Source organism: Eublepharis macularius, chromosome 1 (genome assembly GCF_028583425.1).
Source record: "Eublepharis macularius isolate TG4126 chromosome 1, MPM_Emac_v1.0, whole genome shotgun sequence".
NCBI classification, from domain to species: domain Eukaryota; kingdom Metazoa; phylum Chordata; class Lepidosauria; order Squamata; family Eublepharidae; genus Eublepharis; species Eublepharis macularius.
The window spans coordinates 130,906,312-130,978,400 of NC_072790.1; the positions used below are offsets into that span (position 1 = coordinate 130,906,312).

The following is a 72,089-nucleotide window of genomic DNA, read 5'->3' on the forward strand; positions in this document are numbered from 1 at the left end:
CTCTGCTCTGGAATATGGCCAAGGCACACTAAGAAAACTAAATTTCCTTGGCCAGAAAAAGAATCCTTTAATAGTCAGATACTAGCAAATTTGCATGATAACATCAGTTGAAAACTGACGAAGAACTGTGGTTCTCGAAAGCTTATGCTACAATAAAGTTGGTTAGTCTTAAAGATGCTACTGGACTCTACTATTTTGCAACTACACACTAACAAGGCTAGCTCCTCTAGATCGTTTGAAAAACTGATGAATTTAATTATTGGTATACCTGGTCTTATACTGCTAGCCACAAAGCTTTCACTAAATTGACTTCTCTTCCCCTGGAGGACTCTGTTTCTTCATCTTATCTGTCTTTGCCTTCTTATTCTGGTCTCTACCGTAGCCTTTCTGGCTGTCAAGACTTTGTTCCTATGTTCCCTACTTGTGTTCCTTTTGTGGGAGCTGCTCAGGCTCCTCAATCTGTTCCTGCCCTGTCCCCTGCTCATATTTGAAATCAAACTGATTATCAGGCCGGTTCTGATTCTGGATCGGTTGTTCAGGCACCATTATGAACTTACCGGTGCCCCAAGAAGGAGGTGGTTACTTCATACTCTCATTTTCCATGCTCTCTTGATATTTTCTTAGGGAAACAACAGCTTCCGAAGCTAAGAGAAGACCCTGAAAAGTATTTACAACAGTTTCAGACTATTTTTACACCCTTGACTGAAATTATTTCTATTGCTACTTATGTTTTTAAGCGGTCATGACCAAGACAGGAACAAGCTCAAAAGAGTAAGGAGATCTTTCTCTTACCAGCTGTCATTTTAGGTTGCTTGCAGCAGGGACGCTGAATGTGTGGCAGGGGGAGGGGTCTAGGGTTTACTGTGTCTTGTTCTAATCCTTTTGTACAGTCTGATGTGAATCCATCTGATGTAATCAGTACTGTAAGCAGCCTGGTCATTGGAAAAATGAATGCCTTGTTTGTTCTCAGGGACCCCCTCCTCAGATTCAGCCTCCACAAAGAGAAATGTTTACAGATGCCACTGACTGATGATGTTTCCCAGGAGAATTGGATTTATCCCTTTTAGCCTTTTCTAATGTTTCTTCTACCTTCTGCTGTTCTGTTCGTGATCCTCAGATTCTAGTTAAGGTGAATGATGTTAACTAGTCTTGCCTTTTAGATACTGGGGCAACTCGGTCTGCCCTCTGCATTATTATATTGCTGGTTTCTCACCATCAAGTGCCTGTTATGAGGATTGAAGGACAGCCTAAATTGGTCTCAGATCCAGCATCCAGCTTTGTTGAGAATATAAATTAGAATATATATACTTTGATTACTATTTCATGTGTGTGTGTGTGTGTGAGTGAGTGAGTGAGTGTGTGTGTGTGTGTGTGTGTGTGTGTGTGTGTGTGTGTGTCTGTCTGTCTGTCTGTCTGTCTGTCTGTCTGTCTGTCTATCTATCTATCTATCTATCTATCTATCCTTGTTCCTCCCCTAATAAAGACCTTTACTAACCCTTTATCCTATCATCCCTGATTCCAAAGCAGATTTTATCTGGGTGAGGTTATTTTTGATTCCTCTGAGTCTATCATTGAGACAATTTAGTTATTAGCATAGTTTTTGAAATTGGCACAGATACATTCTTCTACCAGGTATGGAACTAGACTGGCTCCTAAATTTAGAAAGGTTCTCTCTGGTATGGTTAAATTCTGTAGTTTTCATGCATCACAGTTTCTGACAAAGATGGGCAACCTCCTCATGACACAGAGGTGGTATGATTCCAGTCATATGTACATTGTGATCAACTATCAGCAAAACAGATGCATTTAATGGCATAGCACTCTTGGATGGAAAACCAGGCATAAAAATTGTGCTAGAATGTAAATAAAATTGCCCATATTTTACTTAAAGAATTGGGCTTTTATGTGACAATAGTAACACACTATTATGGATTCAAAACCTCCTGGAACTATGAATTTTCATAGACATACACTTTATGTAATAACTAAGTAACTATTTAGCAGAAAGACAGGGATAATCTTTCGATTTAGCCCAGTTTACTCCTGGCTTCTTCCCTGTTGGAGTCCATTAACTTCCTATAACAAAGAAGACAAAGAAGGGGAGAAGAGACCAGACCAGCTTCGTCAGACCAGAAAATCAGGGATGCTCCCGTTTGTGTTTCATATTTCTTTCATCAGTTACCTTAAATTTTCTTTTGGAAAGGAAAGGCAGAGTATAAATGTAAATAAATTAATTCATTAAGGTCACAGGGCTTTGACTCACAAGAAACCGCAGAGCTCATATAATGAATATTTCCTAGCTCCCCTTCCACCTGTACCACCCCACTCCACCTGCTCCTGTTTATTTGGGAACCCTGAGCAATTGTTTGGACTGAAGCACAAGGGCTGCAATGGGAAGAAGAAAGCGGCAAAAATCACCTCCCTTGTGTGAACAGAAATTTGCTTTCACTATTGTATGAGAAGGTTTGGATCTAAGCTACAAGCTTCATTTAGGGATGATTTAGTGTTAACAAAACTGAATTTACTTCATTTGCAAGATCTGTTCACTGTCAAGTTGAGTACCTGAGAAGACCACCGGAATGACTTTTGCCTAATTAAAAGTGAACAATTTGAGTGAGTAAGATTTCAACTTTACAGCGGCAATGTAACTACAGTTGGCATATGCACTAGGTTGCCTGGATTCTGCAGTCATCATTGGGAAGGTTGTGCATAATTTAAAATCATCTGCAACTTTTGCACGTGTACAGTCAGGAGTAGACATGGGCATGAACCAAAAAAACCCCTGAACCATGAGGTTCATGGTTCGTGGATTTTCATGAACCAGGAACCACAAACTGGCATGGAACTGGGGCCAGTTATGAACCAGTTCGTGGTTCATGGGGTTTAAATACCCCTTTCCGGCCGCTTAGCAGCGGCAGAGAAAGGGGCATTTAACAGTTTAAAGGGCCCTTTCCTGCCTTGCAAATGCCAGGTCCCTTTAAACTATCAGCTGGCAGGCAGCAGGGGGATCCCCCCCTTGCCATCTGCCAGCTGATAAAGGGATCTGCCCATGGCCTTGCCACCTCTGAAATGACCGCCACGAGTCCATTTTCAGCCTCCTCTGTCCCTCTGCGGGCCTGTGCAGGGGCAGAGGAGGCCGAAAACAGCCTTGCTGCCCCTCGCAGGAGGAGGTGGAGGAGGCTGTGGGCTGCCAGAGTCATCAAGGTAAGTGTGGGGCTGGGGCTGGGGGGCTGGGGCTGGGGTTTGTGGGCCGTTTAAAGGGCCCTGCCGCTTGCAAGTAGCAGGAAAAGTTTAAATGGCCAATTCCTCGGGGAAATGGCCATTTAAACTGTACCTTCCCCAATACGACCCAAATGAACCCGAATCAGTAACCACCAGTTCATGGAAAGGAGCTTCCACAAACTGTGGTTTGCAAACCACAAACCGGCCTGGTTCGTGCGTTTTTGGGGGTCATAATTGGATTTGTGCCCATCTCTAGTCAGGAGTGTTTTCCACTTAACATATGATTGGAACTATTGGGGTCAAACAGTGACCAGCCAGCAGTGTGAGAACACATTAAATATTTAAAATCAGCTATATTTGAGTATGTGTGCTGCTTTTTGCCTGCACATTTGGCAGCACTCATCACTTAGAGGAGTTTATTTGCTAGCCCATATTCAGAATTTATTGGGTTGAACTACAGTTCCCAGGTGGCAGTGTGAGAACAAACATGAACTTACTCATCTTTGAGTCAGGCAGGCAGGTAAAATGGGCAAGGCTAGAATATTAGACAGAAAATCTGTGCAGTCTCCTCCCTTCCCTCCACCATGATCAAGACGACCAGGGAATGACCCTCTTTTGTTTAGTATTTTTTCCTATTGGATTAAGTAAACAGATAGGTAAAGATGCAGCCATGGTAAAATGACATAAGAATGCACATGCTCATGAAATCCAAATCCAAACATTGAGTCAATTAGACAAAATAAGCAGGATAGAACAGAAAATACACACCTTCCAGTCTCCATACAAGACTGAAGCAAATTTCTAAAAGTTACTGACTTTTTAACAGAAAGATGACAAGTGAGAAGGGATGGGAAAACAATGCGAGAGTATACAGAATATTTGTGATCCAATCTTCAGTGTTTAAAAAACAGTCAAACTTTTTTCAAAGTTTGGCAGAGGTGTTTAATGGTAGATTGAGAGCATCAAGAGTCTCTTTAATTGCAGCCTAATAGAAAACCTGTACAATAAACTTCTATAGCATCAGCATCAAGGAAGGAAGATTAAAACTCACTACAATTTCTCTTCTTAAACCGAAAGGATTCATGAAGTATGAAGTGGCACAGGTTTGGGGAGGGAAGTTGTCTATTTTTCATGCTGCTTCAGAATCCCAAATACACAAGAAAGTGGGGTTACTGATAGAGAGATAACTGACAGAACTGAACATATTTCATTCAATAAAAAGATGAGCAAGTTTAGAAAACTGACAGAATTTTGATGAATGAGACATGTATGGGTACTTGCGCAACCAGATTGTATATATAATTTATTCACATTATTTTTAATCAAAAGAATTATGTTTATTTTGTATATATGTGGTTTCACGAAAATCCAAAATGAGAATTAAATACATTTTAAATCTATATGCCTATAAGTAATAAGCATAATTAGGCATCTTTTTAAAAAAAGATTATTATATATTACATGCACAATCATCTTGTTAGATTCATTGGCTGTTCACATTTTGCAAATATACTAATAGCAATGAGATTATGTTATGCTATAACCCGCCCCTCCCCCATATCTAGCTGAAAACAGAGTCGTTTGCAATATCCAAAATTGAAATGAAACATGTCTGACTGTTCATAGAATTTTGATAACAACTACTTGTGTTGTTAAAAAGGCATATATCCCATTGACACAGTATACATTCACTTTTAGGAAGAACTTTTCAAATATGGAGTCCCATATAGTCTACCTACAGATCCTTTAAAAATAAGGATTTGGATTAAAATGTTAACACAATCTCATTGCAATATTACACCAACCGAATTTCTGAAATATTGGTTCAAATGATAGATAGATAGATAGATAGATAGATAGATAGATAGATAGATAGATAGATAGATAGATAGATAGATAGATAGATAGATAGATAGATAGATAGATAGATAGATAGATAGAAATTCTATACTAGAATTCAGAATATTATTATTATGGAGCTTCCTTCCCTCCCCCCAAAAAAGTTATTCTTCAAGCTGACAACTTGCCTACTCTATTAAAAGTATCTTATAAAGATAACTTCTCTTTAACAGGTCACCATCAAATGTTAACATTAAAAATATGAAGTTTCAATACTGAAAATTGTATACGTGTGATATTGTATAATTACATAGAACCTAGTTGTGTGCACCAGAGATAATTGTGTCTCAAATACTGTAACAAACCTAGATTCACACCATATAAATATATACAGACACAGAGCTATATATCCAGAGTACTATAGTTCATACAACTTCAGCTGTGGTGTTATAAGACACATAATACCACAGTTAATTCAATTTGTTAGGAAAAAAGGTATCTTCAGTTATTTTGTTATGAGAATTTCACAGTAGGAGGAAGCAATTCTTTGCTGATTTTTCCCCCTACCTCCTCCTTCAGGGGAAAAAACTTTTTTTTGTAAACATCTTCAAAGGTATTATTATACCAATATATCTTTAAAATTTATTCATAATGGTAAATAGCTAACCAACATGAATAAAGTATATCATAACGCAATAACACTTTTCCGACAAAACAGGTATTTATTAAAAGAATGTCTTATAAATAAGTTGTCTTGCATTTTAAACTACAATTTCATAAACAACAATATTTAAAAGTGCTGAGTATGGTAGGATAGTCAGCAACGCCAGTGTAAACAGACCTTTTATGTTTTCTGCTTTGCAGAATTGTCTCTTTTTTCTGTTTTAACCCCCATTTTGATAAACACTACAACAGTGAAAATAGTTGCATAGGGAATAAAGAATAGCCCTTTTAAGTCATATCTCCTGATTTCTATATAAATTACAAAATCAAATGAGCATAAGAAACAGGTAAATTGTCCATGTCTCCCTCCCTTCCCACTTTAAAAACATAGAGTTCAAGTAAAATAAGTAAAAATTCCCCATGTCTGCCCTTCGATACCTGTTCAATAAATTAAAAATGAAGAGGTAGTGAAAAAAGAAACAGCCTTCCCCCTAACAAATAAACGGCCAAATGGTCAGAAAAATACTTTAAAAATACAGACCACTGAACAACAGTATAACGTCCCATATCTTGATATTATGTGGGCAGTGGGCACTGAAAGGACAATCGCAGGTACAGACACGGGAGGATCCAGTTCTTGAAGTTATTCCATAGCAACAAATAGCTATGCTAAAATACTTTTGGCCACTGCAATAAAATTTTTAAGGGCAACTGACTGAGTGCCTTTCTAGTACAAATTCCACTTAAATGTAGAAGGCTTCCACATTACATGCTTAATGTATTGCATCCATGCAGTAGTGAGCTCACGGGTTGGCCCTTAGGAATAACTTGCAGGCAAAGGGCTAATATCTGAGACTCAATTATGCTCAGCATCGAGGCAATTTTACTTTAAAAAGAATTGAGCCCACTCTGATTAACAGATGGATGAAGGGAGAAGAATTGAGACTATCAAATCTCTCCAGGTATCAGGCCTAGCATTCAAAGTGTCAATGTTTATCCATTCAATGGCCTGTTTTTAATAAAGCACTCCAAGGGAATACCATCACCTAGTACCAGTTTCTATATATGTGAAAAGACAGTTTTATAAATTATGTGTTTTCTTCTTAAGGCCAAAACAAAGATGGAAATCTGGAAAGGTTTAAAAGAACGTTAAGTAGCTACCTATAAATCTAAACTAGCAGCAAAGGATATAATCTTTATGAACATCTTCATTGGTATTACTCTTGGGCCAAAACATTTTGAGGCAAACATTAATTAAACCTCCACAACTCCTTTTTTTACCCCGCAAGGAATCCATCAAAATGTGGAAGCCTATATTAGTGGAAGGCTATATTAGTTTTCTTTAGCCTTCCTTTAAATAACAAATTTGTTTCAGTTTGTGGAAAAACACAAACATTTCCTTTCATACATTAGCGCTTTTAAGAAAAAAATTATTTTACAGACAGATGGTAGTCCTCAACATGGACTGAAATGCTACATGTAGGCATTTTAATTTTTTTTTAAATAAAAATTAAACTCTCACCCTTGGTTATATGTATGTATGGATATTTTTGTTTGTTTTGCTGAATTACATAACATTACACAACAGTATTAGATAACTGGATAGCCAGTCTTTAATAAATCAGTTACAGAATCTGACATCTGAAATGTACATTGATTCTCTGTTCTTAAAACAATAAAAACAATGTCAACGCATAGACTATGTCATCCCAACCTGGATTCCATTTTATGGTTTGTGCTTTTTTGTTGGGTTTTTAACATTTCAAACTCTGTTACAAAATGCTACCATTTTGGCAGTCAACAGCCAGAGGAATCCCCTATTTTGAATTTTAAATAAATTGATAACTCTCTCTTATACAGAAAGTTTGTTGCTTTGACATAATGTATTTTATTCCACTGAGCATTTGGAATGATATTGCTACACCTAAGGACTACCATCCTTTAGTGTCAGCGTATGTTTAAATATGCAAGTTACTTTCTGACTCGCTCCAGTGATTTCTGTATACTATATATTGCACAAAATGTTTTTAAATATAGATATAATTTATGTTGTTGGATTAAATATTGCAACAACTAAGTGGTAAGTGAAGCATTCTTGCTTTGCACATGCAGTGTGAGGATACATAAGGAAACTCTTCATAAAACAACAAGTACGTCATTGCAAACTTGACTGCTGTTGTAAAAGGTGTGTGAAAGAAATGTGATTTGGCAAGTCCATCCCCCTCCTCCAAACTCAAGCATTAAACACCTTGGTAAAACGTAGACAACAACTATTATATGAATTTGTTTTCTTCACAGTAGTCTGAGTAGTGCTAAACTGTAGTTCTCCAGGAACTCAGTTCCAGATGTTATTAAACTACTAAGGTGAAGACAGATGTAATATAAAAAAAGAGCTCTCAGCACATCTTTCACCAATGGGGTAAGTCCCACTTCCTCTTGGCCTAACAACTGAACTGACAAAAATGTATGCCAGCAAATCAAACACTGATGCTGCTGTCAGTCTTGCCCTCCCCCCATGCTGCAGGTGGGCAGTCATTCTTTTACTTTTTAAAAATGAGGCATTAATGTTCATGCATTTTATCTGTTCCCTTGTCACCTACTTAATTAAAAGAGAAATTTTTTAAAAGTGCAAAAACTGCTCTAGTATTGGGGGGGCGTGTCTTGGTGACATCACAGGGTGGCGGTGGTCAACAAGTCGGCACCATGCGTGCAGCAATCTTCTGCTTCAAAGGTGCAGAACCAGTTTTTACAGAGTTTGTTCCTGGAGAGGAAAGGTATGTTTGGACTGAACACAGTGAGGGCACTTCCAGAGCAGCCCCACTGCTCTTAAAATCTTATGTCTGTCTTCATCCTAATAGTCCTCCCCACCCACCCCAAAAAAGCAAACTTGAGGTTTCAATCCCCCAAAATGAGACCTAAGTTTCAGAAGTAGAGCCCATAGTACTTTCAATAAGAGATTTATAAATCTGAGAGTTCAAAAATCTTGGGAAAGAGTCTCTGTGCATTAATGTGTAGATCTGAAGTTGAGCATCTTCATACATATGAGGATTAGGATCCAACAAATTCCTGTTGATCACTTCTCGCACCCGTGAGTCCAAACTAACCTAAAAAGAACAGAAAATTATATTCCTGTTACAAGAGGAACCATATTACTTTATGGTTGGATCCTTATGTACACGTGGGGTGTAGGCCTCATGAAACTTGAACTCTATTGTCATTGTCAGGCTAACTTGCCTACCAAGAAGGACATGCACAAGTCTTTTATTATGTAACAACTGTACAACTATGCTTCTTCAAATCATTTCAAGAAAAACTATGGCCGTCGTCACACGGGCGTTTATTCCGTCAAATTTCCATTATGTGGCACTATTGTTCCTATCGGCGCCATGACGCAATCTTTTGTCAAATACCGTCTCCTCCCGCTTCGAGTTGTTCACACTGTAGCGCTCTGTGCCGTCATTTTGAACGGGCACAGAAAAAACTCCTCCCCCCTTTTTTAAAATTTTTTTTTCCGCTTTATTGCGTTATAACGACATTACATCGTTATAACCAAACGTTAGCCCAACCCCAAAAGAGCAGGATAGGTTGGCCAAGTTTTCCCGCCCTGGAAGCAGCTTGAACATTGGCTAAGATTGTTTTTCTTCCTAATTTGAACATCCATAAATATACTCTTGTTCTGAGAAAAACCCCTGTCTGACGTGATCCCCATCGCCGAAGACTCAATCATGGCTCCACCGAGTGAACTTGTAGTTCTGGTGGCCCAACTGGTTGTTTTGATGGTTCAGAGCACGTTCACTCTGTGCCATGCACACCTGCGATCCCTCCGTCGGAGGCGAAGGGCAGCGGAAAGACTTTTTCGGTCTATGCTGCTCGAGCAGCATAGAAAGAACACTCTTTCATTGCTTTGTATTTTTATAATATTATGACGTTATAGCGATATAAGGACGTTTTTTTTTTTTAAAAAAAGGAGCTCGCTGCAGGAGAGCGCGAAAGGGCGTCTGGGATAACGGGTCAAGATAAGAAAGGGAAAATTCCGTCATTATGGGATAGAAATCGATGCCGGATGGTCACACGGAAGCAGATTATAGCGCAAAAATTGAGACCAGAGGAGAAATCTCAGACTCGCAACAGTGCCAGAATAAGGTGGGAATTTTGCGGTAGATTGCGCAATTTTCGCGCTAATTTTAAGCCCGTGTGACGACGGCCTATGTATAATTTGGCTGAACTATTGTGGAATTTTTATGTGTGGAAGCACAGACACATAGTGATTTCAGGAATATTTTTGTAAGAGCTTGCCTGCACTATGGCAATTTTACTAGTAATTTAATAAATTTCTTCTCTGAACATATTTACCTTTCCTTGTCCTTGAAACTGTCTGTACTAATCTCACATTGTGTAATCCACCTTGAGTCTCAGTGAGAAAGGTGGACGATAAATGACATAAATAAATAAATAAACTATTCCCAGTTGGCTCATGGAGTAGCTTACTGAAGTAATCACTTGAAAGAAACATTCTAAAACAACTAAAAACCATATACTTTATCCTGGGAGGCCTGAATTCAAGTACCTTTCTCTACTTTGTGCCCACTGGGTTGTCTGAGCAAGTCAGTCTTCCAACCTTAGTTCCATACTAGGCTTTAAAAGGATAGATTTAGGAGGAAAAACAATTCCTCTTATTTAGTAGCAAGCTACCACAGTGTCCATATAACCACTTGGTAAGCAGGTCATTTCTTTATTGTCCTGTCAAGTGATAAGGAACATTTTTAAACCTCTCCTCTTTCCCTCTGCTTCTGATGAGATACAAAGAATGTGGGAAAACCATCTGCTCCATGTGGTAGGATGATATTGTCTACCAACTTATCAAATGGTACATGTTCAATATGAGAAGGAACAAGTTGGTAATTGGCCATCTGTATTCAGTAGATTAACAACAGCATTATAACTAGCAGCACTACATTCAGAAATACCATATGATCATTTATAGTGCTCTTTCTTTTTCTGCTCCATGAAGGGAGATTTCTACAATTACAAAAGGAACCCAAGCCCTGCCTCAAGCCTTTTCATATGGTTATTGATTGCCCAGGATAACATGAGTTGCATTTTCACTTGACTGCACATTTGCTCCTACAACATTGGGTGATCTTGGGCCAGTCACACTCTCACAGCCTAAACTATCTCATAGGGTTGTTGTGAGGATAAAATGGAGGAAGGAGCTCAATGTGAGTCACTTCGGGTCCAAGTGGGGAGAAAGGTGAGGTGTAAACAAACAAACAGGTTAGAGTGCATTACAACTCGGGCAATTCTGAAGGAACTTCCCTTCTGTTCCAAAGGGTGTGTGTGTTTAATTTCTGATTTGATTATTGAAACAAGCCACCGGCCTTCATGGCTATAGTACTAATTGGAATTTGCAGTATTACCTCTTTTGGTGAAAGTATTGAAATATAATCCTCATATATAACCCTTGCTTTTTCTTCAATCACTTCCTTGTTCTGTTCCTTCTTGAGGTCTTCACATGCAAGCCAGAATAGCAGGTTCTCCTCACTGTACTCTGTTCGAAGAAATTCTCTGAAAATATTTCTACCAGCTGGTGTTTTCATCATCTTGTCAAAATTTTGAGCCCAAGACAAAATTTCATCCGCAGTAGGGTTTTGGCTACAAAAAATAATGAACAATGTAATTGGTGAAGCAGTTTTTGTTTTCATAGAGTAGCAACTCAGAAGTTTCACTTAAAATAATTTGGAATGACTAACTGCATGTTTGACTAGCACCAGGAAACTCAGGTTCGAATCCCCACTCTGCAATGGAAGCTTGGTAAGTGATCTCTAAGCTAGTCACATGCTGTTCACCTAACTTACCTCACAGAGTTGTTGTGAGGATAAAATGGAGGAAAGGTGAGTGATGTAAGCCTCTTTGGGTCCTCGCTGGGGAGAAAGGCAGGGGATAAATGAAGTAAATAAATAATATCTTAATGTTATGTATTTTCCCCAGGTATTTCCCTGGATCAGATCACCGATGTGGTCATAGGCATGTAAGGGCCCATTCAGAAGAGGTTCAGGCCTTTCCCTCACATTTCCTGACCTGCCTTAGGGAGTGCTTGCTTATCCCATTTGGATGCAGATGTATTGATATGGCTAATGCCAATTTCCCCAAAATAGCAGCTCCCTGGGGCTGTTTCAGGTTTGGAAACAAGTATGGGGGAAAGGTCTAGCATCTTGCTGCCTAGCGTTGAGGGTGGGAGGGAGAAAGGGGGGGTTGAACAAACACAGACCACACCAGGCTTGGAGAAAACATGGCCACAACTTTATTGACAGCAGCAACAGAGGAGTATTGGCGCAGCATGTGGATCAGATCCCAAAAGACATCAGCTGACCCGCCTGCCAGCCGATGGACCTCGACCCCCCCCAGACCCCGGCTGGGGGGAGGGAAACCGAGGAGTGGCATTTGAGGGGAGATCACCTGGGTGTACACCCCTGAGTGATTCCCCTGCCACCTGGGAGTGAGGATGCCGTGGCAGCCCCCGAGCTGGGCATGCACCCCCAAGCCTCACTCCCAAGACTCCTTAAGGGAATCCCCTAATGGGAAGGCTGGGGCCTGGAGGCCCCCAGCTCCCCCCAAAAGTGATCTGATCCAATGCCCACCGCCCGAAAGTTGTGACATAAATTAAAAAAAAAACTGAAAACGAGGGAGAGGTGGATGGGAAACGCGACGAAACGAAGTGAAGAGGGGCGAGGACGGCAGCTGGCTATATACCCAGCTGCCGGACCTGAGGGAAGACTGCAGACCGGAGGTCCGCAGCCTTACCCCGCCCCTTCACAGAGCCGGCCAAGGCGCCCCTGATTGGCCGGCTCCCAAGTTTGAATTTCATTCGCCGTTGGTCCCACCCGGGGATTCCCTGGATGAGCCCGACACGGCGAAGACGCTGCCCTCCCTTGCTTCCTCCCACCCGTCGGCGGCAAAGAGGCACCCGGTAAGTCCGGACGCCTCCGCTTCTCCCCACATACAACAGTCCTGATTTAGTTTGGGCCCCTGATTCAATTTGTGCCTGGAGAACCTAGGACACATCTGTGCCCAGCACAGGGATGTACTCAGGAAAAACAACACGTATAGTTAGGTCATTAGTGATGAAGCTCTTTTGTATAATTTCCAAGCTATTAGAATCCTGGGAATGTCATATTTCTTTTTCCACAAATGCTTCTCTCATCGCTGAAATAACATGTTTTAAAAATGATGGCAGAAATTGCCAACGTTTTAGAAACCAGCAGACAAATAACAAGAATCCTAAATGCATTCTGTCAAATGCTACAATTTTTAGGGCAAGGAAAGGTAAACTAAATGCTAGAAGAGAATTCCTACAAACAAACTTTCTACTATAAAAATGACTAGTAGTGAGAGTCTCTGTACACAAGATGCCTCGGTGCATGTTAGTCAACTGTAGGAAGATGCAATGTTATCCAGGAAGTGTAGTTTTAAAAGACAGAGCCTGTGGAGATTGCTCCTCAGAGGGTTTGTTAATTTTATCTTTGCCTCCCTGAAGGCTCTGTCAATTTCTCCTCTCCAGTCTAAAACTGTATCGGATCACAATCAGAGGGTAGCAAGGAATGAAAATGGGCTGGAGCTGCCTTCCAGAGCCGGGCTTGAAACTGGAGAGGTAAAAATGGGCTGAAGTTTCCCTTCTGGCATTTCACAGCCCCTTCACACAGCTCCAGTGTATAGCCAAGCTTTTACCCTGCAACCGGCTCTGTCTTTTTAAACTACCCTTCCCAGCTAACACTGCATCTCCCAACACGTGTTCTTCATGTGTCAGATGTCTCATATAGAGAGACTCTGAGTTATCAGCTGTGAATATGGAACCTGGGTTCAGTGTGTGTTTTGCTACCAACTCAATCACTAATTCTGTTTTAGGGGTTTTATACAATAACGTTGGGGAAATGGCATGAAGGGGAAAGCCATTTTCTCCTGTGTCACAGACACAGTCCCAAATTGGAGTCCCAGGCACTTGAAAAACATGTTACCCTGTTCTTGCCTGACAGTCAGCATCAAAGTCAGGTATGGGCAACTCTGACCCTGCAAGTCATAAGATGTAATTCAGACCTGATACAATATGTGGCTTAACTGATGGTTTTGGTTATATGAAATCTGCAACAGATTCTCATTCGTATCTGGTACAGATGAACTTTTACATGGTTGTTAGTTGTTGTGGGTTTTCCGGGCTGTATTGCCGTGGTCTTGGCATTGTAGTTCCTGACATTTTGCCAGCAGCTGTGGCTGGCATCTTCAGAGGTGTAGCACCAAAAGACGGAGATCTCTCAGTGTCACCGTCTCCGGTGCTCCGTCTTTTGGTGCTACACCTCTGAAGATGCCAGCCACAGCTGCTGGCGAAACGTCAGGAACTACAATGCCAAGACCACGGCAATACAGCCCGGAAAACCCACAACAACTATCGTTCTCCGGCCGTGAAAGCCTTCGACAATACATTTTACATGGTTGCTTGTGTTGGACTATATTTGTCCTTGTCTATTGCCTTCTCATTCTTTTCAGCAAGAATATGTGGTTGGAGAAGTCATGTGGTAGCCAAAAAGCATGCTAATGAGATGCACAGAATTCTAATTGGAAGATTTTGATGGTTTCTTGGTATATTACCCCCAAAGCTGCCAAGGTACTCTTTGATGCTACTGATCAGAATGGTGCTCAATTAGCGTGTGGCATGATGAGGGGAAATAATAGATATCAAGCGGAAGAGAGGGTGGTGGTTGGATGCATGTTTAATATTGTTTTCTGTGTAATTTCTTTTTGTAGATCTGCATTCAAGAGGTTACAACTAAGCAATGAGGTTTGTAGTGCACATAAATCCTCCCAACTGAGAATGCTTTCACATACAAACCATGTAAAGACTAAGAGCGGGACCACAAGTGACGCCTGACACAGGTTGGACACTAGTCAGCTTCCCTCAAGTTTTGATGGGAAATGTAGGCATCCTGGTCTCGCAGCTTGGCTCTCTGACTGCTGTCCAATGGACTTTTCAACTGTCACTTGTCCAACATTCCGCCAAGCTGCCTACATTTCCCATCAAAACTTGAGGGAAGCTGGCAAGTGTCCAACCTGTGTCAGGCGTCACTTGTGGTCCCGCTCTTAGTATGTTCACTTAGAAGGTTGTGAAATTCACAGTTGTTATACACTGCAGACCAGAGAACTGACCCCCATGAACTGCACAGTCACAGTCTGACCTGTGTTTACTGGGGGCATTACTGGAGAGCATAATATCTTCCAAATTTTAGATCTGGCCTGGGGCTATATAGAGTTAGATATGGATACTGGGCTTGCAGAAGCATAGTTTGCTTCCTGTGAGAACTTATCTTGCCCACAATATCATCCCAAGCTCATAGACTAATGAGATTTATGGAGAGCAGGTATATGACCTAGGAGAGCATCTAGATATCCCTCTCCAGTGGCAGCTTCACTTTGTGATTGGAACTAGACAGAAATTATGAAAACTCTAAATATTGCAGGAACAAAATGATTGCAACATTGATTCTTAAAACATTTCCACAACATATGAAGATCGCAGATATGAGCTTTTGGACACATAATTCATAACCGTTCTTCAAAACTGGTGGATGCTTGTGTTGTACAAACATATCTGTGTCCACAAGGGGGCATTGTCCTGAAGTGAAAATTTGGAGACCAGGTAGCAATAAATATAATCAAATATTCCATTGATGTATTCATTTTTTAAAAGTTGGATCTTTGTGAATTACAGCAACTAAGTAAGATGGATCTATGCCAATATATTAAACTAGTGTGAAAAAAAATGTAACAAATTCAAAAATATTGTTATAGAGTCCAAATAAAATGATAATTCTCACCCTGCCATATAATAAGGACTGTCCCTATGGTACCTACAATCATCTAAACTACTTGTTGAAAAATTGATATGGAGCTGACCACAGAATAAGAGATTTTTTTTCTGCTTTTGCATAACCTAACAGTGGTCAGTTGCAATGTGCTTGTCCAAAACTCTTGGAGCTCTCGCTGAATTATGTGAATGACCATTTTGAAATGTGGGAGTGAAACACAGCAATGAGTATATACTATGATTCTATTAGAGCACAGAAAAGGTTAAGAATGTGGTTTTCAAGGCAGAAAAGGAGTGGGCATTGTTTCTCCATTTCTCCATTTGTTTTGTTTGTTATTACCTTGTTACAATGGAGGTGACGTTGGTTGGCAAGACAAATCTTTTGGAAGATTGTGCTGCCTACATTTCATTAGGTGCTGAATTGGAACTGATAATGAAGCTCAAGACTATGCATCCACCTGGACTGAACTGAGACAAAGGCTTCCTGTTCATTACCAATGCTAATTTCTCCACACCCACCACCCTTCTGCGTATCCCACCCTATTCAATCATGCCTCCCTTTGACATTCACTGGCTATTATCATTTGGCTTCTGTGATCACTCCACTTTCCAAGGTAAAAGGACAAATGGACGCACATTCTAGCTGTATCTGAAGAAGTGAGCTGTGGCTCACAAAAGCTCATACTTTATCACTAATTTTGTTAGTCGTATAGGTGCTACTGGACTCTTGCTCTTTTCCACTGTTACAGACAGACTAACACAGCTACCCATCTTGATCTATCTTTATCAGTTTAATCTTTCTTGGTCAGACTCAATTAAGAGTTTAGGAGTTTGGTTGGATGCAGCTATATTGTTAGAAAAACAAGTTGGTATGGTGGCCAAATGTGCAGTTTTTTCACTTCTGTTGGCACAGAAGATAATTTTCCTTTTAGATTCAGCCAGCTTACTAAACCCTTGAATAGTAACCTTGAGATTAGACTATTGCAATGTAGAGTGCCATGGTCTGCCCTTGAAGAAAATAGAAACATGGGTCAATTCAGAATGCAGCAATTTGATTATTGTACAAGCTAGTTGCTTTACACATATTCTTCCTATTTTGAAATCATTGCATTGGTTGCATGTTTATTTCTGGGTTTAATTCAAGGCTCTACTTTTTACCTTTTAACTTTCATGATCTGGGATCCACATACTTAAAGGATTCTTTCATGTCTGGACATAGGCAACCCTAGTAATGTAATGTCTTCTCTCTTGTCTTGCAGACATGTAAGAAATGCCAGTGCACTGTTTCAGCCTTTACAGTGGTGGCCCCTACTCCCTATATTATGGAAGGGTCTGCCCAAGAACGTTCGGAAGTCAACTATTCTTTGATTATTAAACAGTTTTCTCAGGCTGAATTATTTAGGAGGGCATTCAAGGATGATTAATAAGATGAACAGCCCCTATATTTGGTCTGACTTTTGTTTTACTAAGGGTAATTTTTGTTTTATAATGAAATGGCTTGGACTCAAAAGAGAGCAAGTAGAACTGTGCTGAATAAACTGCAACATGTCTGCCTCCCACTCCTTCTGCAGTCTTCTATGACCTCCCCCAAATTGTGCTTCTGTGGGTGCATGGTCTTCCAGGAACACAGCGGCAGAGAGGTGAGGGAGAAATTGGCTAAAATTATCCCTTGTTCTACGAATGGAAGTACCTAGCACAAGCAGAAACAGAGGTTAAGATCCAAGCCCATTTTGATCTTTGCTGTGAGTTGCATCGGCTGTTTCTGGGGGATAGCAAACTACAAATATTTTAAATAAAGAACATTATTTTTTAAAAATCTATATTAATTGTTTACTTTCCATTGGTTACAATTAGAAGCTATTTTCTGGCTATATTTGTTTGTTTCCCATTCTCAGAGAAGGTATCTTTACAAAAGGGATTCATGTTGCTGAGTTTTATAAAGATAGGAGACAATAGTCCTCATGTTGTAAGAAATTAAAATTGTAACTTGCAGAGTGGCCATAGGGAGGCGTGACAATTTAAGTCTGTCACAAGTATGTGTGTGTTTTCAAAAAAGGCATGGGCACATGAAGAGAAAGATGCTCTGTTCACCCAGTTTCCTTGCTTTACCTCACTGTATTCAGCGAATGTATGTATTTTCTTCTTGTATAGTTCACTTCCAATGGCTGAACAGGAAAACTACATGACATTTTACACCCAGATAAAAATGTCAGATCTCAGAAATGTAATCCTCATGAATCTCTCTCTGTCTCTTTCTCACACATACGCATTTCAGATCCTTTCTCCTCATGAATATCACATATCTAGTCTGTCTCCCACCCAATCAGTGTTGCCAGCCTCTGGTGGGTGGGGCTGGGATTAGGGTTGCCAGGTCCTCCCTAGCAACTGGCAGACTGTGGGGAGGGGGGCTTACTGGATCATGGGGGGTTTGCCACTGACATAATTACATTGCTAGTGATGTGCTGCCATCACTTTCTGTGCACCCAGAAGTGACATCAGCACATCCCTGGCGACACTCCCTGGTGGTTAAACCATAGAGTTTTGCCCAATCCCACAGTATTCCAAGCAACATGCTGATGTCACTTCCAGCTGCACAGGGAATGTTGTCAGCATGTCAGGACACTGCCTACCCCCTCCCAGCTTCCCACCCTTTCTTCTCCCCACTGGCTAGCTGAGAGGCTGCAGGAACTGCTGGATGGAGGCAGATATCCTACCAGTACAGAAGAACAGGAAGCATTGTCTGGACATCTCTTGAAATTACAACTGATCTACAGACTACAGAAATCAGTTCCCTGGAAAAAATGGTTGCTTTGGGGAATGGATTCTATAGAATTATAGCCTCTCTTCCCCAACCCCATCCTCCTCAGGCTCCACCCCCAAATCTCCAGGAATTTCTCAACCTGGAATTGGCAACCCTACTAAGCACCTGCCTTCCAGAGAGTCCAAACAACATGCTGGCTGCTTATTTAGGGAGAGAGGAATGTTGCCTATACTACTATCTAACTGCCTCCTCCTAATCTCAAGAGTCTGTCTTCAGACATTGCATGCAAAATCTTTGCCCCTTAAAAGCAGACGAAAGCAGAATGCAGAATTGCTTGAGTGCAGAATTGTAATACTTTTAGGAAAAATAATATAGAATACACAGAGCCTTGAACGTAATTGTGGTTCTTACAGTCATTTTTCCTTCTAGAAAACATGTATGTGCCTATTGATAAATAAATGAAAGTAAGGTAGAATTTTGATTTGACTTATTTGGACTTCCTCCGTATATAACAATTTTACAGATAAGAATATGAAAGAAGCAGGTGGTTCTGACTGAAACCTAGATTGCATGTTGTAATTCTTCATGAATTAGGGAAATGTGAGCGTTCACACATCCATGCACATATGTAGGCTATAAATAGACAGTCTCTTAGGAGCAGTAAAAAAATATTGTTGAAGGAGATAAAGGACAAACTTACCACTCTTCTGTGACCTGGATGCTCTCCATTTTGGTAGTGCGTGTTGGCCTTCCTGTATTGTCCCCTCTTTCTTCATTCCTAACAGTGAGGCTGCAATGTAGTACAACACTTTATTTTGTCTAGAGAAAATTAATTTAAAATAATGAATATATATTATTTAAAACAATGTTGAGGTTTAAAGTGAATCTGTACACTTAAGGATACATTTTTATTAGTACTTGTAAGCTAAGGAAGGGTCTTCCTTTTTTCCCTGACCACTCTTATCTTTCTTGACACATGTTCAAACTAAACCCAATGAAAGCAGAGTACATATTTTCACACATTTTAAAAATTGTAACTTTTCCATATTTTTAATTGTTAAAGCACTGGAGTCTGAACAACAGACCGAATCCTTTATATGCATCATCTTTTAGTAGTGGAATGTTTCAGATTACATTCCTGAACATTAAGATATTTTCTATTGCTATACTTGAAGGCAGGGGTCTTCAACAGGTAGCTCATGAGTAGCTGTTGCAGAGCAGCCCAGGAAAAGATTGTGAAAAGATCTTCTCTAGGCCTGGGGAGGGCGGGCTAAAAATCAAATAAATAAATAAATAAAATATATAGGCTTTTAAAATAAAGCTTTTATTTCTGTGTTGCTTAGCTGATAGCTTCTTTTCTGATGCTCTTCCTAGTCCATGTTCTGTTTCTAGAAGAGAACAAAATCCAGTAATATGGGAGGAGAGGGAGTAGCTTGTGATATTTTTCATTAATCAGACGTAGCTCTAGGGTTGCCAGCTGAGAAATTTTTGAAGATTTGGGGATGGAGTCTGGAGAAGGCAGGGTTTGGGGGAGGGGAGGGACCTCAGTGGGGTATAATACCATAGAATCTCCAAAGTAGTGATTTTATCACGGGGCAGGGGTTGATCCAGAAATCAGATGTAATTCTAGGAGATCTCCAGGTTCCACCTAGAGGTTGGCAACCTTAAGTAGTTCTCATTAAATAAAAGGTTAGAAACCTCTTTAAGGCATAACATTAGATTTAATTCTTTAGTAGTTTCACCTCTTTTTTCAGCTATTCCTTTCCTGCAAGGTGTGCTTTAATAACTTAGATGGGAGTTAACTGGTAGTTCCAATTTATTAATGTTACAAGATTTTTTTAGCTTATATTTTACAATGTTATTGGCCTTAAATTGCTCCCACTGGGATAGCATGTTGCCTCAGGGCCAAGCTACACATGACGAATGACACTTGAACAGCAAGTGTATTTCTCCCTGTTCACTTGCCCTCCGCTCAATCCACTTGCCGTTCAAGTGTCATTCGTCATGTGTAGCTTGGCCCTCAGAGACTAATTGCAAGTAGAGATGGGCATGAACTGAGAAAATACCGAACTGCGGTTTGTGGTTTGTCGCGTTTCATGAACCATGGACTTTCATGAAATTGCCCCAGTTTGTGAACCGGTTTGTTTGGTTCATGAAAATGTCACTTCCAGGGCAGCAGAAGGTCACTTCCAGGGCTGCAGAAAGCACCCCCCTTGCCTAGGAAACTGATTGATCAGCACCAGGCTGTCTGCAGTGATGAACTGAAAAATGAACCAAACCAACCGGCTTAAAGTTCATGACGATTTGTCAGAAATGGGCTCTGATGAACCACCAGTTCACGAACCACGGACCGGCCTGGTTCATGATGAACTTTGGTTCGTATTTCAGTTTGTGCCCATCTTTAATTGCTAGGCATTTGACATGTATTTGTAAGAGGTCAGAGAAGCTCAGTTATACTGCAAAGCTCAGCTGCATTGCAGAAGGCATGCTACTTAGCTTGAAAAAGAACCTTCTGTCCCCTAAAAAAAAAGCCATATCCTGCAGCTTCTCACTTTATTTCTGTTGTCAATCACCTCATACTACCAAACTCCTTGCCCCAAGTATCTCCCATGAGCCAAACTGTGTCACTTTCATTTTGAATCTTGCACTGGCTTGACATGACACCCAGAGGACAGAGCAGGGACCTAGCCAAAAATATTGCTAGGAGTGATGGGTCAGTGAGACAAAATGAAGAGAGTCTTGGATCGACATGGAGAGTGTGGACCTTTTGAAATGCTATCTACACTTCCCTAGCTCTGATCTAAATGGCATGCAGTCTTAGAACATATCTACCAAATGGTACTATTTAGTTCCATTTATTTCATTTGGAGTTGTTCAAGCTTAATGTTCAATGTCTATCTTTAAGGAGTCATATTGTTACCAACAGAAAGTGAAAAGACAAAAAATATGTATGACGGCCTAACTGTATTTTAAGCTTGTCATGTGATGATTAATGATATTGTCCTGAATGTTAATCCTAGCTATACATCATCTTAAATGAATAATACACATGCACTCTTTCTTTTTTAATATTAATGTGCAAGGATTTTGTGTTTTAAGTTCAACACAAACTACTGCAACAAATGGCACTTTGGCCAGTGGTGTCTCCACACCAATAAAAACATTTGCTGTTCAGCGAACTCCTATGTCCTCACAATGACTAATTGCTAGTACAGTATGAATGTCTCTGCCTGAGGACCTTTTGCACTCATCTATAAAGTTTATTGAAAAGTGTATGGCTGCTTTTTCATTTTCACAAAGAATGATCACAAAGCAATCACATTTAGTCACCTTTCCTTATGCATTCCTTCTCCTATGTACCTGGGAGCTGGAAGAAGAATAAGCTCCAGAGATGCTGAGAGTGCCCCTGGATCTCCCAGCCACTAATGGGACAATTCTGGGAGGGGGTGGTAACGGGTGAAGGTTACATCCTTAGAATCCTCCCATGCCACCATCTTGGCTCTTGAGTAGGAAGCTGTGGCATTTTGTTCCTTTTATAAGACTATACTGCTTCCCTACCTTTCTTAGTATTCCCTTAGATTTTTGTTGCCAATTAAGACAGCAAAAGTTCTCTTCCAGTTTGACCTGCAGTATAGGAAGGCTTGTTATATTTGGTAGATGGACAGAATGGTCAGTGTGTGTGAGTGGCTGTGATGTAGAGGGGGGTCCTTTATTCTAGAGTTTATTTAAAAGGAATATGTGTAATGGTTTCAGAGTAATTCACAAGCATGATGGTTTCAGACTAGTTCATAAATGTACAGATTTTCTAACATTTCTAAGCAGACTCTGTCAAAGCATTTGTCTCCAGTTGCCACTTAGGCTAATAACATCCACACACAAAAAGAACACACAGACTTCCCTCAGATTACAGCACTTCAAAGCCAAGCTACAAGTGATGCCTTACACAGGTTGGACACTTGTCAGCTTCCCTCAAGTTTTGATGGGAAATGTAGGCATCCTGGTTTTACAGCTTGGCTCTCCATTACAGCTGCAAGACCAAGATGCCTACATTTCCCATCAAAACTTGAGGGAAGCTGACAAGTGTCCAACCTGTGTAAGGCGTCACTTGTAGTCCCTTTCCCCGGAACAGCTCTGATCAACACTAGAAAAACACACTGAACTCTTTCTCTAAGAACAACTCTGACTAAAATCCAGTTCATTCTGCCTCCTAAGGTACAGCTAACAGCCAATCAGAACACACTTCACTCCTCCATGCAGCTTTACTCTTTTTTCTCTTAGAGGCCTGCATTTTAAACCACAGTAAACACACACTGAAAACCCCACATTCATTAGCTGAAATAAAACACATAAACATATTTACCTGACAAAACATTACAGAAGACTTCACAGAACCTGCTCAGTCATTTCTTCCTTCCCCTCTTGGTTTGGTTTGAGTGGGGGAAAGGAAGGGATGGGAACAGCCAAACAAGGAGCTCCATGCAGGAGGGCAAGGTGTTCCGTTGCAGTAATGGCTTAACAGGCATTACAATCCTATTTAGAAAGCCTCAGTCAGGTCATCCCTGCTCGGCCATTTCCAGAAGGGTATGGCTCTCTTTGAGAATGTACAAACAGTGGCCATGAAGCCTTTCTATATAAGAGCTGAACCACACGAGATGAATTACATGAGGACATTCAAGTGAAGGAAGATGTAATGTTAGCCAGGAAGTGTAGTTTGAATTTCACCTCTCTCTACAGAGCTGGCTAGTTTGTTCTGCAGAGGGTTTGTTAATAATTAACAGAGTCTTAGGGGAGGCAAAGAGGAAATTAACAAATGCTCTGAGGAGCAATCTAGCCAGCTCTGTAGAGAGAGGTGAAATTCAAACTATGCTTCCCAACTAACATTGTACCCCCATCACTTGAACATCCTCATGTAATTCGTCTTGTGAGGTTTAGCTTAAAAAGTTGTTCTAAATAGACTGCTCGTGGCAGCCATTTTTGGCACAAGGATAAAAAGTTAAATACTCCTCCTCCTCTGATGTTGGTCATGTTTTCCTCCATTTTATACTACATTGCTTATTGCAATGATGGGCTTAAGTAAAGCTGAATGAGAAAAAAATGAAATATACTCATCATGAAATACACATTTTCTTTGATATTATATTTTCTTTGATATTATATTTATCACCATAAAATAACTAGCTTCTATATAGCACCTAAACATCTGTTGATGTTCAGGAAATATTTAGTAATTCACAGTAGCAGCAGCAGCGATCATAACGGTTTGGGGAAATTTTCACAATATTGTTACAGAGTAACATCGGTCTTTTGCAAGGGGGGGTGGGGGGAAGCATGCATTTTAAACTAGGCAAGTGGAAACTCAGAATTTCTTTTTATTTTAAAGTAAAACTTTAACCAGTAACCTGGAGAGCTATATTTAAGATACCTGTTCACTCTCACAGTTTATCTCTTACAGTTTAACAGCCTTCAAAAATATATTTACTTCAAGTACAGGGTGAAAACCATGTTTCCAGACAATAATTACTTAGTATTGCCTTTAAAACTTTTATTAAAAATTAATCAATACAATCAAATATACCAAGATCACAAATATTCAGAATATAATACAATATGTAAAAGATAACAGAAGCTGATAAGCATACATGTCATAATAACTTATATCTAAAAGATAAAATGCATATTTAAGAATCTTACCAAAGCTCTTTCTGAAAGATCAGATAGTTTGAGAGATTCAGGAGTCTTTTGGACATGGCTATCTAATATAGGCTCAATGTCATGAAATCCTTATGATCATGCCAAAATCCTCTGATTTGTCACTTTCAATGCCTGAGATGAGTTTCTCTCTCAACTTAAGCAAAACTTTCTTATGGAATACATGTAACAAACTTTACGCATGTTCAAAAAAGCTGATGAGATTAATCTGGGCATCATTTCAACTATTATTGAAAGATGAACAGCTACTGAGTAGAAAAAACATACCTTGCAAATATGAAGGTATTGAACTTCTTGTTCAATCCTCCTTGTTCTATCAATACCTCCTTGCTTCCTCCTTGTTCAATCAGTACCATATTGTCAGAAGGGTCTGCCACAACATAAGGCATCCTGAGAGCCACTGATGGAGTATAAATTTTTCACATAGAAAAAAATAAATTGTACCTAGGAATAATAATAATAATAATAATAATAATATTTGATTTCTATACCACCCTTCAGGACTACTTAATGCCCACTCAGAGCGGTTTACAAAGTATGTTATTATTCTCACAACAACCCTGTGAGGTTGGTCAGGCTGAGAGAACTCCAGAGAGCTATGACTAGCCCAAGGTCATCCAGCTGATTTCAAGTGGAGGAGTGGGGAACCAAATCTGGCTCTCCAGATTAGAGTCCTGTGCTCTTAACCACTACACCAAACTGGCTCTCTCACAGGGACACTCACAGGGAATGGGAAATCAAATTTCCCTCCTTCCCTCTCCCTGCAAACCACTGGCCCTCCCTTCTCTCCCCCCACCTCCTCCTCTTGCTGGCCGCATATGCTGCCGCCTCATCATTCAGCTGCTGCCAGTTTCGTGTGCTATTTTGTATTTCCATAGCATCCTCTAGTTCTACCTGAACTCTGACAGTTTAACTTTTTTTAAACTTCCAAATCAGTTTTATTTTAAATAAAGATTTTTATGCAAACATGAGATTTCATTAGGGATTTCAGAACCCCAAACTATAGCTGTAACTGGTCCTGTTGTGTGCAGGTTTGGTGATCCGTATGGCTATTTGATATAGTAATGCTATGGCTATTTGATATAGTAATAAAATAAAATCCAGCATAAGGTTCAAGTAAAGTTTATTGGCTGAGATTCACTGAAATATCAGGGGGATTCTGTAGAAAGCTAGAATAGAAAACAGATTCCAAAAAGAGTGACATTACATGAACTATTGTCGATCCAGAGTGAGTACATGAACCTTTGGAACACAGCTGGGACCTTAATTCATTTAGTTAGTCATGACTGAGTCCCACTGAAGCATATGGAATGAGTTAGCCACAACCAGCAATGAGAATTATTGTGTTCAAATGAGTCTTAATCATGACTATCTTAAACACAACAATTCACACTGAGTAAGACCCAGATTGTAGGAATCAAAATACATTCCCTACAGAGATTGTTATTCAGTAATATTGGTAAAACAATAATCTCAAGCAAAGCAAATCATAGGCAGTGAAACTCAGAGCCAAGCTACAAGAGACGAATTACACGAGGAGAAGCACATGAAGGGTTTGTTAATTTCCATTTTGCCTCCAGAAGGCTCTGTCAGTTTCACCTCCCCTTCTAAGAGGCGAAGAGGAAATAAACTCTCTGAGCAGCATCTCCCTGGCTCTGTAGAGAGGGGAAACTGACAAAGCCTTCAGATTTCTTTTAAAACTCAGCTTCCCAGCTAACACTGCAACTCCCTTCATGTGCTCCTGCTCATGTAATTCATCTCTTGTAGCTTAGCTCTCACATAAAGGATTCAAGTGGCTTAAGGATGCCAGCCCTCCAGATCAGAACCTGCCACCCACTATGTTCAAGGTAAGGGAGGCTGGTAACCTAACTTTATCAGGGTCTGGGGCTGCTGAAGGGAGGGAGGCCTGAAGAGCAAGCCTTAACCATGATGTTTGAGCAAACTTATGATAGATTCTTCCCATGTATGTATTGAGGTTGTGTCACAGACTTGTTCTGGGAGCTACATGCTTCAAAGGTATGTGGGGGCCTAGTTTGGATCAAGATCATGGCAAACAGGGAAAGGGGGCTTACCCCCCCCCACACACACACACTGCACCATTTTTTCCACCCAAAACAGTACCAGGGAGCCGTTATTTGCTCCATTATGGAAATCTACGTGTAGCCATATCAGTACAGGAGCAGCCCATAATGGGGCAAATAGGGGCTGTTAAGGAACCAAAGTGGCTTACATCATTCTCCTCTCCTCCATTTTATCCTTACAACAACTTGTGAAGTAGGTGAGGCTGATAGTGTACAAGGAGCCCAAGGTCACTCAGTGAGCTTCCATGGAAGAACAGGGATTGGAACCTGCATCTCTCAGATCCTAGTCCAACACTCTAACCACACACCACATGTGGTGTACTGGTTCAAATCCTCACTCTGCGATGGAAGTTCACTGGGTGACCTGGGGACAGTCACACTCTCAGTCTTACCTACCTCACAGGGTTGTTTTAAGAATAAAATTGAGGAACACCGTGGACCAAAAGCGGGGTATAAATGAAGCTAATTAAAATTAATTAATTAAGAAAGAGCAGAACTGCTTTCTAATCGGTTTCGTTTTTAAGCAAGATGGCAGTCTGCAAAGCAATACCTAATTCTGCAGCTTCTTGGGTTGAAGTTTCATTTTGGTTTCAAACTACCAGGTAGCTATTCTTAGTGCAACTGTCATTTTAAGCAGATTTGGAATGATGCATGGCTGGAAGACAAATCTCTGCATAAAGGAAATTATGCTGTAAAATAATAAATCATCCAGAAGTTACATAGCATACCTTCTGCTATTGGTGTGGCATGTGAATTTTTGATAATTTAGTTGTCAAAACATTCAGTTACGTTCAGTAACTGAAGTCAGAAGAAGAACTTTCAGATGTCCCCAGTAACTCAACAAAATAAGCATTTATTTTTACTTTTCAGCTCCTAAATATGTGTTATTAAAGAAACTACAACTTAAGATGACATTAAGTTAAAAATACAACAGTTCCTATCAGATTACTATTTAAATTATTTTCGATAATGTAAGCCTGACTAGTCCATTTCAAAAAAGTTCCATGAAAACAGTTTCTCAACCACAGTCATTGTGTAGTTGAAGAGTAAATATTTGCTAGGCGGGGCCAGCTGGATCCCATGACTCTTTCCTTCAATAAATATGCCACACCCAATCTACTGGAACTGAAAAGAGACATAAATTGACTTTACACATAATAGGCCTGATTCATGCCTTTTGAAAACACCAGCTACCTATACATTGGCAGGCCAATCTTTGTATGTGTGCAGTTTGTACAACTCCTGGGCTGAGAGCATGTAAAAAAGATCTCACCTCTGTCTGGTGAGGGCAGTTTATAAGAGCGCATAGGAAATTATTAAAAGATAATGTGATGATCTGTGCTAACCTGTCACATTATTTTGATAGTTTCTAGGAATGGAAGCATTAAAAAACCCCACAGAAATGACATCACAGCTGTTCTCTTGGGTAGTTGAAGGTAGTAAAGCGACAGGCAGCAGCCCCCCTAGACAGTGTCCTGGATTTCCAGCATTTCTTCTACAGCAGGAGCTGCCGATGGGATAAGCAGGCAATTAATATATTTGTGTGCCACAGGTAGATGCTCTGCCACTACAGGCATTTCATGGATGACGAGAGTTTGGGGGTAAATTATTTGTTCATAAATCATCTGGAATTGAGGGTAAGCAGTGTAGTAGCCAAGTTTGCATATGATACCAAATTATGCAAGATAGTGATACCAGTCAGATTGTGAAGAGCTCCAGGAAAATCTCTATAAACTGGGTAAATGGCAACTAATGTGGCAAATTAAGTTCAATATAAGTAAATGTAAAGAGATGTACATTGGAACAAAGATTTCTGTCTTGAAATATATGCTATAATGGTCTGAACTGGTTGAGACTGGGATGGAGGGTATAATAGAAAGCTCAATGAAAATGTTGCCTCAGTGTGCATAAGCAGTATGGTGTGGCCAGTTTATTATAATAACAACAACATTCAATTTATATACTGTCCTTCAGGACAACTTAACACTCGCTCAGAGCGGTTTACAATGTAAATGTATTATGACTAGAGATGGGCATGAACCAGAAAAAAAAGAACTATGCGGTTCGTGATTCATCACGTTTCATGAACTATGAACCACGAACTTTCATGAACCTGCCCTGGTTCACAAACCAGTTCATTTGGTTTGTGAAAACGTCACGTCTGGGTCAGCAAATCACTTTCAGGTCAGCAGAAGGTCACTTCCTGGTCAGCAGAAAGTCTGCAGAAAACCCAATGCCTGTTGCCTAGGAAACTGATTGGCACCAGGCTGTCTGCAGTGACGAACTAAAAAACAAAACAAACGAACCGCCCTAATGTTCATAGTGGTCCATCAGAAATGGGCTCTGATAAACCACTGGTTTGCGAACCACGAACTGGCCTGGTTCGTGACAAACTTTGGTTCATATTTCAGTTCATGCCGATCTCTAATTATGACATTACCATGCAATGTCATAATACATTTCTCTTTTTGTAACATGTTCTTTGTCCTGTAATATGCTTGTCACGTATGACACAAAAGATTGCAAATCTAATGTTCTTTCCTAAGCAAGAGACTTGGAGTTTCAAATCAGTGTAGTTAGATCAGCAAGTGAACTGATCTAAGCTCAAGAGATAAAGAAAAACCATGTGATTTATATCACTACTACCCTTACATCTTTTGTCTGTAAAGGTCTTTAATGTCTGCTGAAATGTGTATGTCACCTTACATTTTGTCAGCTTCTTAGGCTGATAGAGATGTGGTTCCAGAGCTGTGGAACTTACAGTGCCATCTTAAGAGTGACTCCAGTCCAAGCCCATTGTACTGTTAGTATATGTGTATATTTCCGTGTATCTCTCTTTATGAATTTTTTTATGCTGAGCTTGCTCCTGTTCTTTCACAGATCACTGTTTTCAGGTCCCTGGGTTGAAAAATGCTATGGCAAGTGAAAAAGACAGCTTCCATGCTGTAGATTATAAAGAAAGGAATTGAAAACACAACAGCAAGTGTTGTAATGCCTTGTATAAAGCTATGCTGTGGCATATGATTAAGGACTTGGAGCACCTTCCGTATGAGGAAAGGCTAAAGAGTCTGGGACTTTTCAGTTTAGAAAAAAGATGACTAAGGGAGGATATGGTAGAGGTTTATAAAATTATGCATGGAATGAAACTTTTTCTTTGTCTCCTACTAGAACTCTGGAACACTTGATGAAGTTGATAAGTGATAGACCAGAACCACAAGTGACAAAAGGCACAGATTGGACTCTTGTCAGCTTCCCTCAAGTTTTGATGGGAAATGTAGGCATCCTGGTCTCGCAGCTTTGCTCTCCAACTGCTATCCAATGGACTTTTCAACTGTCACTTGTCCAACATTCCGCCAAGCTGCCTACATTTCCCATCAAAACTTGAGGGAAGCTGACAAGTGTCCAATCTGTGCCTTTTGTCACTTGTGGATCTGCTCACTGATTCAGAACAAACTAAAAGGAAATACCTCTTTACTTAATGAATAATGAAATTGTGGAATTCACTGTTAAGGGCTGTAGCGATAGCCGTAAGGATAGATTACTTTTAAAGGCGGTTAGGTGGATTCATGGAGGAGAGGTCCGTCTACTAGCAATGAGGAGTAAAGGGAACATCCATATTCAGAGGCAGCAATACTCTGAATACCTGTGCTGGGAGGCAGCAAAGGGGAGGGCCTCAGCATGTATGCCCTGTTTGTTTGGCCCTCTGGGGCAACTGGTTGGCCATATAGCAGGAATATAGCAGGCCATATAGCAGGAATACATGCATAATATGTACATATATGTGTGTATTTTAGTGAACTGTATGAACTTTGATCTAGTTTGTTAGCAGGTTGTATAACAACACAGGTGCCCCTTTTATCTTTTGACAACCAATTAAAAATAGTGTACAGTGGTAGATAAATGATTCATTAGTTGCTAGAATGGCCCAGTCATAACCTGCTCATTTAACTTTTTGTCAACTTTTAACGATTTATGAAACTTATTGTGCACCTGCATCATAGCATCACACTTGGCTTCGGTTGACTCTGAAGAATCAGCTAAATCTAGGATCAGTCATATTTTTACATTATTGTTATTATTATATTTTTACATTATTACATTATTTTTACATTATTGTAAAATATGTGAAAGATCTTAGCGATGTCTTTATAGACATCAGCCAGATAAGAGATTAGGATTTTGATAATGGAAATCTCATGAAGAAGCTTTAGGAGAGAAATATAGTATCTGTGTGTCTATTGCAAATCCAACCTCATTTCGTAGTAGCCTGAGCATGATCTGATTTTAAATCAATCTTAGATTTAATCGAAATATTAAGAGCTTTAATTTTTAGTGCATGTATTCGTTCATCAGCTGTAGGTTTCATAATGCTTTATATTTTAGAATCTTGCTTAATTTAAAAGATTAGTGTTTATTTCAGTAAAGAATAAAAATTAAGTTGTAAAGTTGTGTGCCTTGACAGAAAGTGTTAAAACAAGAAGAACCCTTAAAAATCAATTGTAATAAGTAACAGGTTCTTTAAAGGATGATCTATGTCTTAAGGCCTCATTATTTAAAATTCTTTGAGCTGTTTGGAATTTAGGATATAAATCTCAGAACTGGATGGTTTGAATGCTTTAAGGAGGTACAGATAAAACATTCTGTTACAGCTACCATGTGAAACAGTATGCTGGATAAGAAGAACCAGGGATCTGACCTAGCAGGGTTCTTCTTAATCTCTGTTCTTATAAAAAGAACCAACAAGTAGTATGACCCTCCCGTACCTGTCAAATGAAGCTTGTCTGACTGCCTGTATACAGGCAGAATCAACCATGTCAAACTGCCTGTATACAGAAAATGAGCTCCTCCAGAAAAAGGATCACATGGAATGCTTTTCTGACATGGTAGCTTTTCACAGGCAAGGGGTTTTACAGGACCATGGGGGAGGACATTCAGTCAAGTAATTCCCCCATTTGTATGCTAAAATGGTATAGTCTGCAGGATAACTGTACCCTGCATTTAAAAAAACTGCAGTTGGATCTTAGCTACATGTAGACTATCTTGAGAAAGTTCAATATAAAAGCATTTAAGACTCATCATGATTCAGTAGAGTGATTTATTTTTCTTAGCAGGAAGAATGTTAATGAGAAGAGATATTTGTCTTTCTACAAAACATTGTTTATCTTCATGCTGTTGACTTCTTTGCTAATGTTACTAGGCTTTCACTTCCAGATTGGTTTTTCAGTAAAAATAGGTATAGTTTTGGCCTAACATTAAAAGACAGAAGTGACACAGACTGTCTTTAACAGCTAACTTTTTTCATGCCATGTCTAAAGCTTTGAATGATAAAGATATGTCAGAGAAATAAAGGCGTGCATATTTACCAGGCAATTGCTGTGTAAACAGAAGACTTCATTCTCGTTCTGGTTCAGAGATGCTGGCTGGAGTTAAAGTGAACATGAAACATCACATGATGTTGAATGAACCCAATCTAAGTTCAGGATGAGGGGTGCAAGTAGAAGAAATCAAGATAAACAGTATAAAGGTCCTATAAGGTTTAATAAACCAGAGGCACCCAAACTTTTTCGCTCAAAAGCCACATTGAGAAACAGAAACGACTTAGTGGGCCAGGGTGGGGCAGCACCCATGAATGCCAAAATCCTAAAAGATGAGACTGAAGCCCTGCTTTAAATGCTGGCCTGCCAGCTCCAGCCCCACTTCTTAAGCTCCTCCAGCCCTGCATCTTCGTGTGCCATATGAAAACAGACCAATTGCTGGCTGTAATTTGGCACGGCTATAAACTTGGTAATGGAAGTTTGATTGTCAGCAGAAATTAATGCAAGAAATGGAACTAGAACATAGTCCAGTGGATGAGTGGTGGTCACAGACATCAAATCACAGGCTTCTAAGGCTAGTTCACATGTAACATTGACATATCATTATCACCTTTGTTCTCTATCAAATAAAAATCAAAATGTCCTGCTCAATAGAGGCCTATGAAGTACATTGTTGGGCCCTCCATATTACTCCAATCTCTAGAAAAATGGGTATTTAAGTCAAATGTTCTATACAACATCTGGGCTTCCCTTCAGGATGTTGCCTTTCTTCCATAGAAAACCTGCATGTGCAGTCAAATCCACATAATGTAAGTCTTATTCATGCATATCTATGCACGTTAAATGCATGGATGACGAGTGGGATTGTGCCTGCTACCCCTGTTAGTCTAAGGTCTGAATACAGCATACATTTGGGCCAATTTATGCACATAGGCTCTCTGCTATTGGGAATGCCACTTTCAGACAAATGCATTGAAGCTGTAGGTGTTGGCAGCTGATACTGTTCTAATCCCCTCCCCCAAGGCATTCACTTCTCACATAAAAAGAGCTACAGTCTTATGGGAATGCAGGTAGGGTTACCATCCTCCAGGTAGTGCCTGGAGATCTCTGGGAATTACAGCCATCTCCAGATGACAGAGATCAGTTCCTCTGCAGAAAATGGTTGCTTTGGAGAATTGATGCTATAGCATTATACCCTGCTGTGGCTCCTGCTCTCCCAAACCCTTCCCTACCCAGGATCCACCACCAAAATCTCTAGGAATTTTCCCATTAGAGTTGGCAACTCTGGACATTAATGCCTCCTGTGAAGGAATCCTGAATTTTTATATAGAATTTATATGATTTTCATACTGGTCCCAGGGAACATCTTTTCCTTTTGCAACTGAGCTAGGGCTCATTCCCGAGTCTTAGAGCAGCAGCTGTAGCCACAAGGAGTGCTGCAGTGTCTGTGTTTTTCTCTCAGCACTTACCTGGATACCCAGACCATGCAGGCAGCTTTTTCAAGGTGAGACTGCTTGGTTGGATGTAAATGGTCACAATGGAACTTTGTATGACCACAATGGTAGGCCCAGCTGATGCATGGCAGAAGGTGGCTCATTACAGCCATCTGCAATGAGGGAGGCGATGGATATTACTTCCTGAACACAGCTGGCTACAGCATGAAAGAAGGTAATGAGAGTACCTTGCCTGCAATGACAAAATACCTTCAACTGACTCTGCCCAGAGGTGACCCCAGAGTTGGAAAAGAGTAAGAATAGGTTTATTTCACTATCAAGTGGGGCAGAATTCCGTAACCACTTCATTTGCAGTGATGTGGATGTGCTTAACAGCCTTTAAAGATCAGACTTTCCATAGATCAGTTCTATATTTTGACTAATGCAGTCTGAAGAGTTCTGTGCTATTTCATCCCATGTCTACTTTGTCATTAAAAACACTTAAAAAGCCCAAGCAAAAACAAATTCCTACTTCAAACATTAGAGATGGAAGAGAAAGCTATGAGGCCATCCAATCTGTTTCTCCTTACATTTGTTTTCCATGCTTTGGTCCAATTTTATTACAAGAATTTCCAGCAATGGTATTTTCACCACAACCTTGAATCTAACTTGCTTACTTTATTTTCAATGCAGGCAACTGTATCTTGACTAGACAAGCTTTCCCCCTTTCTCATAAGAATTTTTAAAACGAATATTATACAGCCATTGTTGACCAACAACAAACAACTTATAAAAACACTAAATAACTGAAATGCAAGGAAGACTAATGTGTGGACCCTGAATATGCGCAAGTTAATATATGGGCACTGTGCTATTTTGGAGGCTTGCCAAGGGAAACATAGCTTCTAAAGAACATCTGAGGACAACTGTTTTCCTAAAAGTTTCCCAGAGAAATATTACTCGTGTAAATAAATCCAGTTTGTTTTTGGAGAGCCATAGAAATATAGTTTTATTAACCTATCGCCATTGGTGCTTCTTGTATAACTCAGTATAGATTGTACATTCCCCACTCACCTGTACATTTATGTTTAATCCCCTTTCATTCTATCTGATGGAAATGTGTTTAAAAAAGTGACTCATGAATCACTCCTCCCCTTTCCATGAAACACTCTTCCCCAGAAGTGCTTATAGCCAATTCACATGACTCTGGAAGTGCACTGAAATGAGTTGATTGAGCATGGACTGAATTTACATATAATGTATATCAAACCCTAGAGAGCAAGCATAGTGTAGTGGTCGGAGTGTCAGACTAAAATCTGAGAGAATGAGCTTCAAACCCCCCTCTCCCATGAATCTTGCTGGGTGACCTTGGACCAGTATCTCTCTGTCTCTCTCAGCCTAACCTACCTGTGAAGATAAGATGGAATAGGAGAAGATTGATGTACACCATCCTGAGTTCCTTGGAGGAACTGACAGAATACAGATGAATTGACTAAATTATATGAATACTTCAGTACACATTCAGACTGATTCACAATTCTGAATAGAAATATTTGGGCTTCTTGTCTTTTCTGTGAGTTAAATAAATAAATCCTGGAAGACTTCACAACCTGATATTCAGATATCTTTCTTAGTACAAGCCTGTGTGCCAACTTTGGTCTTATTAGCAGTTCCTTTTATCTATTTCACCATCCAAGAGTGTCAGATCTGCCCCTGCCCAGTCAAGGACATTTTTGACAGGGATGACATCTCTTTAGAACCGTCTTCCAGATGAGATTGGGAAGGTTCATACCTTAGCAAGTTTTAGGAAGCCCTGTAAAATAATGTTCCTTTGAGAGAGGCCAATCTATGTTGTTGTTGTTGTTGTTGTTGTTGTTGTTGTTGTTGTTGTTGTTGTTGTTGTTGTTGTTGTTGTTGTTGTTATGGGATTGCTTCTGGTTGTTATGAATGTATTGTTCTGCTTCTAATGATTTTGTCTTGTGCCTATTTTTGGTGCAAGAAGTTGGTCAGCCAGTTAGGCCTCTTGGATGGGAGGGAAGGGAGCCTAAGCATATTTTAATAAATAAGAAAATAAATAGATATAATCACATGGGTCCAGACATCCCACTGGCAATCCATTTGTGTGAGGACTCTTTCTTTAGAGTTCTACCATCACTACACCAAACTGGGTGAAGGAGTTGTGCTTGTATATTGAAAACTGGCAGAATTATGAGTGGTGGGGGCAGCCTCTCTGCACAAAAGAATTTCACATATGCATCTGCCACCATTCTACTGTTCACCTGTAAGAAGCATATTCGGTGCAGGAGGATATTCTACTATTTATCTGCAAAGGCTTCCAAGTGTTGGTCAACACCAGGATGGGAAAAGCACCAGGTGTACCTCCAAAGCAGAACCAAAGAATGGTGAGGCAATCACTAAATTGTTGCCCCAAAACTCAATTCACTCGCTCTCCATCCATCTTAAGTGATCTGATTAAAAGGATAAGTGAGAACTTCTCACACTGAGTTTGGGCGTAAGAACAACTGCACGGCTAAAATAGTCACTATCTGTCCTTAACTTTTTTTCTTTTAAATGCTCAGAAACAAAGGATATGAAAGGGACCCACTAATAAGAAAAAAGTGGGAGGGGGCAAGAATGACTACAAAGATCTCACTCACAGTAGCTGTGTAGCTTTATTGTATAACTAGCAAAATGCCTATTGAAGGACAGAAGCCACATGAAGTACAAGAGAAGGGTTATTATAACATGCACTGACCCTGGGTGTGGTGGTGAAGGGTGCGAAGAGTACATGCTCCTGTAGCATTTATGTCAATGAAAGCTGGACATCTCATGGGGGAGATGGCAGGTTTTGTCTTCATTGCACTAAGAGCCAAACTAGACGTGCAGGTTTTTAACAAGTTCCTCAGACTCAACTCAGATTTACCACACTACACAGCAGCTGCATGAGACAGCTATTAGGAAATAAAGGAGAGCCCAAACAGGCTCAGAATGCTGCTGTGGGGTGAAGAAAGGCTCCTGCTACCCCCAAGCCCTTTTCCACTCACCAAAATAATGATGGGGGAAGCTGTTTCCCCATTTTTACTGTTCCACATGCATAGAATACTTCTTGTGGTACAGCAAAAATGGAATAAATCCCCAGCCCATCGGCTGAAATGGAATAAATCCCCAGCCCATCGGCTGAACCCAGCGCAGGGTCTGTGAAACTGACAGCCCTTTTCTCCTGCCACCCGAGCAGCAGAATGGGGCTGTCAGTTTCACACACGATCAGTGGCGCCAACCTGTCTGGCTTTACAAACTGCTGACAACTCTCACGAACCTGGCTTCAAAAGTTATGGAGTTCATGGAAAACGCAGTCCCATGAACTGCATTTTCACGAACCACAAATCGACCTGGTTTGTGCATTTTTTTGCTTTGTATTGTGATTTGTGTCCACCTCTACTTGTCACTGGAGCACAGGCCAACCCTGTTCCCTTACTAAGAATGAAGCCTGTTTTTATCTGCATAGTTCCACTCCTTCACCTGCATATCTCCATCTTGGGCTTCTTCCATTTCTTGGTCATGCTAGTTTGCAAAGGAAATCTGAGAACTGGCTTTTATATGTGTATATAAGCATATGTAGGAGCTGGAAATCACATCTGCAGATGAATAGCTGTATATATGCACACAGACCTCTTAATGTCACCAAACCGTTCACATGCATATAAATCTTGCTCTGAGGATTTATGTGGTTCAGTGACAGGCGCCCTGAACATGCCCAGGATAGAAAGATCACATGATTATCTGAAGTTATTTTAAAAACAGAAAATAAACACTGATTCCAGTCTCAGATTTCCTGATCTGATGATTCTTTTAGGAAGAGCTGAGTAGCAATAATTTCCTGGCCCAATCCCTATTATGATGACGGTTCTTTGCCAGTTTAAGGATCTCCATGGAATCTGAATGTGTTTTGACTCTAAATATATTCTGTAGGTTATTAATCAAATTATAAGCTAGCAATAAACAAGATGGTTTCATTCCTATGCATTGTTCATTTAACATACAGTGATCTTCACACACACAGACACACTCCATCTGAAAACTAATTTTTGGCACACGTTTGCCAGGCTTGAGAACAGGTTCAGTTAGAATTTTTGAACAGTTAATTTTTAAAAAGAAGACATGAAGGAAGACAACAAAATGTGAAGTCTGTCCCAATATCCATCTTTCTTTCTTTGTACATTGATTTCTTTTACAATTTTCTCAAAACTTAATGGAAAGACAAATTGAATTTAAAATGCTAACACACACATATCTTCCTCAATCTGCTACAAACACATTACCATGGGTAGGGCAGGGATGGGGGTAAGAATTGCTTCCCCTCCTCCCCCAAAATTGCAAGTGCCTCAAAAAATGATTGGTTGGTTAGTGTTAGTTGGTTGGTTGATTAAGGATTCAGTGGGGTGTATCTAACAATTTGCCAGTGGAAGGTAATGGCAGACACAAATTTTCTCTGTGTTCCCCTTCCCTGAGAAGTACTTCTGGAGTCCTGGAAAGTTAGTGAGAACAATCCTAAGGAGGTCTCTTCAAAAGTAAATCCCACTGACTTTAGTCGTAAGCGGATCTATACAGAAGTCAATCACACTGAATTCAATAGAACATATTCCAACTGCCTATGCCTGGAGGGTAAGAAAAAGCCACATGGGCCGGGGGCTATAAAGATGGATGGGATTCAGGCAAAATTACCTTTTCCCCTCTTCAAGTGGAACTCCACAATAGGAAGAGGGATGTAGGAATGATTTTTCCAAATTCCTCCTCTTCACTATAGGACTCCCCAACCCAAGGAGCGTTTTGTCTCCTTAGAGATCTTCAGAAGATACTGTAAGGCTTGCTTGTTTGCCACGGTTTTTGAGGGGGTGTGAATGGTAGGCATCTTTTAAAAGGGGAGACTTGGGGCTTGTAGTTTTATTTTGGTTTTAATTGGAGATTTAAAAAAAAACTATTGTTGTAAGCCACCATGAACCACATGGAAAGGTGAGTTATAAATATTTTTAAAAATATATGATAAATAAAATGGTCCTCTCATGTCCTGTGACACTACCCATCATCTTTCTGGGGGCCAAAAGGAACTACTGGAGTAAGAGAAATGAAGAGAAAATTCATGTATACTGTGTTGGCAGTTAGTTGGATATAACCTATTTTGTACTTAGAGATCCTATTCCCTCAGTGGAGATGAGGGATCCCCGCTTTCACCCTCTGCCCTCCCACCTCCACTTACCTGGCCTGCAGGGGAGGAAGGCATGGGAACACGCCACCCAGGTGTGCTCCCAGGGTGGCGCGATGACATCACTTGCAGGAGTGACATCATTGCACCACCCCGAGAGTGCTCCTGCGCTTTGCAGCGGGCTGATTTTGGCCCCCAATGGGCCTGTTTTGGCCCATCAGAGGCCAAAATTGTCCTGCTGTGAAGTGCACGCATGCCCCTGCACGATAACATCACTTCCTGGAAGTGACATCATCACGGGGGCACAGGTGCATGGAGGATCATGGGCCCAGCAAAAAGGTAAGTGCCAGGTCCCCCGCCTCCCGCCAGGAGGTTAAGGGGACCTCATATCCCTATTTGTACTATATACCATTTTTAACCCATGTGTTCTCTGTACAATGATTTCCCTAAAAAATAAGCATAACCTTGATGGGATATGTGAGAGCTGTGCACAATAAATGAAAATCCAACATGCATTTATCGTGTAATAACTTGATTGTGCAGAAAGTGCTCCCTCCCCACATTCTCAGTTGATTCATGTATTTCTGGCAACTGATGGTTTTTAGCCATCATTTATCTGTGCTGGATATGGTATCAAATAGACAGCACGACATACCATGAGCAGCTGCAACAACAACACCAACAGAAGCAACATGTGTTGTTGGGCCTTTGGTTTCCAGGTGCTTGAGAAACAGCAGATGTTCCTTCATTTTGTGACTGTTGCCTTTTTCTCATTTCAGCTACTTCAGTACCCCAGTGGCTACAAGAACACAGACATAAGAGAACATGAAGGAAATGCAACATTATTTGTGCTCTTTCTAAATAAATTGCTCTGGCTAATGCCCCCCTTTCAAACTTCAACATACAAAGATAACCACTGATTTAATATGCATTGCACTGACATCCTATCTTCCACTTTGCTTCAGCAGCACCAGTCCATCCTTATATTAGAGAAGGGGATGTGCCAGGTAGCCTGAATAGGGAAGGGGAAGGCAGTGACCTTGGTTCTACATGCTCACTTCCCTAGCAGCAGAGGGCAGTACACAGTTGCTGGCTACAAATCTTGGAGGGTATTGTGTGGGACGAAAGAAGAAGCTGCTGGGTGCAATTACTGTGGGTCTTCCTGCCTGCTGATTCCTTCTGCAATGACCCTTTTGCTGAGGCAATCCTTGCTGAGGCAATCCCCCCACCTCCACCTGCTTCTGCCCAGCCCCACTCACGTGGCCAGCAAGGAGGGGAGGCATGGGGGGAAGAGGTACGTGCATGCACTCCATCACTCCTTCTTCATGCCTGCAATGTAGGGCTTGCTGGGTGCACCCATTTGGAGGTGATTTCTACTGAGCTCAGTTTTAGCATGGCCAGCGGCTCCTCCATGCCAAAAACTGACATCATTTTCTGCCACAACAGGAGAAGGTGGGAAGGTAAGTACCCCCAGCCCCCTGCATCCCCAGTTGGATCTGAAGCCTCTGGCAACCCTAGAACACATACTCTCTGGTGTGCTTCCTTGGAGTCCCGTGCAAAGTTCTTTTGGGCATCAAAGGGAGAACTAAGCCCTGCTTCACTGAGCAAATGTTCCCCAAAGGGTTGGGATTGGACTTCTAGGTTATGCATCACAGGCCTAACACCCAGGAAATTTTTACAGCTCCCCTCTTGTTATCTCGTATTTCTTTGGTTTAGGAAGCTGTTCTTGTTACCGATGATTACAGGGGTGCATCTCACAGTTTATTTAACACTTGGTAGTGCTTAAGATGTCAACAGCACTGTGACTATCACAGCTTTTCCATTTTTATACAGAGAAAGAATTTCAATGATCAAACTAAATTACTCCTCATTACACATGGCTGGGAATCACTATTACATGAAGAGAGATCTAGAAACCATGCAGCTTTGGTGAATAATTGTTTCACCATTCAACAGCTCTGAGACCTGCACAATTTATTTACTTAAAACATTTTAAAGCATGCACTCTCAGCTAACATCTACAAGGTTTATGGAAAGGGATTGTATGCAGAACATATAATTCAAAGTACAATATTCATTTTTAGTGTATTTACTTTATCCCATAAACATGGGAGCTCAGCAGTATATAATTCCCTAGAGTCTGTAATATTCTTTATGAATAACTTTCTGGATCCAGGATGCAATATGACATAAGATTAACTTTTATTAACTATTTACATAACTTAGAAAGTAGCAGTAGGGAGAGAATAAATAACTTGCTATCCCAGCTAGACCTTTTGGCCCTCTGGGATGTGTAGAACCTGTTAAGCACCACCCATTTAAAGTCATAGTGACCTCACATTTTTCTCTTCCACAAAAGAAAATACGACCATACCTTCGGGCAGCTTTAGCTGCTCAAGGAGGACCTTGTGCTTTGCCTCCCTGGAAGGAGGGAGAGCAGAGCAGTTTCCCAGGCATCTGGGTCTTCACTGGGTGGGCAGAGCCAGCAGCTTCTTCAGGCGGCTCTGCCTGCCGGGCTTCAGTTGCCTTCAATGCTCGGAGGAAAGGAACGTGTCTGTCAGTTCTCCTAAGCAGTAAGGTGGCAGCAGCGGAGGAGTCTTGGCGGCAACAGAGTCGGATTCTCAGTGGCTTCTCGGTCCAGGAGAAGCACCTGATGTGGCGAGGCTTGGTGGTGAAGGAGGCGTGGCAGCAGCGAGGCTCGGGGGCAGCGCTGGGGCTTTGGCGGTGGCGGTGGCATGCTGTGCTTTACTGGTGGTGGTCTCAGCTGCTGCATTTAATTCAGGAGTGGATGCTTGGGGGGTGCTGGCCTAGACCCTCCTGTACTGGCCGTGCAGTAGCAGACTTGGGGAGGTGACAGTGCCCTGTTTTACTCCCTCTTTGTACTTTGGGGGTGAATAGGGGGCCTGAGGGAGAACAGACAGACACGTTTTTGGAGGGGGTGGCAGTTGCAGTGGCCAGCGAGTCCAGCAGTGCCCAGTCTAGATTGTTTCATGCGGCTGCATTAGTAGCCTTTTGGGGGGCACTGCGCATTAGTGAACTGGTTGTCCAGTCTAAGGCGGACAAGTCTGGGCGTGCCTTGATGGCACGGGATATTAAATTGGAAGATGGTGGGGTTTCCCTCACCATTCCGAAGTCCAAAATGGACCAGAAACAGAGAGGGGTGGTTGTTAGGCTGGGGGCCTGTGTGGACCCGGAATTGTGTCTGGTACGGGCTCTGTGTAAATACTTACGGGTTCAGGGAGAAGATGAACGGGTGTTGTTTCAGCATGAGGATGGTTCGCCCCTGACACGCTACCAGTTTTGGGCCATGACTGAGAAGGCACTGGCCAAGTTGGGGTTGGCTGGCATCAAATTCAGCACCCATTCCATTAGGATTGGGGCTGTGTCTATGGCAGCAGCTATAGAGTATTCAGTGCAGGCAATTCATGGAGCGAGTGGGTGGAAGTCTTCTGCCTTTTGGTCCTATATTTGTCCCTTAATGCAGTTTTAAATGTTATACTAATTAGTGTTTTCTTACGTGCTGTGTCTTGCCAGGAGAAGCGACAGATTTTGATCTGCGGACAGAGCATGATATTTTGGGCTGCTCATCAAGCCAGGAGGATGCAGTTTGGGTCCCAGCTTGATTTGAGCAAATGGGCAGATGTGGAGTGGCAGGGTCATCACAGCCTCAGGTGGCCTGGTTTGCTGCCATTCTTATTTAGGGAACGGCAGGGTCCACCACCTCATATGTTGGTCATTCACCTGGGTGGGAATGACCTGGGGTTTGTCCATGGTAAGGCATTGTCCCTGCAGGCTAAATGGAACATGAAGGTGATACTCCAGCATTGGCCTGGAGTGCTAATTATGTGGTCTGCCGTGTTATCTCGTAGGGTTTAGCGGGAGGCGGAGGACCATCAGGCAATTGAAATGGCTCAGATGAAGGCCAACAGGGCCATTCAGAAAGCCTTGGGGGAGGGTTTGGGGGTTTATTTACCTCACCCTAGGATCAGGGCTGAATTTGCCGACCTTTACTGAGGTGAGGGGGTGTACCTGTTGGAAACTGACAATGAGATCTTCCTCAATGACCTGCGGCAAGGGCTTAGGTTGGTGATAGGCCAGTAGTGGGGATACTAGGGCCTAAGCAGAGGCTTGGCCTTAGTGGTGGCAGGATAGAGTTTGGTTAGAAGTAGTGGGCTGGTGAGTACCCTTGACACTTCCCTATTGGTAGGGAAGAGGAGTCTGCTAGGAGCAGCAGGTACTGCTTGTGACGGCTGCCAGCGCACGTGGGCAGACTGCCTGGGGGAACCCCATGTGCAAGTCCTTCCCTCACTGCTGTACGGCTGAGGCTTAGAAGCTTGAAAGGGGGGAACCAATTTGCCTGGCTGGCCATGTCCTACCCACCCGCAGAGAGGGCTCACACCCGAGGCTTCAGGGTTCACCCAGACAGGTCAAAGCAGAGGTCTAGGGGTGACCCCATGGCTTGACCTGTACCGCTTTACCCTTGTCACAGTTATGGTTAATGTTCATGTTGAGGTTAATTTAATAAAGTGGCCCTTAGATCCAACACCTGTGTCTGTCTCTTCATTCCAACTAGGGGGGCAATAATACATTACTCAATAATTCTCTATTAGTCTCTGAGTTGGCTTCCTCAGCATTGTAGATCGATGGGGCATTACTAGCATTTCAACCTCTGTTTTCTTTTAATCATTTCTGTCCATATGTGTTGTCTGAGGCACTTGATGACTGCCAAGCTTCCCTGATTCAGATCTTGCTGTATCTATAGCCAACTCTCCTGTTTCTTCTGTAGATTTGTCCATCCTTAGATCTTCATAGGATTGAGAAGCTATTTCCCAAATGACCACAGCCTTTTGTTCCCATATTTTGCCATTGTATATACATACACTGTCTTGTAGATGCAAAGGTTCAAGGTCACATGAACCTCTATCATAGTAAAGGTTTTGTCTGGCTTTCTCTGTATTTTTCCATGGATTTACCAAATCTTTGTGCTTAAAATGTGTGTCCATGTAATCAGGCAATCTGGTTCTGTTTTCTCCCAAATAATAGTTCAGTGGGAGATAGCCCCATTTTCAAAGGTGCAGCCCTATAATTTAGCAAAACTAAATAAGAATCTGTATTTGAACCCACTGTTTTCTTAAGCATTCTTTTGATAATTTTAACACCATTTCCCACTAGCTCTTTAGACTGTGGATATCAAAGGTTTGAAGTAATGTGCCGGTAACCAAAATGATGCACCAACTCTTTGAATTCATAGCAATTAAACTCTGGCGCATTATCAGATATGACTACGGTAGATACACCATGTCTTGAAAAAATATATTTGAGACGTAAAATAACATAGCTTGCAGTGGTGTTGTGTAACAATGCAATCTCTGGAAAAGGGGAATAGTAATCCAGAACCAATACATAGTTTTATCCAGCATGAAAGAACAAATCAATGCCATTTTTGACCATGGCTCACAGGTCTCTGGAATCAACAACATGGGTTGCTTTTCCTGGTAGTCTTTGTATTTTTAACATGTTGTACTCTTCTGGATAAGTTTTTCTATGTCTGAATTCATGCTTGGCCAATATAAGAATCTCTGAGCACACTGCTTGCATTTCTCCTTACCTAATTGTCCTTCATGCACCCAATTAAGCATATTTTCCTTTACAGAGTTAGGAACCACCAATCTGGTACCTTTGAACAAGATTTCATCTAGCACATATAGGTCCCCTTCAAAATGGTCATAAGGATGTGGTAAGTGTTTTGTGAGTCCATCAGAATTAATGGTGTGCATGACTTGTTGCAAGGTAGCATCCTGATCTGTAGCTTTTGTTGGTAAGAGACTGGAAAAGATTTCTTTAAGTAGATTTACATATATGATACCAGATTCAGAATTTGCTTCAACTTCAGTCTCATAATAATCTATGGACAAAGTATCTACAATAACTAAGTGCTTGCCAGGTCCATATACTAATTGTAAATTATATAGTAGCAATTTAAAAAACAGTCTCTGCAATCTAGGAGTTGTATCTGCTATGCTCCATTTTGCAATGGTCACCAATGGTTTCTGCCAATATCGGCCTTCCATAGATAAAAACATGACTTTTTTTGCATGCAGACACTATTGCTAGAGCCTCTTTCTCAGTCTGAGCATACTGACATTGTTTTTGTTAAGGATCTGGAAGCATATGCTATGGGTCTCCAGCAGGGTTGCCAGGTTTAGGTTGGGAAATTCCTGGAGATTTGGGGGGTGGAGCTTGGAGAGGGCAGGGCTTGGGGATGGGAGGGGCCTCAGTGGTATATAATGCCATAGAGTTCACCAGTCATAGCAGCCATTTTCTCCAGGGGAACTCATCTCTGTTGCCTGGAGATCAGTTGTAATTCCGGGAGATCTCCAGCTACCACCTGGAGGCTGGCAACACTAGTCTCCAGTGGTCACCATATTTTTGTAATAGTGTTGCTCCTAGACCATGCTTAGAAACATCTGTTGACTGCTTGGTTTGATGTCTGCCATCATAGAATTGCAGAACTGGTGATGTCTGTAGCAGATGTTTAAGGATTTCAATCTCTTTGCAATGATAAGCATCCCATGTCTACTGGGGATTTTTACATAACAGGGCCCCGAGATGAACAGTGTGATCAGCTAAATTAAGAACAAATTTTCAAACAAAGCTCACCATGCTCATTAATTTTTGCAATCCTTCTTTATTTGTTGGTGGTGGCATGTTAGTATTATCTTGAACTCTACTGGGATCAATACGCACTACAATGCAAATTCTACTGGGATAAGTTAACTTTTCTCCTAGGTAAGTTATCCTATTATATAAAAGGCTAAGCATATTCAAGACAACTCACGTCCTGCCCTGGTGCACCACCAAAGGGCACTGCTTTGGAAGGAAGCCCAGGTGAGGCAGCCAGACCTCCAGAGAGCATGCCATGGCAACAAGCCCAGGCTGGGATCAGGCGCAGAGCAGGCAGCAATGCCTGCCCCTGCATTCACTCATCTGGGATCAGAAGTGGGGCAGGTGGCAATACTCATCCCCTCTTCACCCAGCTCAGATCAGGAGCAAAGCAGATGGCAATGCCTGCTCCCCGTATCACCCAGATGGGATCAGGATCAGAGCAGGTGGCAATGCCTACACCCCACCTTCACCCAGCTGGGATCAGGAGTGGAGAAGGTGGCAATATCCATCCTCTCTTCACCCAGCACAGCTCAGGAGCAAAGCAGGTGGCAATGCCCACTCCCCCCTTCACCCAGCTGAGATCAGGAGTGGAGCAAGTGGCAATGCTTGCACCCTGCCTTCACCCAGGTGAGATCAGAAGTGGAGCAGGTGGCAATGTCTGTTCCCCATATTCACCCAGCTAGGATCATGAGCAGAGCAGGTGGCAATGCCCATCCCCCACCTTTACCCAGCTGGGATCAGGAGTGGAGCAGGTAGCAATGCCCACCCACTGTTTACCCAGCTGGGATCAGGTAAGGAGCAGGGGGCAATACCGCCCTCTGCTTTCACCTGGCTGTGATAAGTGTCAGACTGTGGCTTACTAAAAGTTGCAATCCAGACTACCCCTTGCAATGAGACAAGAGTCCATCGATTTCAAAGGTTTACTGAATATAAACAACCATTATAGTCCACAATCCAAGATACAAGGATCTTGGCTGATATTGAAGCACTGTTACGAATGACTGGTAAAAGTTGAGGTACAGAATAGCAATTCCCTGCAGGCCCCGTCCTCCCCCACAGTTCTCAAAACAATTGGCCAGAGGGTGAGAAAGTGAAAGCTTCTCAAGGTTTGAAAGGCTGTAGACAAAACATTTCTCTTCTCCCTGTGATCTTCCAGCAAACTGCTTACCACCTGCAAAAGAAGCACTTAAAATACTGACAGGATTAAAATGGAGTCTCTTTGGTTTACACATACACAAAACATTGTCAGAACCCGACATTCTGCCGTCCCTAAGATGTTCCTCCCCCAGATTTGAGAGGATACAGAGTATGAAATGCTTTTAATAATCTAGGAGCATGAATATGAATAGACTCCACCCACTCATCATGCCCAGAGTCAAAGTCTTTCCACCTGATGAGGTAAAACAGCTTGTTATGTTTTATTTTAGAGTCCAAAATTTCTTATACTTCACAATGGATCTGATCATCAATTAAGGTAGGTATGAGAGGAGTACGGGTGCGCCATTGATTTGCTGGAGGGACCTTTTTCAGCAGACTGATGTGGAAGGTGGGATATACGTGACATAGATTTTTTGGTAAATCAAGTGCTACAGTCACTTTGTTGATTACTTTACAAACAGGGAAAGGTCCAAGGAATTTTAGCGCCAATTTACGACTTGTTTGTGCCACTTTCAAATTTTTTGTTGATAAATATACAAGATCTCCTGGATGTAATTCCCATTCGGCCACACGATGACGATCAGTGTATTTCTTATAATCCCGTTTAGCTTTGTCAAGATGTTTTTGAATAAGAGTCCATTGTTGCGCCGCTTCCTTCCACCATTCTGAAACATCTTTAGGAGCTGTTGGTGGGGGAAGAGCTTCAAAAGGAAAGGGTTTAAAATCACAGCCATAAACTACTTTGAAAGGGGTTTCTCCAGTAGAAGTATGCACACTGTTGTTGCAGGAAAATTCTGCTAAAGGCAATAAATCCATCCAATTATCTTGTTGAAAACTGATGTAACATCGGAGAAATTGTTCTAATATTTGATTAGTTTTTTCCGATTGCCCGTCGGTCTGTGAATGGTGGGTGGAGCTTAAGCCTTGTTCCACGCCCATAAGTTGGAGGAGCTCCCGCCAGAAGTTGGCAACAAACTGTCCGCCGCGGTCAGATATCACCTTCGATGGAAAAGAATGTAGTTTTACAATATGTTTCATAAAAATGTCCACCAATCTTTTTTCTGACGGTATAGTGGTACAAGGAATGGAGTGGGCTTGTTTTGAAAATAGATCTACTACAACCAATATACAGGTGTGGTTTCTGGAGGGGGGAAGATCTGTGATGAAGTCCATAGAAATGATTTCCCACGGTCTGCGTGGGGTTTCAAGGGGCTGCAAAAGTCCGGGAGGCTTCCCTTTCCGCGTTTTGGCACTGAGACAAATGGGGCAGGAAGCCACATATTGGGAGACATCTTTACGCAAGCCCGGCCCCCAAAATTGTCTTTGTACTAAATGGAGCGTTTTTAAATATCCGTAATGGCCAGCGGTTGGGGCATCATGTCAGTGTTGCAATACTTCTTTTCTCAAATTAGTGGGTACGTAGAATCGATCACCCCAAAGCCATTCTCCTTGCACAGATTGAGTCAGTTTATCTTTGGGTATATTCTCCCCCTCCTTTTCCACTTCACTTTTAAGTTTTTGTCTCCACCCCTGATCTGACTGAGGAGGTTGCGTTGCGCGGCTGCTCGTCGTGACCACACCTCCTAGTTGCGTAGGCGAGAATACAGTGTCCACTGTCTCCTCCCTCTTGCTTTTGAGTTGGGGCATGCGTGATAGGGCGTCCGCAAGGAAATTCGTTTTACCGGGCAAGAATTTAAGGGTGAAATTGAATTTAGAAAAATATTCCGCCCATCTTAACTGTTTGGCATTCAATCTCCTAGGGCTACGTAAAGCTTCTAAGTTTTTCTGATCTGTCCAAACTTCGAAAGGGTGGCGGGCCCCTTCTAGCCAATGTCTCCAAGAGGAGAGTGCGGCTTTGACTGCAAAAGCTTCCTTTTCCCAGACATTCCAATTTCTTTCTGACTCGGAAAATTTTCGAGAGAGATAAGCACAGGGTTTAAGGCTATTATCCTCCCCCCGTTGTAGAAGGACACCCCCAATAGCCGTATCGCTGGCGTCTACTTGCACTATGAAGGGGCGATTTTCATCGGGGTGTTGCAGCACCAGCTCAGATATGAATTGCTGCTTTAAAAGTTCGAAAGCTAATTGGCATTGTGGTGTCCATATTAATTTAGCAGTAGGTTTTTTGGCTTGTTCCCCTTTGTTTTTTGTTTTTAGTAGTTCTGTGAGGGGAAGAGTTATTTGAGCAAAGTTCTGTATAAATTCTCTGTAGAAATTAGCAAACCCCAGAAAGGATTGCAGTTCTTTACGGTTTGTGGGGGTTTGCCATTCTTGAACTGCTTTAACTTTGCTCGGATCCATTTTCAGCCCATCTTTTGAAATACAGTATCCTAAATAACTGAGTTCAGTTTTGTGAAATTCACATTTAGACAATTTGATGGGCAACTTGTTGCACATGAGAGTAGTTAATACTTGTTGTACTAAATGTACATGTTCTTTTTCTGTTTCAGAGTAAATTAATATATCATCCAGGTAAACGACTACTCCTTTATATAAAAATTCGTGTAATACTTCATTGATCATGGACACGAAAACCAAAGGTGCCCCTGCCAGGCCAAAAGGCATGACTAAATATTCATACTGTCCTAAGGGCGTATGGAACGCGGTTTTCCATTCATCCCCCTCTCTTATACGGACGTGGAAGTAAGCATCTTTTAAGTCCAATTTTGTGAAAATTTTACCTTGTGCCACGACGTTGAGTAGGTCTCTAATGAGGGGTATGGGATAGGCATTTGTGGAGGAGACTGCATTAAGTCCTCTGAAGTCAGTACATAGTCTTAACCCTCCATTCTTCTTTTTAACAAACAGTACAGGAGCGGCATGGGAACTATTTGCTGGTCGGATAAATCCCCTTTCCAGATTAGTGTCAATAAATTTGCGAAGTTCCTCTCTTTCTATAGGGCTCCAGGAAGAATTTCTACTGCGCAGTCTGTCCTCCTATGAGAAGGCAAAGTGTTCGCTTCTTCTTCTGTGAAGGCTTGTAGATAAGCTCAATATTCTTTAGGTATTTGATTGATTTCTTCCTGGGTTAGAAGTGCTTGCTCCATGAGGGTGGGGTTGGTACCCCAATTTTGATTCCAATGATGATTTCTGCAGTCATCGTGTTTAAAAGTAATACTCCCAGCTGGCCAGTTAATGTCTGGGTTGTGGTCCCATAACCACCTGCTCCCCAAAATCAAAGGTTATTTGGCTGTAGAGCTAATCACAAATGATCTCGTCTCCCAATGCTGTCCCATTCCTGTGATTACTGGTATTGTTTCAGTGGTAACTGGGTTCATATTGGTACCATCCATTTGTTCAAAAATAACCGGAGTCTCTAGTTCTTTCATTGGGAGTACAAGTCCATTAACTAGAGCGGGTGCAATAATGTCTCTGGAGCATCCAGAATCAATAAGTGCTTGCACACAAATATGAGTTTTCCTTTCAGGATTAACTAACGTAACTGGCATGAATAATATGGACCGTCGGGGTCTTTCCACTACGGGAACGGACTGCTTTTTGATCTGCCGTTTGGGTCCGGTTATGACAGATCCATCTCGTTTCCCGAACTGGGGCTTTCAGGTCCTTCTTCTCCGATTAGAGCGGTCGAATCAAGTTTCATAATTTCTTCTAGCTCTAAGCCCTTTTCGGGAGGATTTCTTCGGGATGAACCTCGCCCTCTCGCGGTTCGTGGAGCCGGCATCGGGCGGTATGGCGGGGGAAGGGTGGTGGAGGCTGTACGCACTGGCTGGAACGGAGTTCGTTGCACAGGCCTGAGTGGACATTGTGCTGCGTAGTGACCGCTTTGGCCACAATGTAGGCACAGTCGTTGTCGCCATCTAGCTTCTCTCGTTCCTCTGGCCGCGTATCCTGCTCCTCTTCCCCCTCTCACAATTATTGAAGTCCTTTGGTGCCCTGTTGCTTGCTGCTGCTCCACAAGCCGTACTTCCTGCATCCGGTTTTCTACTTCACATGCTAATTGAATCCAATCCAATAATGTGGGGGGATTGTCCTGCATAAGAGCCCGATCCAGCAATTTGGGATTCATGCCTTGTTTAAACAAAAACTATATTTGTAGATTCCTCACATCTTGGGCATTTGGCGGCTAACTGTTGGAATTTAGTAACATAGTCTCTGGCTGACAGATTACCTTGTCTAATGGTTTGTAATTCCGTTCGGGCTCTATCTTCTTCTAACGGATCTTCATATTGAGCTCGAAGAGCTGCTACTAAGCCTTGTAAGGAATCTAATTCTGGGACCCCTAGTTCATATAAAGTTACATACATTCTGCCACTTTTCCTTGCAACCGGGATCCCAGGTGTTCGATTTGACTGGCTTCGTCCTCGATCAAATGTCCCCAGTGATTAAAAAATTGAAGTGCTTGCACTAGGAAAAATCCTAGTTTCGCGGGATCCCCATCAAACGTGGCTTCCAGCTTCACCCATCCCATTGGTAACTCTTGAGGTCTGGCGACTGGTGATGGTAACGGGTAGTACTGTAGAGGCGCTGACCTCTGTCCATGCCGAGCATCGGGTTGTCACGGAACCAGTTGCATTGGGGGTTGTCGAGGTCGTGGTTGCGGGTACCCCTGCGGTCTTGGAGGTGGAGGGCCCTGCGGCCTCGGTGGCGGAGGGCCCTGTGGTCTCGGAGCCGGAGGACCTTGCAGAGGTGGAGGGGGGCCCTGGGGTCTCGGAGGCAGAGGACCCTGCGGTATTTGCCTTGGTGCTAGGCCCTGTGGAAGAGGTTGACGAGGCGGCTGTTCTTGCGGCGGTGGGAGTCCCGGAGGATGCTCCTGGGGCTGCAGCGGTTGTCCTCCTGGGGGAGGTGGCGGCTCCTGCGGCTGGAGAGGAGGTTGCTCTGGCAGTCTTTCCTCTCCGTTGTCTCCCGGAGGTCCTGGTGGGGCAAGACCATCATCTAGTGGGGGCTCTTGAGGAAGTTCTTCCGGTATCCCATCCGGTGGATCTTGTGGTTGGTCAGGCGGTGGCATTACTGGTTCTTGCTGATCATCCTCTGGCAAGAGTGGCAGTTGCCCGCGCTGAGGGGGGACCTAACCTCGTGCTTGCCGTAATCCGGGTGGACCCCTCTGGAGAGCTGCAACCCCTCGACCGATCGAGATTCTAGGGTGTTCCCCAACTTCTTGCATGGGAACCTCTCCTCGGTCTTCTACAACCAGTACCGATAGCAAATGCACTGCGTGCGCCAGACTCTCCTCCATGCTGCTAATCCTGTCTTCCAATCTTTGTACGTGTCCTGGAACCGAAGTATCAGCATCCTCATATGGCGGTTCCTGGGGCATTTCTGCTGGGAATTGTGTAATGTCTGTATATCCCTCGGAGGAGGTGGCTGCTCGGGGCCAAGGCCAAATCTCTCCCATTCCAGTGGCCTCGGTACTCTCCCCTTCCTCTGATATGCCAGCCAGGATTCCCTTCGTTAGGCCCATTATTGCCGAGATCCCAGCATCCACAGCTAATGTGCGGCTCTGTAATTGCTGCCAACTATGGTTGCTTGACTCGTGCTGCCCCGTCCACGGGGTGACTTCAGATCCATATCAGAGGACATCAAAAGGGAGGATCTAAGGAGGCTCGAGGAAATCGCCGAGCAGACGAGGCAGCCAAGAAAGGAGCAAAGGGAGCAGTGTCCACATTGTGTCCTCTAGTGCCAGCATTTCAGCTTCCTCCTCAACCTAAGTATTCAGCAGAAGAAAGACATCTGGCAGAGAAAGAAGGAGGAATTGAACGGTCTGATGGGTGGATCTGTGGACCTGATGGAAGGCCGTGGGTCCCATGGAACCTACTTCGCAAGATTGTAGTGGATTTCCATCAGACAACCCATTATGGAGGAACCATGGCAGCAAAGACTCTAGCACACTCCTTAATTGCTCCAGGGTTGACCATAGAAACTGAGAGAGCTGCTCAACATTGTGTTACCTGTCAGCAAACAAATGCAAAAGGTCGAGACCGTAAGGTGCTCCCTCCTGGAGCAAGACCTTGGGCTTTTAGACCATTTGAGAGTATACAAATAGACTTTACTGAGCTACCAAGAGCACAGGGATACAAGTACCTACTCGTTCTAATTGATAAGCTCACAGGATGGCCAGAAGCCTACCCATGCTGAGCACCAACAGCCAAGATAGTGGCTAAGAAGATAATTCAGGAGATCGTGCCAAGATTTGGAATTCCAGGAAGTTTGGACAGTGATAGAGGAGGACATTTTTCTGGAAAAGTAGTCCAGCTTGTGTGTGATGCTCTCCAGATCCCTTGGAAGCTGCACACTTCATGGCATCCGCAGAGCGCTGGCCAAGTCAAACGTTTAAATAGAACTTTGAAGGACACTCTAACAAAAATTTGTTGTGAAACTGCACTAAAATGGCCTGATGCACTCCCTTTAGCTTTAACCCGAATTCGAGCGGGAGGTTGGGGAAAATTGGGAATATCCCCCTTTGAGATGCTGTATGGGCAACCTTTCCCGTTAGCTGCAGAAAGGGATAACCGAAGACAGTGTAGTGGGGAAATAGGTGATAAGCTGTTAAGAGAATATGTATCTGCCTTGCAGTCTCTTTTGCATTCCCTCTACAGGTCTGCTGTGGCTGTCCAGCCACTCCCGTTGGAGTTTCCAGTCCACTCATTCCAACCTGGTGAATGGGTCCTGATCAAGTCATGGAAAGATGAACCATTGATGCCTAAGTGGAAGGGACCCTATCACCCTATCAAGTGTTGCTGATTGCTGATGCAGCCGTCAAGACCACTGGAAGCTACAAGTGGATCCATCACACCCGCGTTAAGAAGACAACGCCCCCTGTGGAGAACGAGGAAGCAGATGATGGCGGGTCAGCCAAAGGCCTAGCAGCGCAGAAAGGAGAAGAAGACGAAGAGCAGACCAGAGTCACAGCAAGACAGCCATCTAAAGAGTGGGAAGTCATAGCAGGAGAAGGACTGAAACTCCTGTTTAGAAAAAACTGAGCCTAAGAACCTGAGCCCGAATGGACAGACGGCTTCACTATAAAGTCAGCAGAGAACATCGGTGGCTGCTGACTAAGCAGAATGCACTTAGTCGTGAAGAGATAGCAGATTTGATTAACCATCTTTTCTTTCAATAGGCCAACACCATTAGTTTCAACAGGGGGGAGTTATCAACTAGTTCAAAGGTAGTAATTTTGTAAGCAATAACTGACAGGCCCATTACTTCCTCTATGGCGCCTTAGAAAGATATTACCTCCCCCATCATAAAGGTTGTGTTTTTGATTGAGTTGGTATGTTATCCTATTTGCTGCTCTGCAGGAGCAGGATCTGTGACTTACCTTCCTCACCCTAATGCGTGGGTAGCACATGCTTTACACATGTTCCAAGTACATGGGAATGAAGCTACCCTTTACTATGAATCTCCGATATCAGTAGCATCATTCTCTTTTCTACCCTCCTTAATTAATGTTCCTGAATTAATTGTTGGGGCTCTGCAAGATATCAACAAATAACCAACACTCTTTACTAACCCAAGTCAAGCAAATGGTACCATTAAGACCCGTTGGTTTAAATATACCCGCTTTACTTCAGGCTTATGTTTTTGTTGTTCACACAGTGGGAGCTGGAATACTCACTTTCCAGGGTATACTAAGAATGCCAACCGGTTCTCCAAGTTAGGAAATTATACTGGATGCAATGATAAATTCTGGCTATGGTCAGCAGGTTCAGTCAGAAATTATACAGAGAACAACTGGTTCTCTAATGCTCAGAATAGCACTCTTTCGGATTTGTATCCCTCCTTCCCATTGCTAAATATTACCTGGAAAGGCACTGGTTCCATATGTTCAGGTTGGACTCTTAAAGATCCCAATTTATGGTTCTTCTTTGATAAATGGGCGACTAATTATCACCCAGGAAAGTTTCAATGTGTAGGGGTGGGATATCTTACCCTACTTGTCCAAGTGATCCAAGCTAGCAAAATCTCCTCAAGTACCTCTCATCGTAGAGTCAAGAGAGAACCACAGAAAGGAGATTTGGGGCAGCTAGTTGGTTTTATGGGACCCACCTGTTCTGATGATGTAATAATTGGGAAGGAGTTGTCTTATTCTGATGCAGCTAGAGATGGAGGCGGTTCCATAACTGGCCTCTTGACTCTAGATGCATATCCTGGAGTAATCACACAAGAAAACCGTAAGAGTATTTTGGGGTTAACATGTAGGTTAGAGAAAAGTGTCAATGCAACTGCACAGATTGCTAGAGAGTTGCAAGCTGAAATAGAGGACCTACACCAGATAACCCTGCAACACAGGCTAGCTTTAGATTACCTACTAGCTAAGAATGGAGGATTTTGCCAGACAATCAAGGGAGGATGCAAGGTAACATATCATGATCTTAATAAAACCATAGAAGATCATCTACATCAGCTACAAGACATGATGTCACATAACTATGAAGGGATTTCAGACCCTTGGAGCTGTTTGACCTCATGGCTCCCATCCATAGGGCCCTGGGTCTACCAAGTGTTGCTCGTTGTAGCATTAATCCTAGGTATAGGCTGTAGTTGCTGTTTCTGTATTTACTGTATTCCCAAAGTGTGCCGACTCAGTACCGCTTGTATGCTTTCTAGAGCAACCACAGCTACTTCAACTATAGAGCTTGCTCGCTACTATACTGATGCTGAAAAGAAATAGTTACTTCATGCCTGTATTCTTTATATATCCATGATTCTTTTATATACACATATGTTAAATGTCTTAGTAATGTTAAATGTTTCCCTTGTTGTAATATTCAAGAGAAACACAGGGGGGATTTGTGGGATTAGCAAATTTGTATTAGTCAAGACTATGGATTAATCATATAGCCATAATATTAAGCTAGCAAGAAGCATAAGATGGATTCTTTATGTTTTAAAGTAACTGGTCTCTGCTTTTTAGCCACCCCCCCGTCCTCTTCTCCCTAGCTGTACATGGAAAGAGAGAATGTCTAGCCTTGAAGATAGATAACTGGACATTCCTGAGGGCATCTGAAAAGGCAATGCCAAAAGACAAAGGGAGAATTATAAGTTCCAACCCCCTCCCCCTTTGGAGAAGAGAGTTTGTGTAGAAAAGTAACCAGTTGTGGAATGAAGGAAGAGGCTACTATGGAGACCAGGATAGGATGGCAAATGATGTTGTCGCGAGACTGAAAGGTGGACAATAGTCCAATCTAAAGGTGTAAAAGAGATCAGGTGCCTTATTTTGAATGTGACTTTCGTTTCGCCAAAATGATGTCACAAGCCCTTAAAAGTAACATGTGCTCCTTTGTTCGGGGGTACATTCTGAGCTCATCTTGAAGCCTGTACCTTATATTTGCAAATATACTTTTTTTGTCACAACAGCCCTTATCTGTCTCATCTTCTCTTTGCTCAGCGAATTGGAGGGGCAAAGGGGAAGCACTTTTGTGCTACACTCCCACCCTCCACCTCCTGCCACCACTCACCTGACTGGAAGGGGGAAAGGAGGGGGAATGGGCCTCCCAGGTGCACTTCCAGTGTGGTGTGACAACGGGTAGCATAACACTGCCCTAAGTGATTCACTGCGAACCAGTTTTAGCCCCAAATGGGCTGAGTAGGGCTTGTTTGGGGTCCAAATTGGCCTGCTGAGTGTATGTGAGAAACACACAAGGAGCAAACAGAAGGTGAGCATCCCCCCCCCCACACACACACTGTTAGGAGGACCTGGCAACCCTGTCCAGGATGCAGTTCAACATAAGATGAAATTTTATTAACTATTTACATAACTTAGAAAGCAGTATTAGAGAGAGAAGAAGTAAATTGCTACCCAGAGCCACATCTCTCAGCTCCTTCTTGCAAAGCCCTTTAGGCTGTGTAGAACTTGTTAAGCACCACCTACTTAAAGTCATAGCTTCCTCACAGAGTCCACCTTCCAAAGCAGCATTTTCTCCTGGGAAACTTATCTCTGTTGTCTGGATATCTGGGAGATCTTCAAACTCCACCTGGAGGTTAGCAACCGTATGTTTAGATGGTAGGGCTCATATTCTTAGTCTCTGAGTGTGATTACAAAGCATGTTTCATTTTTGTGTGCTTCTCGCTTTATCCTATTCTATATTGTTCATCACAAAGATTTCAGTTATAGTCTATTTTCTGCCTGCTTATTTTTGGGATCCTCCCCAATTCCATATGAAGCGCTACTTAGACCTGGGACCCAGGTATAAACTGGACAGTGGACCCTTTAATAAGGTTTGCCCAGGTGCATGTGTGTATCTACTTGACACTTAAGGAAGACACTCCACTCACTGAGGGGTATACACGTGTAGGGTATTTGAGTAACACCCCCAAAAGATTTTTGCTGCTGGTATATAATATCATCTCACCTACAGACAGTATCTTCAAAAGAGGGCTTAGAGCTGCCTCTGTGAAAGAACTGCAATTTCGTTCAGTCAGATATAAAAAATCAATATGGGAAAGAGTTGAACATAGAGGGAGTGGCCACATCCTTCCAAGCAATTTCTCAAAATCTTCAGGCCACAAAGATGGAAAACCATCCAAGCAACCACTGAGTACTCATAGAGATTGACCTGAGATTGAGCTGCAGATATTGTGGCATTTGAATCTCTGAGGATGCAAAAGATTTGAACTGCAAAATGCCTGACACGTAAGTCCCAGCAATATTCTTACTTGCTTGTGTTCACATCATGAAAGTGCTAAAAATGCTCTGCTGGATGGCTTTGTGCAGATGCAGTGATGGGGGAGAAATAGGAATGCCTCACCTGCCATCATTATTTGTTTTTCATTGCACTCATTCTGAGTTTTCCTCTAACTCTGCTCAAGCCATTGGGTAGCTCACTTCATTGGTCTAGCTCCTTAGTTAATCGGGGAACTAAACAGGAGCAATAGTGTATAGCGTAGTATTCCATAGATCGATCAGATTTTCAACAGGAGTGCCAGCCATGTCAGCAGGAACTTCCTACGGACAATCAGGAATCCATCTTGATCTTCAAGGGACATGTTATCCTAGCTAATCCACCATCCTGGCAGTGGTTCTATATTTCAAACATTCTGAAGCTCTCCTTTTTAATGGTCTGTTCACATCACAGGACTTTAAACCTTTCAAGCTGCATACAGTATGACAATCATTATATTGTGGCCTGCCAGATCCCTGAACTTCTCTCTACTCTCTTTTTATAATATTTCTACAATATATTATGCAATGCTGTTGTCTCCCTCTGCTTTTCTCCCTGCAATGTATCATTGCTGTTTCTAGTTCATGCAGCTTAAAGCACCAAATCCACAAAATTCAGCAGTAGTGCAGAGATGAAGATAGTCCCAGCCTCCCAGGCAACTAAAACATGGAATTTCAGCCTTAGATATGCAAGGCCTAAACAGCAGACCAGCTACTTAAGATATATTTTAAACCTCACCACGGTGACCATAAATGCTTAAATAGCTAAGAACCTTTTTTAAAACACAGGGGCATCATTTATCCCTGAAATGCTCTTCATTTAGCTACTCATAAATAACTGTTGTCATTTTTGCTTAGAGAAGCAATCATTCAGTTGAGCCAGCATCCTCATGTTCATAAAGGCAATGGGCAGCATTAAACAATCAGGCAAGAGAAGAATGAGGCTATGGTTTCTTATAATTAAACATCGAGCTATTCCATGAGGAATAAGGAAAGTCCCACTGTCAGTTATGTAAAAATGTGATGCCACATAGAAGCCTGGTGCCATATTTAGAAGAATTTAATTACCACAGACTGCACTTTGCCCACAAAAGTAATTAGCACAAAAACTCCCTGAGCCCATGCAACAATGCCCTGGGATGCAGCCTTGAAGCCATATGGCTGAGGCCTAGAATGTTTGTTTTCCTCTTATATGCATGCACACACATGTTCTGTCTTTCACACAAATGCACTCACTTCTATAACCAAGGAAGAATTACAGAACACAGCTGAGGATTCCAAGTCCTGGATGGTTTACATGGAGTGATTCTTCATACGTTGGATAATGCACTTTCAATCCTCTTTATAGATCATTTGGAACGGATTTTTTTGTGTGCGGAACAAAAAATCCACCTCAAACGATTGATAAAGTGCATTGAAAGTGCATTATCCAACGTGTGCGGAATCAGCCCTAATCAGCTAGAAAGAATTCTGCCATGTGATCTATTTCCTGAGCACTTCTGTTTTTGCATATCCTAGACAGGGATACTTCCCCTTCTCCAGATGTGGTCAGTCCTTAATTGCAATTGCATTTTTTCTACTGTATCAGCAGAGGTAACACAGAAACTGCAGCTGCCCTGTACTGAATCCCTTAATCTATCTACTGTGCTTTCAGTTGTTTATTCATTGTTATTTCTTTTTTATTCTTGTCTTGGTAAGCTCTGTGAAGTTAACGTATTATTTTTCTCTGAAGTCCATATCTGCTTATAGATACTATATTACATTCCCCAAGATATACCCTAAAAAGATGTAAACCCTTCATCTGGATTCTACTCATGGGGCTGATTCTTCCCCCATGCTATTTTCCCTGATCAAAATGGCATGTGAGCATACACATGCACACATGTGCACGCCCACACACACACACACACACACACACACACACACACACACACACACACACACAAACCAAAAGTTAAGAAAAACCTGGCCTATCTTCTATCCCTACCAGGTCTAACTGTAGCCCTTGAGGAGGGGCTAAACAGCAGTTAACCCCCCCCCCATTACCCAGCCCATGATCCTTATCTTAACTGGGGGGCTGTTTTTTTAGGATGAAAATATCTATTCAGAGATATCCATCCTAAAGTGTGCTTTTGTTCTTAGTTTCAGCAGTATAAATGTGTCCTGTAACTTCTGACCATCCTTTGGGGCCCAGCTACAGTTCTCTTTTAGCTCAGCTACCCTACCCTAGCTAAACCAGCCTAGCCTTTATCCATCTATGTTGCCATCTAGATTTTTAAAAAATAGTTGAATGGGAAACACCTGTTAAAATGAAATTTGCTTATGCATTACAAAGGACATGAGAGGCAGGAAAAATGTGTACGTTTTGTTCTGGATAGAATAGCCCACCATTAAGTATGTTTTCCAAGATATTTCTTTAGTTTGTCTGCTTTACCAACAGGCTTACCAGATTACCACTTATTGCAGGCCATCTCCTGCTAATTCCCTCCAATGCCCAGTGATGCCCAAGGCATGTCTGATTAATGGGTGTACAGCTTCCCTTGAGTATCTTTTTAAAACTGGTATTAATTATATGACTATCTATTCTGCCCTCCCTCTTAGGCTGATTCTATACAGGGGTAAGAAAGCAGGAAGCAGGGGCAAACAGTACGGGAGTGGGTGGGAATGGCATTCACTCTCCCATTCCCATGCCACTCTCCACTGCCACTACTTCCACCCCTCCTCCTCACGTCTGCCACACTTGCATTTTCCATAGCTATTTGGTGCTCCCCATGACCCAACATCACCCCTTCCTTCCCAGCTGAGCCACGCAGTAAAGCTATAATGCAACTCAGATGGAAAAGAAAAAAACCTGCTCATTTAAGAACCAAATGGGGGATGTATTTAGCTCTATTCCCCCTCCCCATTGCAGCCCAAGCTCTGCAGCCCAAGCGCTGCTCACATCACGACCTGAGTTCGATCCTGGCAGAAGCTGGGTTCAGGAAGCTGGCTCAAGGTTGACTCAGGCTTCCATCCTTCCGAGGTCAGTAAAATGAGTACCCAGTTTCTGGGAGGTAAAGTGTAGAGGACTGGGGAAGGCAATGGCAAATCACCCTGTAAAAAGTCTGCCAAGAAAACATTATGATGCAACGTCCTCCCCCCCCCCCCCCGGGTCAGCAATGACTCGGTGCTTGCACAGGGGACTACCTTTACCTTACCTTATAGGAGAGGAAGAAAAACTTCCTTCTATATACTTTCTCCACCTCATGCATAATTTTATAAACCTCTGTCATGACTCCCATCCCCTTTGCTGTCTTTTTTCTAGGCTGAGAAGCCCCAGACTCGCCAGCCTTTCCTCATGTGAAAGGTGCTCCAACACTGTAATCATCTTGGTTGCCCTCCTTTTCCAGCTCTGCAATATCCTTTTTGAGATACAGCAACCAGAACTGCACACAGTGTTCTAAATGAGGCCACACCATAGCTTTATACAAGGGCATTACAATACTGGCCATTTTATTTTCAGTCTCTTTCTTAATAATTCTTGGCATGGAGTTTGCCTTTTTCACCACTGCCACACACTGGGTCAACATTTTAATTGAGCTACAATCCCAAAATCTCTTCCAGTCTCAGTCTCAATCAGTTCAGACTAGGGACTAGAGATGGGCACGGACTGGCATTCGCCTACGGACCGCCGGTTTGGGGTTCGTGGGCTCCCACGGACCACAAACTTTTTAACAGACAGGCCCAGTTCGAGAACCGGTTCGAGAACCGGTTCAATTCAGAAAAGCCTTGGTTTCCCCACAGATTTTCACTTGAGTCGACTTTCCCCACCAAAGGTTCTCATGTAACACTCCTTGATTATCACCTTTCCAAAGAGACAAACAACAACTTCCCCTCCCCTATTCTGACTGACCCTTACCCTCCCTTGGGGGAAGGAGGGAGACTTGTGCTCCTGTCCAGGAGAGGTGGCTGCCCACAAAACCCACCTACATGGGGCTGCATCAACAATAGATGCCTTCCACGGGGGCAGGGAGACCAACTCTCCATGATGGGAAATGAATGGATGTACTTGAGTGAAAGCCAACTCCGCAACAGGAGATCATGTAGCAATTCAAAGGCCCCTTGCTGGAATGGAAGGCACGGGAGGGAGGGAAAGAATGGCTTCTACACCTTGAGGGAAGGAAACTTATGCTACCCTGTTCAGAGGGAGCCTCTTCGGGCAGTGGACAACGAGTCCCACCTCAGTGACGTGGTGTGTCAGCTTGCTTGCTATCAAGCAAGCTGACCTGGGCCACTGTCCTACTTGTCACCAGACTTTGGGGATTGACCCTCAGAGGGGCCCTTGCACTCGCGGGAGCAGGACGGTCGCTGACAGAACCCACTTCACCAAACGTGATGCATTCAATCAAGGAAGCTCATCATGTGCCTTAGACTGTTTTGTCAACATACAAATCATAATGGAAGTAGTAGAGTTTATAAAGAATAAGAGGAGGTACTTAGAAGGTGCCAGGGACAGGGCTTGTCATCAGGAGAGGATACTAGGGACAGGGCTTGTCGTCACGAGGAGGATACCAGGACAGGGCTTGTTGTCAGTAGGATAGCAAGGACAGGGCTTGTTGTCAGGAGGAGGATACCAGGGACAGGACGTGTCATCAGGAGGAGGATACCAGGGACAAGACGTGTCGTCAGGAGGAGGGGGAGGTTCCCCCCGTTCCCGACAGGCCAAAATAGAGTGCGCTGGTATTCTCACCGAGGGGGGGGAAAGGAGGCCACATTCACCCGGGGGAAGCCTGATCCCACTCCGACCAGGTGACTGCACCTGAAGTTCCATCTTAGCATAAACTTGGCGGCAGCCAACCTCACCCACCTTCCTGCCTCGCCAGAAATGGGTAACAGTCGTGCCTTAGACTGTTTTGTCAACATACAAATTATAATGGAAGTAGTAGAGTTTATAAAGAATAAGAGGAGGTACTTAGAAGGTGCCATGGACAGGGCTTGTCATCAGGAGAGGATACCAGGGACAGGGCTTGTCGTCAGGAGGAGGATACCAGGGACAGGGCTTGTCATCAGGAGGAGGACACAGGGACTTGTGTGTCTGCTTGCTTGGGTTAGGGGCTGGGCTCTGACATGGGCCACTGTCCTACTTGTCACTGGACTTTGGGGATTGACCCTCAGAGGGGCCCTTGCACTCGCAAGAGCAGGACGGTCTGCTGTGAAATGCACAGTCCACCCTCTTGCTCTTGCCAGCTGGTTCCTGACCATCTCTGCCACACAGTTGTAGATGGCGGGCAAGACTCGCTGGCCAACAGTCCACCATGAGGGCGTCGTGAACCAGGGTACAAAATGATGCATTGCCCTGCAAAAGCCCACACCCTCCAACACAGACAAAGGGAGTCCCATCCAGGGCTATCATCTCAGCCAGTACACGAGTTCCTGCCTCCTGAGCTTTCCCCCTGAATCTTTTGCTTGGCAGGGACGAACCAGAGGGAACAAGTTCCTGAAGGGTGGCCTGCCTAGAAGTTCCACTCCCACCCACAGCGCTCTCAGGGGTGTGAGCCTTACTAGGGGTGGACTCCCGTTCGACTTGCCCTTCTCCCTACTCAGCAGCCCTCTTCACCCCACTGCTTGATGGCTTTTCTTGAGCCAGCAGGCTTGGGTGATGTCTCTGAAGATGCCTGTCGCTGGACAACAGGTGTTTGGGGTCCACACCCCTACACACCATGGCATTGCAGACCTGGCAATGCACCAAACACGGGTTGTTTGGGATGGTTCGGAAGTGCCGCCAAAGCGTGGGGTTAAAACAGACACCAGGGATCTGTGGCTCGGGAGGAGGACAAAGCCTTAATGGTTGAAGTGTGTGGCTGGGCCGGGGGGTGGGGGGTGGAGTGCAGGCAGGGGAAGCCACAGGAGGTTGGGATGGGAAGGAGCTGGATGTTTCTGCCGGACCCTCCGGTGCCCCCTGAGATTGATCCACGGAGAGTGTTGGCAGCTGATCCTCAGTGGGCAACGCTAAGAGCTCTTCTGCCTGCTCCTTGATCCCCAAAAGCAAATCTGTAGAACGAGGTGCTGCCTCTGAGGTCTCCCTGTCCCTGGTGCCACTTGTACTGGGCACCGATGGGCACCCAGGACAACCTTTGCAATTCTTCCCACCATGACCACTCTTGTTCCTCTTTCCAACCCTCATGGTGTTATGAGAAAAGATCTCTACAAACAAGTGAGAATTTTAAATGAAGCACAGAGCCCCAAAAGCTTGGAGCAGGGTAGGGCAGGGCCAAGTGGCACCCAGCTGGACCCCAGCTGAGGGAAGAATGCGCCTGAAAATCATTGAATACAAGAACAACCACTGGCCCAGATCTTCCAAATACAAACTGAACCAGCAAGACCAACATCAAAGCAGAGAATCCCAGCAGAACCATGGGCCAAAGTGGTCCAACTCACCACTGTCAAGCCCGAAAATCAAATTTAAGTAAGGGACATTGTTGCAAGTCCAATCTAACCAATGTCAAACCAGAGAATCCAAACCAACCAACCTGACAAGCTGATATTAAAACCTGGCAAGAAGACATTGACACTATAAAATGGAAGGGAAAAGGTCCTGGGAGACTTAAAACGCCACCTCTGAATATTTACATATATTTCCAAATATTTCGAGAATTTTTCATGATCTATTTAATGGTATCTCAAAAAAACCTGAAAACAGTCTGGATGCCCATATATATCTGATTGTATACCACTACACCATACTGGCTCTTTTTCCAGCTTTTAATGAAGTAAAACAAATATTTATTGTTTCTTTTAATGTTGAATTAACCTTTGCTTCCAATTTACACTTGGGTGGGGCTACGGTTTCTGTTTGTTTAAGCAATCCTAAAATGCAGAGAAAGCAAGATTAAAGAATATTCTATTAACTAATGCATATCCAATCTCTGGTAAGTGTGGTTTCAAGCATTTTATTAGGTTACATCTGCAATTGTAGATTGCTGCCACTGGAACCATTAATTTAAAAAATCCCCCCTTTCCCCAAATACTTCTTTTTTTTTTTTTTTGCAAATACTGCTCACTTATCTATCATGTTTGCCTTGACCTGGATTGCCCAGGTAAGCTTGATCTCATCAGATCTCAGAAGCTAAGCAGGGTTCGCCTTGGTTAGCAATTGGATGGGAGAACTCCAATGAAGACCAGGGTTGCAGAGGCAGGCAATGGCAAACTACCTCTGTTAGTCTCTTGCCATGAAAAGCCCACCAGGGGTTGCCATAAGTCAGCTAAAACTTGATGGCATTCTCCACCACCACATCTATTACATTGGGCAGCTTAAAGCCTCTTACAAAGGGTTACTTTCTGGATGGGCTTCGTCTCAAGACCTACTTATTTTTAACTCTGTGAACAGCATCATTCACATATTCTCAGACCATTCTCTGTGGCAAACACTAAGCTTCTCAGAAGTACATTTAAACATCAGGCTGGCTATCATCCATAACTTGAACATGCACAATTGTTAGATCTTTTTAAAATATAAAAAAGTTTCAAAGAGAAGTACTCAAGAGGTATACTAGAAAGTGGAGTACTCAGCAACCTTTAAGAGCACTCAATAAAGGCAAGACACAGAACTCATAAGAAAACCACTTTTTTCTCAGTATATTTCCTATTTTTGAGCATTTACTAGCCTGAGCTTCATCTGCTGCTGTACTTTTAGAAATCTTGTTATTGGCTTCAAAGTTGCCAGACGTTGCTAAGCCAAAATCTTAACAGTAGCCTCTGAGTCAGACTCTTGTATTGTGTGAGGGGTGGGGGGAGATGATGAGATTCCACGGGCCAAATCCTTCTTCCCTTGTGTATAGAGAGCAGGCTGTGGAGAGGCTGTTTAAATCAATATGGTTGTATTCCTTCTACAAATTAGACCTCTGAATCAGGAACTGAAGCAGAATGTGGTTGCTGGACACTTCACTGTGAGACGTGGAAAGGTGTCTATGCGTAGAGAAGAGTGGAGCCTGGTCACCAAGGCAGCATGATGAAGGAGGAGTAGACAATACTGGGCCGTTTCCACATGGCCCCCCGCTGCTCGTAACAACCCGGAATATTGTGAAAAAAATGCAGAAGATCGCGTTTTCTCGCACGAGATTTGCGCGACGTCACACGAGAAAATGCGATCTTCCGCATTTTTTTCACGATATTCCGGGTTGTTACGAGCAGCAGGGAGCCATGTGGAAACGGCCCAGGTCTTCAGTGGAGCTACTCTGTGCCTTCCTATCCACTTGTGTGGACTGGGGCGGATTGCTCTGTTAACACAGAGCATTCCAGATATTCAAAGTGCTTCACCACGTTGGTTCAGTGAAGAATATTATATATGAAATGAACTGAATTCAAAATGTTCATATTATGAACATTTCATTCTGAGTCCAAGTTTCATTTGGATCAGATTTAAACCCCTGATCACAGATGGGTTGGCAATCATAAAATTTTTAAAAAGAAAGAGGGGGAAATTGAGTTTTTCCTTGCTGCATGTGATGCGCATGCATAGAGATCTCTATAGCCCACCCCTGCCCCATCACAAGCCTTTCTATCTGCAGATAGCTTTGCTTGCAAGTGGGTTGCATGTGCTAAATGGTGTGCATTGGGAAGGGACTAGATGAGATTCTACCTCTCTCTGTGTGTCCATCTATCATCCTCATCACAATCTTCTAACACATTTTCCTTCTAACTGCTGGGAAAGACCACAGAGCAGCTCACAAAATCATAAAATACCTAAAATGTTAAAGAATATGAGTTATTATGTAGAGACTTCTCTCCCAAATTGGTTTGTAGTCAAAGAAATGTTTTTGTTAAGTGTTAGGTAAGCTTTGGCTTAGAAATATGGCAGGGATTTCAAAATGCCATATGACTACAGACGACAATCAGTGACTGATGATACTGAAGCCAGTAAATAAGTATGCTTTTTTTTTCAGCACAACAATTTCAATTTTAACGCTTTGTTTTAGCCCTTGTATAATGTCATTAAATTAATCACTGGAGCTTTATATTTAAGATACCCATCAGCATCACTGTGCAATGATATATGTTTCCATTATTGGAAGGTGTGGGTACAAGGTTAGATAACTCTCTTCAAGGAACTGTTTAGTTCAGTGTAATGAATCCTTCCTGTAAAGGGAATGAATTAGATGACCTCTCTTCCAGCTCACAGTTTTAGAATCATATTGGAATAAGATGATTACATTAAAAGTACCAATATTAACAAATGCTCGACACCAGCAATTTGCATTTTACAGAGAACCATAAGTACATTTATCAGAAGTAAGTGTCCCTAGTGTTTAAGACTGCCACCTCAGGTTGCTTTCACAGTGCAATAATGTAACAGTCATTACTGCTGTGAATGCAGAGTGGCAATCTACACAGGTGTTTTCCTTTCCCTACCCCTTTCCATCTACACAGGTGTTTTCCTTTCCCTGACCTGCCAGCGAAGGGCTTTTGGGGGCTTTAAAAAAAGCAAGTGCTAGTTCACTATAGTGCAATAATGCTAACACAGTCTCTACCCCACTATACTAGCTCTAAGAATTCCCAGCTTTCATCAGAAAAAATAAGTAAGTTGTTTACCAGGTGCATGTACCCAAGACATGGCAGAAAGGCTGGAAAGGCTCATCAAACCCACAGATTATTATCCATTCTTGCTCATCCATGTGGGAATAATTGATACTGTCTGGCACAGTTCAGAACGTATTAAAAGAGACTACGAGGCTCAGGGTAGAAAGCTGAAGGACCTGGGAGCACAGGTTGTGATTTCATCACTTCTTCCTGTAGAGGGCCATGGTTTAGGAAGACAGAGCTGAATACTGGAAATAAATAACTTGCTACACAGATGGTGTCATCAGGAAAGGTTTCCCGGGCCATGAATTACACTTTTGGGATGAAGCACTTCTGTCAGGAGATGGTTTGCACCTAATCAGGGTAGGAAAATGTGTTTGGCAGGAGCCTAGCAAATCTGATAAGGAGGGCTTTAAACTAAATCCTGTGGGGGAGGGAGAAAAAAATCCACAACTAATATGATACCAATTACTAGTGATAACAGTAGTAATGATCAACAGGTAAGGACAAAGATGATGCACTCCAGGCAGATTCCAGTGTCTCCACACTAATTACAAAGTATGGGAAACAAACAAGAAGAATGAAGTCTTAATACAAGAAGGGAATTATGACCTAATAAGCATTACTGGAACTTGGTGGGATGAGACACAGAACTGGAATATTAAGATTGAGGGGTATAACTTGTTTAAAAGGAATAGACCAATAAGGAAGGGTAGAGGAGTAGCACTATATGTCAAGGATGTTTATACTTGTAAGGAAAAACTTGAAACAGTGCATAGAAGGTCAGATGAGGGCCTCTGGGTAAAAATAAAAGGAGAAAGAAATAATAGTGATATTATGGTGGGGTCTGCTACAGTCCACCAGGCCAGACAGAGGACTTGGGTGAGACACTCCTTGACCAGATTACAAAATTTTCAAAGAGATGAAATATAGTCATTATGCAAGATTTCAATTACCCTGATATCTGCTGGAAGTCAAACTTTGCTAAAAACATAAGGTCAAATAAATTCCTAACTTGTTTTGCTGACAACTTCATCTTCCATAAAGTAGAGACAGAAACAAGTGAGTCTGCTATTTTGGACTTGATTCCCACCAACAGGGAAGAACTAGTTGATGAGATGAAAGTATTGGGCATCCTGGGTAGTAGTGGCCATGTAATTTTGGAGTGAACAGGCTCAGGGCAGATAACAACATACAAATAAGTACAAATAAATTACAATAAAAAGGCAATAAAATCACAAAGTTCACATTCTAAATTCTTTGGCATGAAACAAGCTCTATGATCTAACTTCTAATGGGATGAAATTCCATTAATCTTTCCCCACAACCCATAGAAGGAGAAGAGGAGGTGGAGATGTGAGACTGATGTTCCAAATAACTACTCATACATGGGGGGCAATTAGTCATATGGATCATAGGTAAGGGAACAACTGTACAGTCAGATGTATAGGTTGGATTTTAGAAAAGCTGGTTTTAACAAGTTCAAAGTCAAGCTGGGGAGAATCCTATGGTCGAGAAAACTTCAGGAGAAAGGAGTTCAAGATGGGTGGGAATGTCTTAAAAGCAATATATTGAAGGCACAATCATAAACTATTCCAATGAGAAAGAAAAATCAGAGCTACCTGAAGAAGCTAGGCAGGCATAAACAGCTTTTTAAAGATCTGAAAATGAAAAGACACATTTAAAAAATGGAAGGTGGGCTGCAGAACCAAGGATGAATGTAAACAAATTGCCAGTGTGTGTAGAGAGAGTATTAGAAAGACTAAAGCTCAGTATGAGCAGTATTAGGCTAGCAAGAGATTCTAAACACAACAAAAAGGGTTTTTTTGGTTATGTTGGGAACAGGAAAAAGAATAAGGAAGTGTTAAGCCCACTACGGGGAGATGTTGCCAAGCAGGCCCCCTCCCCTGCTTTAAAGCCTGCTATGAACTGTGTTAAAGTTTCCTGCATTACTGTTTCACTGCTGCACCAAAGACTGCTTTGCACGTGTGTGCTCTAGTACACGTGCCAGTTTCCTGTCTGCTGTTTTACTACCTTGCTGCTGCAATAGACTGTGTAGTTCCCTGACTCCATGTTTGGGTAACTGCACAAAGGACTCTCTTTCTGGGCAGCCCTGCCCTGCCCTGTATCTGGATTTCCCAGTGTGAGCTTTGGACTCTGTTACAAGTGTGCCCCGTGCCTGCATTGCCATCTGCCACGGACCGTGCCTGTTCCCTGCTTTGGACTGTGTTTTAAAGTGTCGTTCCCCCTGCCTCCATGGAAGCCTGCCTCATATGGGCCCAAGCCGCTGCTAGCAGCCGGGCGCCTGCCGGGGAAACCTCCAGCGAGCCTGGCTAGGTGCTCCCTGGTCAGTTCCCGCCTGGAGCCTCCCGCGGGCCGGTCCCCGAGCTTGCCCTCGCTACCGGGCAGCCTGCGAACCAGCCCCAGCTATGCCCAGCCAGCATCCATGTTCTCAGGCAGCCAGAAGACCCTGGGAAGAAGACTGCTTTGGGAAGCCATTTCGGCGAAGCGGGCACACCACGTCCGCAGCGAGAGCCCCTCGCCCCGCTCTGCATATCTTAGGAGCCGCCCCAGAGAAGGAACTAAGTGCCGACCATCCCAAGCACTTAGAGAATGCATCTCAAAGAAACCTCTGCATTCCAGAGCTGATGACATCAGGACAAGCCCTGTCCGCTGGAACATCCTTTCAGCCCACTTGGATTTCCCCCTCCCTCTTTTGTCCCCTCTTCCTGAGGTGTCACTTATCACAATCTGATTACCAAAGTGGCCCATCCAAGCCATTCAGTAGCCCATTAGAACCTTTGTTTTAAACTGTGAGAACCACCAAGTACAGCACCAGCCCCAGGGTACGTTTTGGGGTATTTAAGCTGGTCTCCCAGACCACTCGGTGCTTAGGCCATTCCTATCCAGACTTCCTTGCTGTCCGTCTGTGGTCCCAGTGCTGGCATTGGGCCACCCTCGCTGCTGTGTCTCTGCTTCGCTCCAGGATAAGTGAGTATTTCCCCTATCATCGTTGGGAACCCGCTAATGCGAACGTCTCTGTATTTCCTACTCTGAATTTCTTAGATCTTGTATGTTCTCTTGTATGCTTGTGCAAGTTTAGGCTTACGCCACACTAAATACACGTGTTTGGAACTTATTTGTAGTCTGCCTCTTTTTCACTAGAGTGTCTGGGATCGGGACCTCCGTATACATAGGTTATGATCCGCGCTTAATTTTAAGTTACAGACTGCTATAGCTAATTCCCCATTATAATAAAGAGCAGTTCTGGTAACAGAGAGGAAAGTGATATTTTAACAGGTGATAAAGAGAGGGCAGCTCAATTCCTACTTTGCCTTGGTCTTCACTTGCAAGGGGAACTGTGCTCACCCTGGCAGAAAGGGAACACATGAAGAAGAAATGGAATTACAGCCTAGGATAGACATTGGGGTGCTGCATAAATACCTAGCTTTGTTAAATGAAACAAAGTCCTCAGGAGTTGGACCAGATGAATTGTTTTCTAGGGTACTACAGAAATGCGGCCCTTTCCCAGTCGGCAGCTAAAGCTGCTAAGACTGGGGGCTGAGTTTGCCACACCGGACGGGAAAAGGCAGTTGCTTTCCTGCTCATCCAGGCATTGCCTGGGGGCGGGAGCGGAGCTGAAGGCTTATATGCCTGCTCCGCCTTTCCTTGCTCTCAGTAGTCTCCTCGTGCTCGGCCCACCCACCTCTCCCTTTATGCAGTGCAGGATTAGCCGGTAGCTGTTTATCAGGGCCAGGTAGGATTTTTTTCTTCTTCCCTAATTGGCACAACAGGGGAGTTGTTTTTCGCCTACCTTGCACTGTGGGAGTTGTTATTGAGGATGGTGTGGAGGTTGTAAATAGTTGGTCACTGGCAGGATAGGATAAAATGAGTGGGCCGGTGACCCCCTTGGCGCATTCCCATTAGTCGGGAATTGGGGGTCTGTCAGGAGCGGCTGGTGAGGCTGTACGACTGCTAGCTGCAAGGGCAGAGTGCCTGGTGGGGAACCCTGGACAAGGCCACCCCCAGGCTCCATGGTTGTGGGAGACGGAGCTTCAAAGGGGAACCACTTGCCTGGCCGCCGGGTCCCAGCCATCCTATGGATTGAACACCCCCGGGGCAGCAGGGGCTTACCCAGACAGGTCAAGGCAGAGGTCCAGGGTGACCCCAGGGCTTGACCTGTACCACAGTTAGATCCCTTGCCACAATGACAGGTTATGTTATGTTGTAGTTAATAAAGTGGCCCTTATTATATCCTAACACAGTCTTTGTCTTTTATTCTGACTGGGGGGGGGGGGGCAACTTGCTGATGTAATTGTGGATCCTCTGCCTATCATCTTTGAGAATTCTTGGAGTACAGATGAGATGCTAAAAGATTGGAGGCAGGCAAATGTTGTCCCCATATTCAAGAAGGGGAAAAAGGAGGAGCCAGTTAATTATCGCCCTGTCAACTTGATGTCTATACCCGGAAAGGTCCTGGACCAAATCATCAAGCAGTCAATCCTTGAGCATTTAGAAAAGACAGTTGTGATTACTAAGAGTTAGCATGGTTTGCTCAAGAGCAAGTAACATCAGACTAAACATCTCCTTTTTTGAGTTACTACTTTGGTGGATCAGGAAAATGTTGTGGACATAGTTTATCTTAATTTCAGTAAGGATTTTGATAAGGTTCCACATGATATTCTGGTTAACATTGGTAATATGTGGTTTGGATCCTATCACTGTTAGGTGGATCTGTAATTGGTTGACAGCACACCCAAAGAGTGCTTGTAAATGGTTCCTCATTCTCTTGGAAAGGAGTGACAAGCACTTCAGGAATCTGTTCTGGGCCCTGTGTTGTTCAACATCTTTATAACTGACTGGGATGAAGGAATAGAGGAGATGCTCATTAAATTTGCAGATGATACTAAATTGGGAGGGGTTGCAAACACAGTAAAAGACAGAAGCAAGATTCAAGGTGATCTTGACAGGCTGGAAAACTGGGCTAAAACCAACAAAATGTATTTCAACAGAGATAAATATAAAGTTCTGCATTTAGGCAGGAAAAATCAAAAGTAGACTTAAAGAATGGGGAAGACCTGCCTTGGCAGTAGTACATGTGAAAAGGATCTAGGGGTCTTAGTAGATCATACACTGAACAGGAGTCAGCAATGCAATGCTGTAGCTAAAAAGGTGAATGTGGATTTTAGGCTGTATCAACAGAAGTATAGTGTCCAGATCACGTGAAATGATGGTATCACTTTACTGTGCTCTGATTAGACCTTATTTGGAGTACTGAGTACAATTTTGGGCACCACAGTTTAAGAAGGATGTTGACAAGCTGTAATGTGTCCAAGGGAGGGCAATGAAGATGGTGAGAGGTCTGGAGACCAGGTCTTATGAGGAAAGGATGAAGAGAGGTGACAGAGAGGTGATATGATAGCCCTCTTCAAGTATTTGAAGGTCTGTCATGTAGAGGATGGAGCAAAATTGTTTTCTGTTGCCCCAGTGGGTTGGACCAGAGTTTTCAGCTAAACATTAGAAAACTTCCTGACAGAGTGGTTCCTCAGTGGAACAAGCTTTCTTGGAAGGTGGTGGGCTCTCCTTCCTTGGAGGTATTTAAGAAGAGGCTAGATGGTCATCTGACAGCTATGAAGATTCTCTGACCTAATGTGAATATACACAGATCAAGAGAGGGAATGCATGAAGGGATGAGCCAGTGCTTGGCTCTCATGGCCCTTTCTTGTATGTCTAGGGCAATGCCAATCACCTCTTTGGGGTCAGGAAGGAATTTCCCTCCAGGCCAGATTGGCCAGGGATCCTAGAGGTTTTTTGCCTTCCTCTGGGCATAGAGGAAGGTCACTGAGGGAGGTGAGGGGGAGATAGCTGTGAATTTCCTATGTTGTGCAGGGGATGGACTAGATTACCCTTGGGGTACATTCCAGCTCTATGTTTCTAAGTATTTTGCCCTTTCCATTGGGGAGATATATTCTATTTATACCTTTTCTAGTGAAAAGTACCACCTAACAGGAAACTT

The 72,089-nt window shown here is 42.8% G+C and overlaps 1 protein-coding gene across 3 annotated transcripts; it reads right to left on the reverse strand.

The window, feature by feature from the left end:
• Window positions 1–7,469: 7,469 nt before the first annotated feature.
• On the reverse strand, window positions 7,470–38,862 carry RGS17 (regulator of G protein signaling 17). Of its 3 annotated transcripts, none has more exons than XM_054985459.1 (4): window positions 38,732–38,862; window positions 19,039–19,128; window positions 11,142–11,376; window positions 7,470–8,828 (listed from the first exon to the last, which is right to left on the reverse strand). In XM_054985459.1, exons 1-4 carry the CDS (start codon window positions 38,848–38,850, stop codon window positions 8,640–8,642), a joined length of 633 nt encoding a protein of 210 aa, XP_054841434.1. In that variant the 5' UTR covers window positions 38,851–38,862; the 3' UTR covers window positions 7,470–8,639. The 3 variants fall into 3 exon arrangements, with proteins under 3 accessions (XP_054841434.1, XP_054841416.1, XP_054841424.1); XM_054985441.1 differs by having other exon boundaries at window positions 19,039–19,116; window positions 38,732–38,850; XM_054985449.1 differs by having other exon boundaries at window positions 19,039–19,157; window positions 38,732–38,815.
• Between the last annotated feature and the right edge of the window lie 33,227 nt (window positions 38,863–72,089).

Coding starts and splice junctions, on each gene's coding strand:
- RGS17 (XM_054985459.1), bottom strand. CDS start 38,850: ATGAGAAAAAGGCAACAGTCACAAAATGAAGGAACATCTGCTGTTTCT. Junction 19,129..38,731: donor TGTTGTTGCAGCTGCTCATG/GTATGTCGTGCT, acceptor ACTACATTGCAG/CCTCACTGTTAGGAATGAAG. Junction 11,377..19,038: donor ATCCAGGTCACAGAAGAGTG/GTAAGTTTGTCC, acceptor TATTTTTTGTAG/CCAAAACCCTACTGCGGATG.